Source organism: Sinohyriopsis cumingii, chromosome 15 (genome assembly GCF_028554795.1).
Source record: "Sinohyriopsis cumingii isolate HCF-2022 chromosome 15, ASM2855479v2, whole genome shotgun sequence".
NCBI lineage: Eukaryota > Metazoa > Mollusca > Bivalvia > Unionida > Unionidae > Sinohyriopsis > Sinohyriopsis cumingii.
The window spans coordinates 123,365,687-123,437,775 of NC_142975.1; the positions used below are offsets into that span (position 1 = coordinate 123,365,687).

At 35.6% G+C, this 72,089-nt stretch overlaps 2 protein-coding genes across 3 annotated transcripts; both read left to right on the plus strand.

Moving 5' to 3' along the window:
* Positions 1 to 24,970: 24,970 nt before the first annotated feature.
* On the plus strand, positions 24,971 to 33,227 carry LOC149782658 (uncharacterized). Of its 2 annotated transcripts, none has more exons than XM_089934152.1 (5): positions 24,971 to 25,409; positions 26,383 to 26,794; positions 27,425 to 27,537; positions 27,795 to 29,413; positions 31,694 to 33,227. In XM_089934152.1, exons 2-5 carry the CDS (start codon positions 26,384 to 26,386, stop codon positions 31,945 to 31,947), a joined length of 2,397 nt encoding a protein of 798 aa, XP_089790278.1. In that variant the 5' UTR covers positions 24,971 to 25,409; position 26,383; the 3' UTR covers positions 31,948 to 33,227. The 2 variants fall into 2 exon arrangements, with proteins under 2 accessions (XP_089790278.1, XP_089790277.1); XM_089934151.1 differs by having other exon boundaries at positions 24,972 to 25,437.
* Positions 33,228 to 42,505: 9,278 nt separating this feature from the next.
* Positions 42,506 to 50,797, plus strand: LOC149782659 (uncharacterized). The gene is made up of 5 exons (XM_089934153.1): positions 42,506 to 43,244; positions 44,578 to 44,989; positions 45,801 to 45,913; positions 46,235 to 47,808; positions 49,665 to 50,797. The coding sequence occupies exons 2-5, from the start codon at positions 44,579 to 44,581 to the stop codon at positions 49,916 to 49,918; spliced, it is 2,352 nt and encodes a 783-aa protein (XP_089790279.1). The 5' UTR covers positions 42,506 to 43,244; position 44,578; the 3' UTR covers positions 49,919 to 50,797.
* Positions 50,798 to 72,089: the final 21,292 nt, after the last annotated feature.

The window sequence follows — 72,089 nt, forward strand, 5'->3', positions numbered from 1 at the left end:
GAAGAACTAAACAAACAAAAATGATTTTACGAGATCTTCCAATTGATATAGCTGCGTTTCAACTTCCACCTGTTGGTGAAGAAATACTTGAAAGTATTGGAAAACTTCGTACTGAAGTCATCGGCGTAGAAAAAGAACTTACACCTAAACCCAAACCAGTAAAAGAACACGTAGAATTGATTGCAAAATTTAAGGAAGGGTTTGTCGAAGATATTAGAAATACTAAAAGAGAAAAATTACCTGAAAAAGTATTAATTAGTATATTTAATAAATCTGATATTTTAAAACCCCATCATGAAAAACTAAGTGATGATAATCTTATTAAATGGATATATCGTGTATATACAAACAAAAAACAAGCTAGAGATGATGATGTAGAATATAGAAATCTTGATGAAGAAGTAACAAAACTTTATGAAGAGCAAATAAAACAACTAAAACAAGAACAACTCTCCCAGTATGAACTTCCTCAACATTTGCAACAGATAGAACAACAACAATCTTCTTCACCGCAGAAAGAGATGATGTTGAAGCCATCAGAAAAAAGGAAGCAGATGGCAAAGGAAATGAAGAGAAAAATAGAAGAAGAATGGAAACAAAGAGAAGAAATATTCAGAGATATAGAAACTAAACAACGTGAGAAATTACGTTCACTGGGTAAAGAAAGAGATCCTGGTGATGGTCCTCCGAGCGCTGTAGGAAGTGGTTCTCTGGCTACAACGGGAGAAAATAATTTTGTTTGTCCCGATAATATCATTAATGATGTGTCACGGTTAGAAGTTCTCATGGGAGGAAAACGTGCCGGGAATAATTCACCAGAAATAATTAATGAAGCAGCTGAAATTTGCCGGCGATTATTTCAAGGTGGTATCATGGATATCGGTGTTTACCGAGAACTTATCGATGAACTTGCTGATGATTACAGTGACTAATTGTTAGATAAATAGCAAATAAAATAAGATGATCATACATAATAATCATCGTAAATCTGTACAGGTCAGAGCGGTAAACTCACGATTACCAATCTATGAAGCAATTTACGGAGATGGACTTGGTGATGTTGTACGGGGATTATTTACAAGGATGGCTCCAAAAGTAACACCCGTTGCGAAACAATTATCGATGAAAGCTATTGATATTGTTTGTGATAAAGCTCCTGGAGCAATTGTCAATGTTGCTGGTAAGGCGTTCTCGGCGATCAAAAATAGACTAGCACGATTAATGCGACGAAAACGACAACCATCAGTGAAACTGGCAAGTACTGAAGTGATGCTCGCAGACGTAAGTAAAATAATAAATCAGGCTGCAAATCAAAAACTAGCGGAATTATCTGAAGAAGCAGAAAGAAATATAACATCAAATTTAATAGCAGGAAGCGGTCTTCGTCGACGATGATTTGGATCACCATTTGGAAAAATAGTAATTATAATAAAATGTTTAAACGTATATCCGACTCAGCATTTGATATGGATGAACCGGTCATCAAAAATGAATCGGTACGTGATTATCAATTTTATTCCTATGACGCAAGACAACCAAATCAGCGCGGGAGAATCGAATTGCAGGTTCATGATACAAGTAGATATTTCTTGCCTGCTGAGGCGTTTATTGAAGTAGAAGGTAGACTTGTAACGAATGTTGTAGCTAATACGCCATATGGTGCCAATTTACGTGTTGGTTTTGTCAACAACGGGATTATGGCGTTGTTTGATAGCGCCACATACATGATTGATGGAAAAAATATTGAATCAATTCAGAAGGATGTTGATGTTGCTACAACAATAATTGGTCTAGCTAGATATTCTGATGATTACACAAGATCAGCCGGTCCAACAATGATGTTTGCTAAGGATATTACTGACAACGCTGATCATGTTCAGTATATTAAGTTACGGTCACCAGCAGCTATTTCATCTGATCCACAACCAGATGATTTTGAACATGAAGTTAGACCAGGTGCTGCTTTTGATATTATAAAAAGTGTTAATACGAGATACAACTTAGGATTTGCAACACGTCGAGCGGTGTTGTCAGGAGATAATATAAATTTCTCATGTGCAATTCCATTATCTCACATCTTTGGATTTTGCAGAAATGTTAGAAAGGTCATCTTTGGAGCTAAACACACAGTTGTGCTCGTAAGAAAAGGTGATGATAATGATGCAATCTGGCGAGTTAATGGTATTGCTGATGGTAAAGTAAATATATCAAAACTTTCATTGTGGATGCCAGTAATGATTCCATCTATTACTGAAGAAGAAAAATTACTCTCTTTTACGGATCAAGGCGGTAAATCATTGCTATCATGGTTAACAGTAACCACAGATGCTACTCAAAGTAATGTTTATGGTTTATTTACATGGAATATAGCATCACAGCAAGGTGTTTCTGCGCCGCGACATATTTTTATTGCGCTGCAAGATAATGCTCGGACGAATAATCAAGAACGTTCACATATGATATTTGGCAACCTTGGAGTTAATGAAGTTTCCTTGCGGATAAATGGACATCAAGAACCAGCTGAAGATATATTGTTAAATTTTGATCAAAATCACGTAGCACGTGCATATCATCGTTTAATGTCATTCATGGGACGTGATCAAAACGTGGATACTAGTTTGCAAATATCACAGTTAGATTTTACAAATCTATATCCGATTTATTATTTTTCACTGGAACATCTTGATTTGTCCAAACAATCTGTCGTTGATATACACTTTCGAGCTCGTGTTACTAACCCGCCAGGTGGTGGTGCCTTCTACAGAGCAATCGCGGTCAAACTCAGCGATAAAGCCATGTTTCTTGAAGGTGGTAGTGGTCGAATGAGAGTCGTTGATGCACCAGTGGAAAACCTTTAATCATGTTATTCAGAAAAATATATTTATATAAAAATGTCGTTTAGTCATGTTAATGTTACTCTGACTCCCGGTCAGGTCAAAAAGCTTCAATCAAAAACCGCCAACAAATACGGAACTAAAATATCACTAAAACGAGATCAGATTGGTGGTGGTCCAAACAAATTATCGTTGACAAATAATCAGATTAAACATTTCAATAAAGCCCTAGAATCAAAAACCGGAGTTCAATTCCATCTTTGTCTGAGCGCCATCAAGGACATGGTTAAAACAGGTGGTATATTTCCACTTCTCTCGGCTATTTCAGCGTTATTAGCTGCTGCTGCTCCAGCCGTAGCAAAAGCAGCCGCGTTAGGTGCTGTTGGAACAGCTGCTGGAATGGCTCTAAAGAAAGCAACTGGAAATGGATACAAAAAAGGGACGCGGCCTAAGATTACCGGGATCTCGTTGGGGAAGAGGTCTGACGCTTCCACGTTAGATGTTCCAGCATTACTTAATGCTGCTAAACGATTAAAAATAAAAGCAATTAGAGGTGTTTTTATGCGAGATCAATTACCGAAACAACCAAACAAGCTCGAAACAGGTATTATTAATCTTGACTCGAATTCAGGACCCAGTTCTGATTGGGTATCATACGCGGTTGATCCACGTAGAATAGTTTATTTTGATTCATATGGGTTAGCTCCACCTGTTGAATTTATCAAGCATGTTGCACCACTTCACGCGCAAGTTTGGTATTCAACGCTACCCACACAAACAATGACAGATCCGCCAATATGCGGCCATGAAGTAATTAATGTACTTAACGCTGTATCAAAATCATCCAAACCACCACATAAAGTCGTGCATAATTATACAAGCAATCGATTCGTTGCGCGTAAAGCGTTTTAAACAGATCTTGGATTATAATGGTTGATATTTACGGAAGAAGATCTTCTTCACGCGTTGAGAAAAAGTCCGGCGACGTTGATCTGTCAAAGTACGCGACTAAAGATGAACTTGCTGATATCATGAACCTGGCTGGAGTTGACCCACATGAGGTTGTTATTTTTCAAGTTCGATATAGTAAACTAAAAACGAGCAACATCAGATGGAATGATATAGTTCGACGAGTACTCGGTGCAGTTACGGATAATATCCCTGTGTTTACTGACAGCGGCAAAATCAGGGATTCAGGTATGTCACTTAAAACCATCAGAGATGAAATTGCAAAAAGTGTTGCTAATCGCGTGAAAAATACCGGTGACATAATGACAGGTGAACTCAGCATGAACGGGAATAAGATAGTAGTGTTAAGAGATCCAACATCCGACGAAGACGCAGCAACAAAAAAATATGTTAATGTCAACTACAACACCGTAGATGGTAAATTATCCACGTTGCGGGCCGAATATGATGTTCACGTGGGCGCTTTTGGAAAATTTCGAAGAAATTTTCAAAAAACCGATGAATCCATAGATAAATTCTTCGGCACTCCGCACTCCGTTGACATAAATCTTGTTTGATATCAAGATGAACATCGACACGATCAAACAAACACAGCAAAACATCGTAGCGGGGTTTCCTGAGATCGTTAATAAAACCAATTTGATTAAAATTCCATCCGGAATAACTCCCGGGCATATTACCAACATCGTATACACAGTATCATCGGGATTCGCAACATGGTCGCAGCAAAATAAAACTATCAAATATACCGCAACAGTCACTGGCGTGTACAGGTTGTCTGTGTTTATTGCTGCAAAATTTGAAATATTTACAACGTATCCATGGCGCCATTGAACTGATAAGTTTTCCGGGGTTGTATCTGTTATATTAAATAGCGGAACCGAAGAAATTTTTATTCTGGAAGCAGCTGATAAGAAATTAACCGCAACATCTTACTGGTGGTGTTTGGAATTTGTAGCTGAAACACCTCAATTGGTTACTGCATAAAAATATAATGAGTACCTCAATCAGCGATGCATCTCAATACAGGTACAATCAAGCGCGTGAATGGCAGGCAGCATTAAAAGATCGGGTCGAATAGTATACAGTAAAAGTAAAGAAATATCGACGACGATTAGTTATCGTTGATGTGATTGTTTATTCAGTATCCGCTGTTGTTGCTCGAACAGGTGTTATATTATCAGCTGTGACAATGATGGCACCAGTGGCCGTAACTATTTGTATTTCAGCTTCAACAACTATTGCAGGTGTACTCAATATCATTGCAAAAAAATATGTACCTGCACGAATGAAAAACTATCCGATTACATAATAAAATTACACACAACGACGGTAGCATACTCGAAATTGTCCTCGTTAATATCAGCAAGTCTCAGTGATGGAATTATATCTGATTTCGAGTTTTCAATGATGACTAAAATATATGACGAAGGTATCGGTATTAAAGATACAAGTACTAATAATGACAGAATTACTTCAGCAGATCGTGACTAATACAACTCCACCAAAGATAACGATGATCTCTGTAAGTTCAACTAATCCTGAATTTAGTATTAACTTTCCTACTGCAATTCCAGTAAAGGAAATAGCACTAGCTCAATTACGGGTATATTACAGCTGGCCAAATATCAGATCAAAATCATTTAATGGTACACCAGCAAATAATTCACTTGTATTTGCTAACAAGAACAAACCAGATGGTACTCCTGACTGGATAGATGTTGGAATACCCACTGGTAGTTATGAGATTGAACAAATTAATGAGGAATTTCAACGTAGAATAAAATCAATAACCGGAAAAGAAGCGAAAATATCAATTAACGTTCATGAACCGACGCTGTCCTTGACGATTGAGATACATTCTCCTGATTATGCCGTTGATATTTATCAGTCCACAATAAGATCCGTACTAGGTTGGCCTGAAATTCCTCCAGTGCATGAAGGACCACCAGAACCAAAAAAATCTGATTATGTCACAGACAGACAATCATATCATGAAATTAATCCATCATACAAAGATCATTTACTAGAAATAGCAAGCACAACATTAGGCAGTAGATTTACATTCAGTAATGCGGACAATATGCAGTGGGATTTTATTTATGAACAAAAAAAGACCGAGGAAGCACAGAATCTTATGCTATTCACCTGATTGAACTAAAAAAATATTTTGAGATCATTAATCAAGAGCATGGGATATATTTAGAAAAACTACAACAAGCTTTCCAGGAACATCTACTTAATCTGTCATAGGGAGATGAAACCCCCCATAACGAAATTATCAAACACCTAGAAATATTAAATCAGCTGGTATCCGATATGGAATATCTTTACCTGCGAGTAATTCAGGCAACAATTAATTATGTTGATGATAATATAAATCAACATAAACAAAAATTTTTGACCACATACAATATAAAACAAGCTGACCTAGTGAATTTTAAATTTCCTGGGTATAATGTGCTCCAGCTAAAAAAAATCCACCTATGATCTCATCGATAAATTTTTTCCTAAAATACTCGATGCGTGGAAAAAACTAGCACCACCTCCAACTGTTCTCAGATACAATAACGATCCACACGGCGGCGGCAGACACGTATCCCCGGGAATCGTTAATATAACCAGCACGATCGTGGTCAATGTGGTTTGTGACGTAATTGATGGTAGCTATCAAATAGATCTCGGGAGATCAAATCAGGCTCAGCAGGGATATATTTTATATACATTCACACCACAGGTATCCCCTGGAAATTTAATCGTGCAAGAACCAACTAATCCTGTGTATTTGCGTTGTCACAATAATGTGTTAACACGAATAAATTTTAAGCTCACAGACCACCTTAATCGCTTAATTGACCTACGTGGAGAAGAGCTTGTAATAAATCTGTATGTGAAATCTTAATTAATCAGGTAAATATTTTATAATGTACCAGCACGTGAGGGTTTTTATACATGACAAAGAAGTACTTGAAAACGCCATCAGAACAGCGTTTTCACAACCTCCAAACACAGAGCAATTTAACGTTAATTTGGTTATTGATGAATACGGAAACGAGGATTTCTTATTAACACAAGAACAGTTAGATGAACTCCGTCGAGAACAAATTATCGATATCATTTGTAACAGAGATCAGATTCTAAATTATGCACACTCCTGTATTAAACTCGATCAACTTAAAAAATAATATTTCAGAATAAATAAATAAATGTGAGGGTTAATTAATCACTGATGGGGTAAATTACACAAATTAATCAGTTTTGTATAATCTGAAACAATTTATTATTATTCTGAAATATTTTATTTTTATGAATCAATCTGATGGGGTGATTGGTACTTAAAATTATACAAATCAATCAGATTTGTAATTTTGATGGGGTGATTGGTACTCAAAATTATGCAAATCAATCAGATTTGTAATTTTGATGGGGTGATTGGTACTCAAAATTATGCAAATCAATCAGTTTTCCAAAAAATACTACAAAAATTTTTTTATTATTATTCTGAAATATTTTTATTATTTATGTAAAGCAATTAATTTATTAATTCTGATGGGCTGATTGCTACTCAAAAGTATACAAATCAATTAATTTATTAATTCTGATGGGGTTATTGGTACTTAAAATTATACAAATCAATTAATTTATTAATTCTGATGGGGTAATTGCTACTCAAAAGCATGCAAATCAATCAGTTTATTAATTCTGATGGGGTAATTTATGCTGAAAATTATACGAATCAATCAGTTTTCCTAAAAATACTACAAAAAAATATTTTATTATTATTCTGAAATATTTTATTATTATTCTGAAATTTTTTATTATTATTCTAAAATATTTTATTATTATTCTGAAATATTTTATTATTTATGCAAATCAATCAGATTTGTAATTCTGATGGGGTGGTTGGTACTGAAAATTATGCAAATCAATCAGATTTGTAATTCTGATGGGGTAATTGGTACTGAAAATTATACAAATCAATCAGTTTGCTAATTTTGATGGGGTGACTGGTACTTAAATTTGTATAAATCAATTAATTTATTAATTCTGATGGGGTGGTTGGTACTTAAAATTATGTAAATTAATCAGTTTTCCAAAAAATACTACAAAAACAATATTTTATTATTATTCTGAAATATCTTATTATTTGTATAAATCAATCAATTTATTAATTCTGATGTATATTAAATATAACACCCATGACAATGGATGATGGGTCAAGTATCATTTTCTTAATAATATTATACATTTATGATACTTCACCCATATGTGGTCGAAATTATGCCAATTAATCAGATTTTATATTTCAGAAATAAACTATTACTACTCAGGGTTGCTTTGGTAACTTGTAACTTCGTTACCTGCTGACATATTTTTTCTTAAGAATCTTATGCGGGTACTGATTGTTTTTTTCGTTTCGTACTCGTTGGATAATCCCGATCTGACCTTTTCTACTGCAACAGAAAGAGGAATAAATTCATTTACTTGATCATCGTTCACCATAGCTAGTGACTGAAACATAGCTGCCTGAATCCGCTTTGTGAACTTATACTGAGATGATAGAACATACTTATTTTCATTTTTAAGTTCTTCTAACGTTTCAAAATCAGATATTATTTTTCAGGATTTAGTTCATCAGATATATTAATTCCGTTTTCTTCTAATTTTTTAATAGCAGAAATAATGTCTTTGATATTTTCATGGTTCATTATATAATACATAAATCTCTAAAATAAAAAAAATATCCCTATAGAACCCCTATCGAGTGTTTAGCGAGTTCGGTGGGATGTTTCAAGGACGGCACAACATATATTATGAATGAGCCCCTAATCGAGTGTTCTAGCGAGCTCAGATTATGCATGTAATGAATGAATGACGAGCCCCTAATCGAGTGTTTTAGCGAGCTCAGGACGGTACAAACATATAACTTAATTAAGGACAGCACAAACAATATATATACAATGAATGAGTATATACAATGAATGAATATATACAATAAATGAGTATATACAATGAAATGAGTATATACAATGAATGAATATATACAATGATACAATGAATGAAGCACGGCACAAACATACAATAAAGGACAGTACAAGCATACAGTGAAGGACAGTACAAACATACAATGAATGAAGGACAGTACAAACATATACGCTCAGCAGAACACCCCTTCCCCAATAATCAGCCCGTGGGTGATACAAAACATGTATCAACCACCAGTTGATGTGTGGCTGGAGGCTTCTGCTGAGCGGGGGGTGGGTGGGTTGGCGGTGCCCCCCAATTATTATAAAAATCGCAATTATGCGTAACCACCGACAGTTGTCAGCCATGGGGATTCGATCCTGGACCGCAAGCGTCACAGTCCAATACGTTACCGATTGAGCTATCGAACTTTCTTACAAACATATGTTTCAGAAATTAATATATAGTTACGGTACATATATCTGCATTAAAACAACGGTTTCTGTATTAAAATAACGGTTTCTGTATTAAAACAACGGTTTCTGAATATATCTGTATTATAACAGCGGTTTCTGAATAAACTATAAATATATAAACAGGCTGGAAATACAAACTTGCGGATCAATAACAGCGGTTCCTAAGCGGATTGTAAATACAGCGTGTTCTGCCCAAACCTACAGATCGATTTGTGCTATAACAACGGTTTCTAAGCAGATTGTAAATGCAGCGTGTTCTGCCCAAACCTGCGGATCGATTTGTACTATAACAGCGGTTCCAAACAGATGGTAAATTACCTCAATTTCTCGTAACAGATCTAAAAATAACTTCCCCTATGTTGTGTGATGGGAAATACGTTTATATATTTAAAAACCATAAATATACTTCTACGAGTAATTAATTACGACGTAAATGGTTAAAACTGACTAATTACGACCATAAAAAATCAGAAATTTACGAATAAATATGCACATACAGAAGTAATCTCCCTTTCGCATGGGTCAAAAAATAAGTAATATATGGGGGAAATACTGTGACATAAATTAAAAAAATAGTTAATAAATTAATTCGAGGTAGTGATAATAGTTAACAATATTGGAAGGTGACTTTTTGTTTATATGTACTGGAAAAAGCAGATCTGGTTATATTTTCCGCGATAAATTGTACCAAACGCGGATTAGTATTAAAGTATTTCGCAGCCGCATTCATAGACTGAAATATAATTTCTTCACCGGTTTCTATCTTTGTAGACTTTACTACCCTCTTTCCGATTGTTTTACATCTTCCAGTATTACCACGTGTATTATTCTCACTTGGTGAGATAGCTTGTAAATTAGATAAGGAGTTGTTCTGAGGATTTCCGTCAGTATGATCGATCACAAGACCATCTTTGATCAATCCCTTGTGACTCTCGTATATGAAACGATGACAGAGATAACTTTTCTTCCCAGCATTAAATATTAGATAACCACGATTATTAACAGTACCAACCGGTCTTTTTAACCTACAGTGTCTAATAACACCAGTATGATTTGCCTCGTAGTTTGTTATGACAGGATGTGGAACAAATTTATTTTGCTCCATTATAATAGTATAATTTGTTTAAATCATTGTTTGTCTGAAATCTTGTTATATAATCCTCCACGGATTTTATGGCGTTTTCACTGTTATTTTTTTGTGTCATATTATCTCTTAAGTTCTCTGAACCGTTTTGCACCGCATTTGCACATAATTGTGTTTTTCCTCGCACTCCAATACCACATCGCAGACATGGTATTGGTCCTAGACTTCCTCGCCGTATACTTTGTAAGTACATCCAGCAAAATTCACCTCTGTAGGATTTGTTGCAGCTATTTACTGAGCCGATGATGAGCCAAGTACAATGATTCATCATGTATATATAATATTTTTATTTAAATACTTGTTTTAATTATATGAACGAGTTTAAAAGATTATCCCAAACTAGGCCTTCTAAATATAAATTTAATCTCGACAGTACGAGATTTGGTTGATCCGAAAAATAAAAGTTTGATCTTAAAAATTCATGACGCCAAGAAAGAATTTTACACAGATGGTGCATTTCATGTATGGTCAACGTTCAAGATTATTCGCAATGCTGTCGAGGACGCTACAATGAATGACAAACGAGCGGCAACTATCATTAACTATATCACTGAGTACGATGGCAATCAAAAATATTTCTTCAGAGTAAAATTTATTGTACTAACAGAAACAGGTAGTTGGATTATCCGTGATAAATATGATCCTGTCGTTGGTAATAATAAAACTGTCATATTAAGTAAAAATTCCAAACCGGGTCTGTTGGCTGGTATTGATAAACCGTATTATGAGCGAGCGTACCCTGTAATAGCAGTTATTTATGGAATCTATGAGATAAATAAAAAAAACCAGCGTTGATAAACTGGCGCCAATGAAATTTTCAAGGTTAAATTGTGTAGCCGAAAGAGTAATAGAACACTTTACAAACGCGATGCGTGGAAACGGATTAACTGATTTAAGACGTGAAAAAATAAATTCGTGGGCTGATTCAGTTAAGGATACCAGTACTACAATAAAAGATGTTGCTGAACTAGGAAAAATATTAAAATTTCCAATAAAAGTATCAACGATAACGGAAGAAATATTATACAAATCAAAATATAAATCGAAAGGAGCTACAATAAATATTATTGATCATAACGCGCATGCATGGACTAGCGCAGTAACACTATTTCCACGTGATCGAACTGTTAGATTTTACCCATCAGATAATTCTGGGGGAGGCATGTTTTATTTTATTAATGAAATAAGTAAAAACGATCCTGTATCGGTATGGTTATTTAAAAGTGATGAGGAAGGTGAATTTGATCAGTTTGTTAAACCGAACGGTGAAATATATCGAACAGAATCTCTCCACGACGAGATGAAAAATCTCGCGGAGACGTTTTTAGAGTGCAAGCACTCCACAGAAAATACTGACAAATTACTAGCTGATTGTTTTACCGTTCCATCTGTTGCGGCTCATTTTGCTACAGAAAAAAAATTATGGAAACCAACACGATTTGATTTACTCGAGGACGTACGCGCAAGTTGCGTCGAATACGGACACGGTGGATTATGGAAAAGCAAATATAATTACAATGATGTTATTTCAGTTGATATGGTTGCATGTTATCCGGGAAGTTTTCTAGGATACGGAGAGTGTTCTGTGTACTTTAAAAGATTTGGTCACCCTACAAACGAGATGACGCGAGTGGCAATTAATGGACCATTACCTGATTTTGATCTGACTGGATTCGCTTGTGTTGAATCATTCGAGTTTAACGAAAATCTCCACCAAATTTGTTATGTCTGGTTTGGTAGACATTTTTGTGAAAAACGTTGGGTGCCTATAGTTTTATTACGATATATGCTAGATTGTGCGGTACTGACATCGTTGGTTGTCAGTGAGGCAATTATATCATATCACGCGCAGACCGAAGTTTGGTTGCCCATGCCAGATTTTATCAGTCTCGATGAAGTCATTAAGGAATTTAAGGAAAAATGTCCTGATGTTTCCGAAGATGATATTATCAAAGAAGCTCCTAAAATTCTCTAGATAAACTTAAAAATAACGAAAAAACCGCAAAAGATCTCGGTAGAAGAATTATAGGTAAATTTACTCAGGGTGGTGCATATGATCATAAAAGACATCACGCACGATTAATTGTAGATGATGCCGAGTACGATCTTATAATTACTGATACAACAGCGAGAGATATATTTGTAAATCGAGAAAGTGTTTATTTATCCGACGAAACAAAATTGGGTACGATAGTTAGTTACATAAATGATGTCTCCCCACAGTATACTTCTCTAAGATCTTCTATGTTGGCTTATGTTTCTATAAATTTATTATCGATGATTAATATATTTTCTGAGACCGCAGTCAGAGTCGCAACAGATTCGTTTTATATTTCGAGTAAATATTTGGAGTCTGTTATGAAATTTACAAGTAATGATGAACGATGGAGTTCGTGGTGAATAAAAAAGGAAATATTACACAATTATACAGAATCAGCAGATGTTCCGATGAGAGATTTTTATCGTAAGTGTAATAAAATATCAGAAATGTCGAAAGCGCCGTCAGTGAGTGATCCAATAACTAGATATAAGACAGTATATCTCAATGGACCTGGTGGATGCGGCAAGACGACTCGAGCAATTAATGTTTTTAGAAATTCAGATATGATCGTGCTGACACCCACACATAGACTTGCACGAGAGATGAAACAGCGGCAAGTACAATCGTGCACGTATCATAGTTTCTTTCGGTGGCGCGGGGATACATGGACTTCTAAACGAATGGGAGAAAAATATATACCTAAAATAATTATTTGGGACGAGATATGTACGGTGTCATTGAATACATTAAAAACGTTTCTTGATTGATTGTTGACGAAAAATACCGCTATAATAATGTGTGGCGATCATGGTCAGCCGCCGCCTTTTGTTGGACCATCTCCACATGATTGGTTAAAAAATTTCGTTGATTATTACGAAGAAATAGATGATGATCATAGAGCTCTTGATGAAAATTTAAAAGAATTTAAAAAATTAATCAGATTACAATCAAACAAAATTCAGTGTGAAATAATACGCGGAGTGATCTCAGAGACCTCAATGAACGATTTTTTGAATTTATGGAGACCCAACGATTTAATAGTAGCAAGCAGAAAAATAATCAGAGACGCTTTACAACAGCAGTTATTTCAGCTGCATAAAGAAAAATACTCAGAATTGCCCGTACCGTTATGTTATAGACCATCAGATACACGAAACCAGAATATTAATGTTGATATTCCAGGACAGACTGAGAAACAAAATCTAGTATTAAATGATATTGTCGCTGTTGATATCAGTGTTGTTGAAGATGCATTACGCGCTGACAAATCTCCATGGGTGTTGGGATACGCTATGACGATCCACTCGTCTCAGGGATTAACTATTTCTGATACACGAGTTTGGATTGTAGACGATCGTATCGAGTGGTCAAATTTAATTTATTTAGCGGTATCAAGGGTTAGGAAAATATCTCAGTTACGGAGAATTATAATTCCTAAAATATTTAATAAAACCAGCATCATCATCGACGGTGATATAATAAGAAAAAAATTAATCGGATACAAGCAATCTGATAAAAAAAATAAACGCGACTTTGATCTTGATGTTGAATTTATTACTGAGTTAAAACAGCAGCAGAATAATAATTACGCAAGTTGCAATTGTATAATGCTGTGGAGGTACTCGAATAATGATTCAAGACAATTTACCGTAGACAGAAAAGATAGTACTCTCGGTCATACACGAGAAAATGTGATGTTGACCTGTCTCGAGTGTAATCGGCGTCGCGGCGCTAGTTAAGTGATCGCTGTGGTAGTTGTGTATCCTCGGGAATTACTTGTAATTGTTCACGTACAAATCCACGTTCAGGAGCAGCCGAATCTAATCTGTAGATTGCGGGTCTACCTGGGGATCTTGTCACGGTGGATATTTTGTGTGTGGTAACACTCCAAATAGGATCAGTCGCTCTCGCTTTACCACCTTTGAGTTCACAGGGCTCGTATAAATACCTGACAGTGATATTACCTAGCACTGGCTGTGTTAAATCACGTTGTTGTATTGGTATATTTGTTTTTGTAATTGCATTAATGGGTTTCATGTTGGTCGTTCGAGTGATCTCGTTATTTAACGCTGCTATCAAAGTTGGTAATCTTGCAACCGATTCACGAGATCTCGTATCCTGAATAAATTCCTTTGCGTATCGATATCCAAATAACCGCTCAGCGAGTATTCGATTAAATCGTTCAACAATTGCCTGATCACGATGAATTGCAGTATGTCCTCGTCGTATTTTGGTATTATGTTGTTTCATCAACGATGATACTGGACCAAGAAATTCCTTACCAGGATCAACCTGTAATAGATTTGGCCATCGTAATGGTCCTCATTGATAAATTCGTTCAAACGCATCAGCTACTTTAGATGATGTTTTCGTTGATAACGGTTCTGCCTCTTTATATCTACTTGCAACATCAACAACAGTTAACGTGTATTTGTATGTTTTTCTGCGTACAGTATCATGTGGTAAAAATAAAATATCTGCTTGATGAACTTCATTAGGAACATTAACATCGAAATACGTGTACTGAATTTTCTTAGGACGCGGTAGATAAATTTGCCATATTGCCTGTTTGGATAACCACGTTTTAGCAGTAGAATGTTTAACCGCTGCTGCATCAGCATGTTTACTAATTGCTGCTTTACCTTTCCAGTATCCTCTTGGACTATAATAAATTGATTCCATTATATATTACCAGACCCAAGCGCTAAGTTACCTTTCATCGCAGATCTTACTAACCAATTAGCTAATTTTTCTTTAATATTTTTATTTTTTTATAGAATCTAGCACGTGAATTAATTTCACATCTGCAATATTCCTATCTTGTAGATTTTTTACTCTTATACGCAACATCATGAGCGTGACAAGCTCGATCAGTAGTGTTTTTTGGTTCCTCACCTGGTTTTGGTTGATCCTGATTATCGAGTCTAATATCAAGTCTGGTACCAGGACCGCAATAATTATATCCTGGTAGATGTTTTTCTCCTGGGTATTTAGATCATGGAGCACCTGGAAACTTTGACATCAAATTAGCAATATCACCACCGCGCTTATTAGGTAAAAACGAAAATTTCTTTCTACCGCATACAGAACATTTTCCACCATACGCTATTTTTTTATTTTTTGTTGTAACCGTAGCTAAATCAGTAGTTGGAGTTTTAGATCTACAACGTAAACAATATAGATTCATGATATAAAATATATGGATATAATTGATTTCTCAGCAACTCGGCGACGAGAGCCAGTTAAACACCACCCTGCGTTACCCAATTCCATCAGAATGATTATCATAGGACCATCTGGATCGGGTAAGACGCAATTATTACTTAATTTGATAATGAGGTGGTTGAAATGGGAGAAATTATATTTGGTAGCACCTTCCGTTTGATGATCAGAGGTGTTATGAAGTATTAAAAGATTTTAACGAAAATGCAAGATTAATAAATGACGGTGAAAATATTATTATTTTTATAACAGATATCGAAGAAGCACCATCCGTAGATGATCTTGATGGGTTTATTAATAATTTAGTTGTGTATGATGATGTGATGCTAGACAAACAATCCAATCCAGCCAGAATATTTTCTCGTGGCAGACAAAAAATACAGATGTCATTTATGTTACCCAACGATACACACAAATTCCAAAAGTGATCAGGGATAATTGTAATATTTTAGTTGTGTTTAATGGTGTAGACACACATACGCTGCGAAATATTCATCAAACTTGGTGTGGTGGTGACATGGATTATAATAAATTTAGAAATTTCTTTTCACGAGCGCAAGCTACTCCGCATGGATTTATAACAATAAATTTGCACGATCCAAGAACAAGATATCGTGTAGGTCTTGATAAAATATTTGGATGAATAGCAGCAGAGAGGGCGTAAATTTAATTAAACAGATATCATTAATATCATGAATAATTGTACGTGGCTGCGTCAAGGAACCACTAACAAATGTGATAAAAGATGCCGTGGAGAATATTGTAAAAAGCACAACTATATTTTATCAAAAAATCCTCATGCTGGTCCACGAAGTTGTGTTGGTTGTAACAACGGCGTTAGAGGATTATATTAGATGTGCAAAAATGGCGGTGGAGATCGATACAGAAGTTTAATGATATATTATAAATACAGAAAGAACATAAATCCAAAAATAGAAAAACCACCATCAGAACTTGAATATTACTTGAAATTTAAAGATCCTGATAAAGATATTCAAGATTTCCAGGAAGATTCAGAATAATATAGCAGCAGAGAGGGTGTGGACCGCATCCCTTGTTTGTCTGGGTCAATCAATGACGCGGTATGGTAGTTACCTCTATGAAGGGTCACTATTTTTTTTGGTAAAAAAAAGGGTGACCATTCCCCACAGTGGTCTGTTCGCCCTCTCTGCTGCTCATCATATTAACAAAAAAAAATTATTAGTAGTAACTGTAAACACATACGTAAGGATCTATTTATAGATCCTACGCAATTTTACTCTGGTAATATCTTAAAATAGACTCTATGCAAACGTTCAACTAAATCAAACATTATATAATCACTACAATTTACAGTCACGAGCAAATTAAACATATAAATATATATAACAATCTGAACTGGAAATGATCATTCTTTATGTTAGAATTTTTATATTGGAGATTGGTATGTTTGTAACGTAAAGTATTGAAACCGTGATTTCCTTCTCGTCGAGACAATCTGATACACTTTTTGGACTGGAGATATCATGATTTGGAGGATTACGTACGATGTTTTTACACGAAAGTCTTGATATTGACCTGGCTAAAAGGATTCCTTTAAAGTAGCCGAATTTGACCACTTGACTCGAACAATAGATGATGGTGATTAATTTTACCTTTCTATTTTGTTTGAAGTTTTCCATTGTCGTGCTCTGTACTAATATTTGTAATTGTTCGGTCCATCATTGACCAAACGTACAATAATATCTTCGTGATCTTCGTTTGTCCAAGCTTCCCGTCTTTTTTATGAGGGGGGAGGGGCACTAGACTAATTTAGATCAAATTTGTTAGTTTAAAGCTCCATATTGATGGGGCATTTTTGGTTCCCTAGTGTGTTCGAACGGGTTGTTCATCCAATAAAGGAGTTTGATTCCCTCTATAAGAGTTCCTTCCCTTGTTTGTTTTTGGCGATCTTTGCCAGGGAACTCCTATATCCCATGTGTGCTATGTGTATCAGTGCTATATTGTATGTATGCTATATTGTCTGTGTGTAGGGACGGCAATCTTCATCAAATATATCCCAGTTGTCTTAACATAGATGTTTTAGACTTCATAAGTCTAAGATTATTGTTATAATTGGTTGAGTTTTTATTATCAATTTAGAATTTTGACGAGAGAACGATGTACTATGTCATTTAAATAAAAGAAAACCTAATGGTGTATGTGTATGCTCAAATATGTCGTTCCTCGTTAAACTAGTTCTAACATAATTGAGTCACGCTGTATCCGAGTAAAAGGTTCATATTTTCTTTATGTCTTTATTTTTCACCTTTCTCGGGTTAGGCCGTCTCTTTTTATTATTTATCTTAATCAGCTAATTAAGTTTCAAATGGGTTTAATTTTTGGTTTAATCCTTAAAAGTTAGAGTGATAAACCTTTAGTTAGTTCCCATTTTTGTGTTTGTTTGTCCGCGTGCTTCCTGTGGGGGTTTCCTGACACTCTTTCGCAAGCCTGTTCACTTCGCGTGGCGCCGCCCTCTCCTGCGACGTCTGTGCATCTTACTTCACCCACATGAAGATCCCCTGTATTCTCCCTAATTTAAGAAAAATACTGTATAAGTTGTCATATTAAATTGTTTATTATATTAGTATTCCTAATATTTTTGTATGTTAGTTAGAAGAAGAAAAAACCAAAAGAAAATTATTTACAAAAACCAGTATAGGTAATTGTGATTTTTTAATCTGAGTTCTTATAGTTACAAAACTCAACATTGCTTAAAATCGAAGCATCCATGTTCAGTCTAGTCAGTACTGAAAATCATTATGTCATTTATTAAAAGATTTATGAGATTTTTAGATCTAAAGTTTGAAAACAGCAAGGCCACAGAGAGAGAGAGAGAGAGAGAGAGAGAGAGAGTTTGTGACCTTTTTATATTTGAGAAATTAAAATTTTTATTTTAACCAAACCATGAGGAGAGAGATGAAACTGGGGCTCCACCCCGTGCTTGACGGAACGCACTCCTACGTGGGCAGTAAACCGAAGCCCCCTCCCCATCTCCCCCCACCCGTATAGTATGAGCCATTAAATTTAAATTTTAAAGGGAAATAAAAGATTTACAACACCCAGAAAGAGAAACTGCGACTTTTTATAGTTGGGAAATAAAACATTTTTTTACCATGTGGAAAGAGATGAAACTGGGGCTCCAACCGGTACTTGACGGAACGCGCTCCTACATGGGCGGTAAACCGAAGCCCCCTTCCCCCCACCCCCGGTATATTATGAACCATATAACTACTTCATTATTCTTTTTACCTGACCACAATATAGCATATTTTTAGTAATGTAATCTGTTCTTTTTAAAATTATCTTATTTTCATATTTTACATCTAAATATAAAATATTGTTTCTATGATCTTTGTATTATTTTGGCATATTTCCATAATTAGCATTAACCTATTATTTTTAGCTTTGTCACATTGGGTCATCGCATGTAGGTTGGTAATATTTGCTATTTTGCATAGCGGACATTTAGGTATTGTTGTAATCATGCGACGTCTAACGGCTTCTCCGTCTTTAATCCAGGCGTTGTGTAAGTATTTGAAAATATAACACTGTATTTTTAAAGACCGTATTTTTACGAAGTTTAGCCAATTTTGTGTCCAGTTTACCCCCCAGTTATCTTGTTCTACTCTACATTTTAATTTTTTAGTTATGTCTTCCCTTGTCCAGTCGTAAGTATTCTTTGTGTCCAATTGCCATAAATCTATTATATCCCTATACTTTAGTAAAATTTCCTTTATATATTTAAATCGTCTTGGAACTTCTAGGTTCTTTGTAATGTTCTTATTCCTATATATTTCCGGTCTGTTTCTCGTAGTAAATCCAAACCAGTAAATATATAATGCCTCCCAAGCTGTTTTGAGACTTTTAGTAGTAGAGGGCTGGGGATCCCCAGTCCCTCTCTACTATTTGCCATATATAATACTTCTTTGATAATGTAGTGCGTTTTATAATTCCATATATAATCTATTATGTCCCTATCAAGTTTATTCATATTTTTATTTTACATATCAATTGATTTAATAGTGTAATTTAAATTTGAGTATAGGTAAAATTTTGCCACTTGAGCACACTCCAGATATTTGCATTTTCTTTAATCTTTTTTATCAAGTGTTTATAGTTCTCTAATTCATTATTTCTGCCAAAAGAAAACTCCTAGAGCTTTAATTTTATCTGTCAGGAGGTATGGAGGTAAACCTGGGTGATTTCCGCGCCAGTTACCTATTTTTAATATTTCGGTTGTGTCATGATTTATTTTGGAACCAGATGCTTTACCGAAATTTAAAAATTCTCCCTGTAGATAAACATAAGATTTAGCGTCTGTTATGAAGTTGGTACAAATCATCAACATGTTGGAGCATTTTAAATTCTTCTTTGAGATTTGGAATTTGAATACCTTGTATTTGTGAGTTGTTTCGGATTTTGTGGCATAGAATTTCACTTGCTATCACATATAATAGCATCCTTGCCTTACTGATCTTTGGTATATCAAATTCTTTGGTGCATTTTCCATTTACATGTACAAATGAAGTTATTCCAGTTTAAAGGATTTCGGTCCACTTACGGAAAGTTGTTTCTAAATCAAATTGTTCAAGTACTTTCTGTATATAGTTATGTTCTAATCGGTCAAAAGCTTTTTCTTGATCGAAAAGTACCATGGCACCTTTCGATCCTGATTCGTTTATATAATCAATTTTTTTTAAATTTATTGTTAAAATGTTACTTTGTATATTCCTCCCTTTTCCCCCGCACGTTTTATTTACATTATTTATTTTTCCTAATCCTGCCCTTACTCTATTAGTAAAATTCTACTTAAAATGTTGTAGTCGGTGTTTAAAAACGAAAACGGTCTCCAATTTTTAATGTCTTCTCCATTACCTTTCCCCTTATGAATACTTGTTATGATTACCTCCCTCATTGATTTTGACACATGTTTCCTTTTGCTTAAAAGTATATTGTTGTACAAACCATTTAGGATCGGCGTTACCTCACCGTGACATTTATTTTATAGAATTCCGCGGTGAGTCCATCCTTCCCTGGAGATTTCTTCTTTGCAAGTGCAACACTATTCTTTGATATTTCTTTGTCGGAGATGACATCATCACACATGTTTTTGTGTTCTGTTGCTATCATCTCACACTCGACTTGATTTAGGTAGTTATCAATTGTGTCAGGATCAATATTTTATGTTGTACATAGATCCTTATAATATGAATAGATAATATTTGGGATATCGGATATGTTTTCCTTGTTCGTAACATTACCAACTCTAATTTTATATAAAATCCCACCACCACCACCACCACCACCACTTTCCTTAACTCTTCCCGTTTGTATAAACTTCGGGCTTTTTATATATTTCAGTAAATTTTCCTGCCCTGACTATTTTCCTTTTCAGATTCTTCTTCTTCGATTTCTTTTATTTGTTTGTAATCATTTTTCTATCTTCTTCATTTGTTGTTATACCTAGGGCTATTTTTAGTTGGTTCTTGTCTTTAATTTTCTACTCTTGTATTAGAAAACTGGATTGCTTTACTTTTTATTGTGTCTTGTCAAATATCCCATTCTTTTATAATGTCTACAGTTTCGTCGTTTCTAAAAGCTTTAATTATATTTTTATTATATTTACAAATTCTGCATCGTTCAAGCTTGTATTGTTTAATTTCCATTGTCCCGGACCCCATTCGTACCTATTTTTAATTTTTAATTCAATATAAACCATTTTGTTATCAGATAATTTAAAATCGGTTATTGTAACATTTTTTATATGAGTGTTATAAAATTAGTACCATTAAATCTATCTAACCTGCTTGCCTGTCTTTGTTTTCATATGTGTATTCTCGTCGGACTAAATTTAGTTTCCTTTATATATCATAAAGGTTGTAGCATATGTGCCTGGTACATAAGGTTCCTTACAATCCGTTAGCGCATGACCTGTTTTTTTTACACCTAGGGCATGCTCTTTCTAGTTCATATCTTCTGTACCAGGACTTCACTAGAAAACCTAGCACGTAGAAGAATGTGGGTATCTTCACCGAATCTTTTTTGGTTATTGTGAGTATTCTCACACCTGTTTTGACGGTTTGATAGCCCCAGTACAGTACCTTTTAGTCCTTTGACTTCTAGCACATCGAAACCTAACATGGGAGAGCCAGAGTCCTTTGGGTAAATCACAAACTTATTCTTCCCAACATTTTGTATCCTGGCATTACTGTCACAAAAACAGAATTATGGCATTATTGAACTCTTCGGGTGTCACACACACGCTAACGGCTTCGTAAATCACCAAGATCAAATCATCCCGTATGATTCATACTTGTTTAATGAGTTTGCCTTTGTCGTCAATGAATTTATAGTATAGACCTGGATATACAAAATGTTCGGTCTTTTAACACTCTGTATCCCCGATCGAGAGCATGAAACAACTTGACATTCTCGTACGTTCCTGCTAATTCTCATTCTCTAAAATCGTGGGATCAGATTGATTTGTTTTCTTCGCCGCCTTTTCTAAAATTTTGTATCCACTTGTCTTGAGTTTCATACAAGTAATGTATCCATCATAAATCTTATGATGATTATCGACAGCAAACAACTAAATGTAATTGAGATGTTAGGATGACCAGTGTGTTCTGTGGCAACCTCTTTCGGCAAACTAATCAACTCGGATTGACTATCGTATAATCGTTTCAAAAGAACAGAGAACTTCAGCTAGAAATAATTGTCAAATGTTTCGGCATAACGTCATAAATGTACACATCAGATTGACAATATTTCAACATTTCTTCTTGAACTTCAAAAAGGTTTAAAGAGCAAGCGTGGCACCAAACACATACAACCTATCACTGTTCGTTTCGCGTATCATCGGGGTCGTAACAGTGAACTTTGGGCAAATGCTAGATCATAGTGGGGGATCATTCAAGTCATATATTAAAGAATCATTCAAAGATACACTTCCAACAAGATTTCTGAATACTCAGGAAGAGATTATAGTAAAGATACTTCATATGTGTATCTGGGAAATTGATACTGAACTAAAAGATGTCAACAACGTCAAAAGAAAAGACACTTCGATAACAAAAGAAAACACAGTCAAAAAGAAAAGAAGAAAGATATATGTTATCAAAGTCAAGAAAAATAATAATTGGTCTTCAGAGCATCCGAAGGAAAACACAGTAAGTATGAGTGTTCAAAATCAGAAACAGAAAAATGATCCCATTCCAGTGAGGACATACAATTCCAGTATAACAATTCGGTAAAGAAAACAAGTCGTTTGTTGGAGAGTTGACCACTATTTAATGTTTCATTTCCCATTTTGACCCAATACATGATTCAACTTAGTGGAATGATTGTTTTGATATTAATCTTTCCTTTTAACCTGTATCTTTCATGGTCTTCAATTTCCGTTAGACACCATATGGTCGCATAATACTGAATTTCCATTAGACACCATATGGTCCCATAATGCTAAATATACATTAGACACCATATGGTCTCATAATACTGAATTCCCGTTAGGCACCATATGGTCCCATAATGCTAAATTCCCGTTAGACACCATATGGTCCCATAATACTGAATTTCCATTAGATACCATATGGTCCCGTAATGCTAAATTCCTGTTAGACACCGTAAGGTCCCATAATACTGAATTCCCGTTAGACACCGTATGGTCCCATAATGCTAAATTCATTTTAGACCCCACATAGTCCCATGATGCAAACTACGGTGTAGTTTTAACTCAAGCCGGACCACAAATTTTCCAAATTTACCTATATATTGAATATATCTCTGTTTTTTGTGGATATAAGGAAATATTTCACAATTTAAGTGGAATCATTCACGAGTGGCGACAATAGAAAACATTTCCATTTCACGAGTGTAAAGTTTCCGTATCTAGACAAAAATACAGATATTTTTATTATTTTTTTTTATTATTTAAAGGCATGTAGCTTCGATTAACTAAGATTTATTTGTCCGTTATGTGTCAATGCGATTAACGGTTGCGTTACCACATCGATGTAAACAAGTTCCGAAATTTGACAATAATTATAGGATAAGACGTTTTACAAATTTAAATTGTACCTATTATCCTTTTAATTATGCATTTTGTAAATTATAAATTTTTCAGACGAAAATGAAGAATTTGTATTTTCGTTAACACATATCTTGCGCTGTTTGAAAGAGTGACCATTGCTAGGGTGGTAGTACTGCTTAAGTACAACATAACGGTCCAACTGACTTCAGTCTAACAACATTAGACAACTGAAAAATGAATGAAAAATTGCTAAAGCTACGTTAAGAATATAAATCACACACATACACAAACATACACACATACACCAAATAACAGTTTTTCATACGCGTGGATTTAGTTATAAGAATTTTGGTTTCTAACTTTGTCTATTTCTGCATTCCGTTTTGAGGTTTTGCATGTTGTCAAGCGTGTAGCATGTTCCAGTAACACACACTGCACGTAAATTTCAGTTGTCACTCTATATCACTTTGCTTTCGACACTAATCAACCCCTGAGTTCTCCATAGTTGTCAGACATGTTTATGATTGGGACGACGTTATCCGTAACGTTAATCGTTACTAAAACAATTTCATTCCTGTATATAATCAAGAACGTTTTGTTTATAAATTGGTACAGTTTGTTGTGGAGTGTAGCAGGTATACGATCCTGTATAACAGCAGGTCAGGTAAATTCTGTCATTAAACATTTGCATGATTGATGTGAAAAACTAATTATAAGATAGTTTATACTATAAGCCTACACTTTTAGGCATTCTTGATGGCACATTGACAATGATTATATATATATATATATATATATATATATATATATATATATATATATATATATATATATATATATATTGAGTGTCATATCTGGCTTGATGGACTATAAGATCAACTCATCCAGATGGGGGGGGGGGAGGGAGAGAGAGAGAGAGGGAAGGAGGGAGGGTGGAAAGGAAAAGAAAACATGATACAGGCCTGAATACAGAAATACATGTCAGAATAACATATATAAGCGAAGATATATTTCCAAATATATATATATATATATATATATATATATATATATATATATATATATATATATATATATATATCGAAGGCATTTGCACAGTAATTCTTTCGTAAGTAAAACTCCTTTTATGATAAAGCTTCTATTTAAAAACGAACTTTTTACGACTCAAAACCACATTATGACGCTATTTCAGTCCAAACATCGTATTGTAATGCACTGTTACATCTTGGCGCATCGCTACGTGACACGTCACTGTCTTTTATCATGTAGGCGATAGGAAAAGACAACAAAAAGCATAGATGTGAAGGAAATCAGGATTGTGTCCTGTTATATTCTGCTATGATTGGTTAATGCTGATTACGTGATAGATTGATTGTTTGTAATCCATCTTGGCAGTAACCGCTTCAAGCGTCACAGCCCTGTTAACTTGTCGGAGCCTAACTGATCGACCGGGACACAAAAGAAATTTTCAGTTACGACATACCAACCTTCCCGCAGAGTTTTCATTGGTGGAGTCCAGGATTTCCAAATGTGTGATCAGTATAAATCATCCACGGACTTGTATTACACACATGCTGGGAGTAAATCAAAGTAGGACTAAACTTAAAAAATTTTGATAGTAATTTAGGTTTACAGTTTTGTCTGTATAAAGATTCTTTGCAACTTTAAAAGAAACCAAAACACTTTGAAACTGGACTAATTCAAGGTATATTTTATAGGAGTGAAATTTCAAGGTAAGTTCTGTTCCACAAAGCTAAAATCAGTTACATAATGTATCGCCATTCTACGACCATCGTTCATAGTTAGCATTAGATAGACTTGGTTGTTAAAATCATTGTTTTCAAGACACTGTTTTACAATTTGACTTCCGTAAACTTGACTGCTACACGTTCTTATTGTTCTGCAGTGTTGATGACCAACTGAATTGTCTTTTTTTCACTCAATAGAAAACAAGAAAAATATATTTTTCATTCGGATAAACTTGATCAACACAATTTTCGAGCAGTGGTCATTTTTTCTTAACATGAATATATCGTTGTTGTTGTTGTTGTTGTTGTAGGGTTTAACGCCATTTTCAGCACAATATATGCTATACATGATGGCCAGTACCAATGGCGGAGAAAGAACCCAGGAAAACCCTGGAAATAACCACGGACCCACGAGAAGACACTGACAAGCTTTCCCACATGAATATGTCAATTACGTGTTCATAGACTTTGGTTGATTCCAACCAGTCAAACATATGCAAGGTAAATGGACATACAAGGTCATTTATTCAAACTTGACCACAATCATGTTCGGTTTAATTTAATTTAAAATGAAACTTTTAAGCTACATCATTACAGAACTAACGTCACCAAATGCAGAAGTGGACATTATTTCCGTATTGTCGATAACATTTGCTTCCACTTCGAAATGATCTGTTAAACATGAAATAGAAAGGTCTGTGCATTTTGGAGGACTGCCTAAGGGATAATGTGATGTACAATGTACGCATATTTGATATGTAAATAAATACAAAACACTGACAAGCGAAAGGTGATGAAAATAGGTTACCAGACATCGTTCATGTATTGATGTGTTGGTAAATGCGAGTGAAAGTGTAGGAATATATATCGGAGGCTAGATAAAACTTAAGATATATTCGCTAGATTAATTCTTAACTTTCTCTATTTCAGAATGATTTGGTGTTTATCGCTCCCAGCGATCATGGTCAGCCTGTTGCCATATGCCGGAGCAATAGTTGAGCAAACAGACGTCCCCGATGAACTAACATGGAACTTTCACGTAGCTCAGAGGAAAACTTCCATGTCGAATACGCCTGCAAGTGCCATTCAGTCATGGTGTACAAACGTGTATAAATGGCAGTATGACAATATCGTTCATGGTGGTAGAAACGCTTCTACTGGGACAAGACAACTAGTAAATTATTTTTCTGATCAAGTACATCTCTCTGTCCGTCGTACTGGCCACGCCAAGCGCCAAGTCGCTCCCAGTGGACCAAAGAGAAGAAGAAAGGAGATTCGAATGTTGACTGAGAAAGAACTTGATCTTTACTTCCGTGCCGTTAGAGCAGCTAAAACGAACACGGTAAAATCAAGTACAACAATAACAATAATACTACCACTATTACCACTATTATTTCTATTGCTACTAATATAATTACAATAGCTGTGATTATGATTTAAGCTGACATTACACATATCGTTAATACACTACAATTTCTACAGCTAGTGCTATTAATTCTTCTACTATTCATATTACTTCGAGTACTATTGTTATTACTTTTAATGATGCTGTTACTGCGCAACTTCGAATGTAACATCTGTTTTAAAGTTATCATATCAATTATAGCAGGGGTCTCAAACTCAAACCACCCTGAGGGCCGCATGATGGCATTTTCGATGGTACAAGGGTAACAACACCTATGTTATCTCTCATGACACACTGTGACGCCAATCATTTTGTGGGGCTACTTGATACGGCTCAGCGGGCCACGTGTTAGAGACCCCTAAATGATAGAATTCACACGGTACCGAAGAATATAAAAGAAACGAATAGTTAAAATAGCGAAGAGAGGATAACTGTGCTTATGTTTCCAGAATCTTAGAGCCTGTACTTTTCAGACACCATTCTAAATGTATCTATAGCGCAGTTTCCTAAAAGGTTCAATGATACTAGATATAAGCCTTTACTGAATTCACATATTTTCTTTTCCAGACCACAGCACCAAACGTATACGAGGCACTAGCAGAATTTCACACCGGAATTACTTCCATCTCAGCTCACGGAGGATGCAACTTTTTCGGCTGGCACAGAGTTTTCCTTTTGATGTAATTATTTTAACTATTTAAATGTTAAATATTGGATACAAAATTTATTCAATTGTTTTGATTCAAGTTCATATTATTAAATAAGCAATTCCACTTGTTTTCTTCAAATTTTGTTTCCTGCTTTATTACCACGCCTACGTCAGCAAATAGGGTTCAGATCTAACACTGGTATATAATCTGATACACAATAATGTGTGTTTAGTTAGTTTTACCTGCATAAAATATCTGATTATTTATATATTTGTTTCATTCATTAGGTATGAAAATATGCTACGAGATCAGGGCCCTGAGTTCGCAGAAGTGACAATCCCTTATTGGGACTCACGTCTGGAGGCAAGGATGGATCAACCAACCAGTACCGTTTTATTTACTGACCGTTTCCTGGGAACAGGATCCGGAGAAGCGACCGGAGGTATTCTGGGAAGTGGGTGGACAACCTCTGCTGGTCCGCTCGTGAGAAATATTGGAACTGATGGTCCACCTATGACCGATGAAGCGATTGTGAACGTGACAAGGATGACCAGAATGAGAGAAATATGTGGGGCCGACTCAAGTATAGAGAGTGATTTAGAGTTTCATCACAATGGAATCCACAGATGGGTTGACGGTCAGATGGCCATGTTACAGACGTCTGCGTTAGACCCGGCTTTCTGGAGCCACCATACATTTATAGATTTTGTTTGGGAGGCATTCCGAATAAATTCTCAGAGAAATGGAGTGAATATTGAGACGGACTACCCAGCGAATCCAACCACTATGGGGGCTGCAGAACTGCACGCACCGGATGCGGCACTCGGTTTCGCTGAGATGACAGTGATAGACGGATTGAGTAATACATTCACATCGCAGATTTACGAGTATGATCCTCCACCGACCTGCACTGTACAGAACCCAGACTGTGGGTCTAAATATCTCAAATGCGTTGTTTTCAGAGATAATGCTCACTGCGTCTCCAGAACGCTGGCGGAAGTAATCCAGTGGGAAAATGACCAAACGCGGTTCACCACAGTTGCTCCTACGGCGCCCATTGTACCAACACCACCACCTTCTGGGTGTTCAAACCCATCTCCACCTCCAACTCACACCCAAGAAGACAAGCCTTATCAAAACCATTATTGTCTAAATGGAAAGAGTGACATTCGTCAGTGGGTTTATATTCCAGTGAAGATCATCTATCGAAGACCTCCGGAGTACAAAAGCTATGGTTCCTACCCTATCTACAACGGGAAATCGAGCAAAACAAACGATATTTATGCCCCAAGCGCCTACAGCCACGTATATCAGTACTTAAAGAGCGGAGAACCAGCTAAATATGAGAAATGTGTTGAGGGCGACAAAAGGATATCGTCCGTCTACATCAAATCTGTCGGTCTTAATTACGACGGAATATATAAGGAGTACGCCATAGTTGATCGTCGTATAGCTATTACAGTCTCAACCGCTTACATTGCAGTTAAGAATCCAGCTACGGAAAGCTCTTTGGCCCTACTTCAAGCTACCGACTCATGCGGCAGAGTGTGCAGACCTGTCTGTAAGGTACCAAATTCGAATATATACCGTCCCTGCACTGGAGCTGTCCGACTTACGTCTGCCTTCCCGAGACATTACGGTACAGACTTTGGAAATGCTGTAATGGACATCTGGGATTTTACAGCTGAGAAAAGCTGTCCTCAGTTCAACACCGAAAACATCTTCATTGCTTTCTACTGTGATTTCCAGACAGACTGGTTCTGGCCAACAAAAGAGCCACCCACGCAACAGCCTGTTCCACCAGGACATGTGATTCACAAACCCGGAAAAGCATATGGAACCGGAATGGGACAAAACCCTCAAGTTGGAGCGGCTCCAATCACAGACAATGCTGCTGCTGTACCAGGTAGGTAAATGCTTGAGCATGCGCATTTTGTACGCTTTAAAGGACCTCGTTGTTACAAAATGTTTGTTTATTTGTTGTAGCTTTATTGTATATAGCGCAAACTTTCGATGATCCAGAACTACTTTAGGCTCAGCATCATTACATTTCTAAGATACAAACTGTATGGGTATGTACCAAATGGATATATTATCCGAGGACAAATGTACCATACATATGAGAAAAGTGGATTGGTGTAGATCTCTCTTTATCGATATCTGAACATGGAAGAAATAAAGACACACACCCCCATCCCATTAATATTTATGCAATTTAATTAAAAGCAGCATGACTTGTGACTCAGGCTACCATTTACTGTTCTTGTTGTAAAACGTAGAAATACACGAGATCTCCTTCAAATAAATGCCTAAGAAACACAAATGAAATGCTGTACAAATTGAACCACTGTTTTAGATATCACCTAAACATTCTTTACTTAAGAAACGCAAGAATAAATCGCTTATTCTTAAGGCTATAATCTCAATACATATACTTAACACAGACTCAGTAAAATATTTTAACCTTTCCAGCGATACTGAAATCCATACGCTTATTAAATTCGGCTTGTTTTCGAGATATGCTGTTTGTTGCTAGGTTGTTTGTTGCTGTTTGTTGCTAGCAACAAAAGCTATATTGTTAATTTATAATCTATTTCTGTTGCAGTCTATTTTCTTTACCTCTGCAGTTTCATGTCTCCTATACATATTGTTGATTATTTTGCATGTATGGTGCTGTATATGTCGCTGTCATTGGCATTCAATTCAATCCTTTCTGACATATGTTGTGTTAACATTCATTTTTAAGCTTCCGAGTTTTTCTTGTGTTGACAAAATTTTTATAGTATCTTTTTTCTACCCGTGTTTACCCGAATCTATGTCTGTTTTAGTTTAGATCTACAGTGTATGTATTGTGAAACGTGGCTAACTTGTGCTTGCAGAAATTGTTTTATCTTAAACTTTATCAACATTTGCCGTCTTTACACATTAATCGACATATTGATTTTTACAAAACACTTTGTAAATTATGTCGCAAAAAGTTTTAAAATGTAACGAAGATTTGTATAAATGGTTGACCCTTTCTTTATGCTTAGACTCCTAATTTTATACTGCATCAAAATTCTAGCTGTATTAATTCCTAGACACAATATTATTTTTAGTCTGAAATTATATATTAGGATAGTCTATCATAACGTTTCCTGTTTGCTTGATGAATGATTGTCCACCTGAAATTTATTTCTTCAAATGTACCCTACAAGCAACACAAGTTTGAAAAAGCATGACATGTGATGGTCAGTAAAGTTTCCTATTGTTCGAGGTTTGATCCCTCCCTGCCATATTTGTCTTCCATGCCATAATTTCTTAATATCTGCAACAGTAAGCTGGGTTAGTGTGTACGTATACACAGGTCCATGCTTTTAACTCTTAAAAACATAACATGGGTTATTTTATTAACTGGTTTGTATATAATATGGGTTTTATTCTTCCCTTTATCGACCACTCCGGTTAGCCGAGTCATAACAAAGACGGATAAAAATTGTACTAACTGCTGCCTCGCTCAGCATTAAGACGTTAGTATTAGGACTGGTTGGCCTGGTGTCCGGATAATTTGACTGGGTGGGACATTATACGAGATATCTGCGGCATGATGTCCCAGTGCTAAACGACATTATAAAGCTGCCACAGTGCAGACATCGTAGCCATACGACTGAAAAATTGATAATGCTAAGTTAAAAATCCAAATCATTTACACATACACACACACCATATAATGTTGAGACATATCGTGTGTCCATAAAATCCGTACAATATGGATTCAATAAAGAATCTTCAGTAAATGTTAATAGACTGCGAAACAAAAAATTAAGTAAAATGAAAGTTCGACGGAAACATGATATTGTGTTTTTACGCCATTTTTCAGCACATAATTGTGTTCTACATACAGCATATTTTTGGTGGATGCAGAACCTGGAAAAACCCCAGGAAGAACCACCGACCCACTGGAAGCTACTATCAAGCTTTCTCACATACCCACGTTGGGTATGACCCAGATTCTAACCCACGTGGAGAAACATGAGATGTCAGTGATCTGTAAAGGCGAGCGCCTTAGACCACTCGGCCACCCTGGGTCCCCAAACAACATAAATAGAGAGGTAATTAGTTGTTCAGTGTTGCTTTATCGTGCTGTCGGTTCTTTGTTTTGCTTCTGTTCTTTCGTTTAAGATTTTACCGTTTGTTTATTCAACAGGGTGCGACCTTGGTTACGGTTGTATTGTTAGTAAACCATGTGCAGTTCTAAGCCAAGAAGGAAAAGACACCGGATTGTGTTCCACTCTACAGTACGAGTGCACGAATTCGTGCCATATGTATGCCAAGTGTTGGTACGGGAAATTGTACGTGCAACAATGTAATCGTGGCATGCGCTATGACCCATCGAGCCTGAAGTGCGTGCCAGGAGTGTGTGATTACAGTCATTCATCCATGGGATTACCGCGAGGATGAGGTTGGGCAAAGTGAAGCTGACGCCATACCTTCTATGGGCAAACTAGTGTTTTGAGTGGCAAATCTTCAGTTCAAATATAATATTTGTCTTTTAGCATTAGACTACAAATTGTGTCGTCGCACGTTAAAACATGGTTGCCGGGAAAATAATACCATCAATTAGAAACATGGTAGCCATTTTTTAAAATTCCATACCTTTTGCAGTCTCAGCAGGAAAGGACGTAACATGTCGCTGTTTACTTTCTGATATAAGATCTGGGTTTGGTGCAACATAGTTTTCATTCGATAATTATCTTATTTTGTATCTTGAACAGGACTAAAATACTATAATCTTGACGATTAGTTCGTTGGGTTAGATTTTCAAATGAATTTATGTTTGGCAGGACACTTGTATAGTAAGTCCTGGAGTTGCCAATATTTCTATCAAAACTCCATACTTGATATCTAGAAATGGGATCAACAAGTCTGAAGTTGTATACCAACCATTATATTCCGTCCTAATCCTGAAATTGTGCACGCACTAAATTTTTCCCTATACATTCCAGTCACTTTTATTTGTGTCATGGAACTATCTAACTTTGATTTAAATTTATTCAGTCATGTGACACACAGATAATGTCTACGTATGTTGAGTAGATATAAGGAAATATTTCACGAGTGAAGTAGAAACATTACATTGTCAAGAATGGCGAAGCCGAAAGTGACATTACATAATATGTTCACTTAACGAGTTAAATATTTCCCCATCTCTACAAAAATTTGATCTTCTTTTTATGTTTTTAAGGCAAACCCATTCAATTTCCATGGATTTCTTTTCCATTCTTTGTCAATGTGAATTATGGCTGCATTACTACATCGATCATAAAAGCACAGAGACATTTTGAAAATTTGAATTGTGCGTATAATGTTATAGTTTCTGTATTTTGTCCAACGAATGACGGCTATAATATGAAAATGAGATTATTATTTTCGCTAACACATTTCTTGCGCGGATTGAAGCAGTCAACATTGCTGGGGTTGAGGGCAGTTGTGAAAAGATGACAGAACGGTCCAACAGACATTAGAGTGTAACATCGTTACGCAACAGATTTAAAAGATTGCCAGCACACATTTAATGATTTTTTTTTGCGATTTTTCTTTATTTTTGCATTGAGAGGTGAATTTGTGTGTGTTGGCAAGCTTGCAGTTTATTTCGGTACCAGACCAGACCATGTAACTAGAATTTGATTGTTACTTAAATTCGGTGTGCCATTGACAGGAAATTAAATGCCTGCTTTCTCCATCGTTTTCAGACATGATTATGACTGTGACGGCATGTAAAATCGCCACTCACTTAAACAAATTTCTCTGCATATATGATTAAGACATTTTGACCAAAATGTGTACCGTTTGTGCCATTGGGTGTAGCAGAGATACTACAATTCTGTGCATTACGGCTGACACAGAATATTGAATGACAACAGGTCATGCGAGTTCATTCACTGCAAATTTACACTATTCAGGTGGAAAGCTAAATGCAAATAAGGACAATACTTTAAACCTGCATTTTATTGTTTGGAGTTCTTTTTTTAAAGAAATCTTGATGGCACTTTGATTATATGATTGTATACAATTTGATCACTAGTTTTCGGAGATTTTAAAATATAATCAGCAGAGAGAGAGAGAGAGAGGTGTTATCAAAACGTGTGACTTGCCCATTACTGTACAGTCCAGTTTGTAAACCATCGCGGTAGAAATTGTGAGATCCAAAACCCCAAACTTTAGAAACTGAATAAGATTTTCAGCATTTAGGACTGTTTTCATTAATTTAGTAGATTTTGATTAACAATCTCTATCCACCTTTTATATCATTTTCTTGTCTCACTGATATATTTGAATCGCAGCTGTATGAAGCGACATAAAGTTTTATATGTATGGAAACATACGAGTTTCAATAATCCATTCATATAACAACATTTCTCTGGATGGTCTTTATATCGTTACTGTAAATGTACACACACACTTACATGCACAATAATAATAATAATAATAATAATAATAATAATAATAATAATTCTTTATTTGTTTTGTAGTTAAGTGCAATAGAACATGACCCAGAGTGCAATACAAAAATAAGCTTCTTTTTTTATACATCTGCATTAGCCTAAGCTATCACGTTTAAAGTGTTTCTGATCAATATTTACCTGACAGTGATATATGGAATATCGCCTTGTATAACACATTAGCACACATCACACCAGGAGTGTATTAAGGGCGGGGGAGGGGAGTAGCGGGGGTAGAGGCACATATTTGTCGTGGATAAGAATGCGTGTGTTTAATTAAGTCTTACATTCATCTAAATTGTCTTACAATTATACACATGTAAACAGCACCGACCTTAGCAAACGCGGGTCCCTATTGGGATCATTTTGGCAGGGCCCACTTTATTTACACGCAACCACCCCCACCCCCCGTAAACTCAATATTTGGAAATAAACTTTTAAACAAGTTTTATTTTTAAAAGTTACTAACGCGAGGGGCCCCTGTGAGCACTGGACCTGATGGGGCCAAATCGGTCCGATTGGCCTAAGGTCGACCCTGCACGTGGATAATATTTGAAAGACTGCCTTCAAGGTGTATTTGTCGACCTATAAGGCATCCTCCTCATCTTTAAGAGTCCCGGGCCTCCAAAAATTCTTTATCCGGCGCTGCATCGTACAATGTGAATTTCACCTTTTATTAAAAACATACAACACACGTGTTGGAGAAATGACAAATTGCGCTCACGAGAGAATATATTTCAGGGAACACAATTTTCTTAACGAGATGAAACTGTTACTCATATGTATGCTGATCGTAACAAAAATACACACTGTAACAATAATATACGCAGTAACAATAATACACACTGTAACAATAATACACACCGTAACAATATTATACACTGTAACAATAATGCACACTAGCAATAATACACACTGTAACAATAATACACACATTAACAATAATACACACTATGACAATAACATACACTAACAATAATATACACTGTAACAATAATACACACCGTAACAATAATACACACTGTAACAATAAAACACACTGTAACAATGAAATACAAAGTAACAATGAGAGATACATATTTGTTCATCTTAAACGTTTACAAGACAGTTGTTTCTCCACATTTTTCTACTGCTAGTTTTATGTCAAACATATATCAACATCTACATTATCTCTTTTCAACACCAATTGATGGATGCCAATTAAGGATTAGATTTTGTTCTAGAAAAGCTGTTCTTATTTTCAAGGTCTACAATTATGTAGTGTCATTGTATATGAATGTTTTAAAGCTTGTAAGGATCAATGACACAAAGAATATCACACGGTTGAATGAAAACAATGAAATATTCATAACAAAGGATGGGACAAGAAAGTTTGAGAAATCGCTTGTTGACGTATTGTTATGGAACAGTGGCAATAATTACTCAGCGTTTAGGAATGTATACCGTACAAGCATTTCAATGATCAATCTTGAACACGTGACCTTATAACATTTCTGTTGTGGTGATATATATATATATATATATATATATATATATATATATATATATATATATATATATATATATCTGTGTGTGTGTGTGTGTGTTAACATTATGTTAGCCTTGCCAACTTTGTATCAATTTCCGTTCAGTCTGTATCTGTAAAGTCGATACTAATTAATGTAAATTTGTTTTAATTTACAGGGTAATGATGTAAACTAGTTGTTAACTAATTACGACAACCTGAATAAATTATGGATCTTTTTATTACTGTTATTAAATGAAGAATATGTGCAAAACTTGTATATAGTGCCAAACAAACTACGACAGTTTGTGGAAAAAGTGATACATATAAAGAATTAGTCATTGTAACGAAAGATCGAAGACAGACGCTGTATTAATAATTTTTCTTACAATATGTAAGATGTATTTGATGTCCAGTATATGTGGATTATCAAAGGAGCTAGGATTGCCACCCAACAGGTTTCTAGGTGAGACCAAATTAAATCAAAACTTTAATCATTTGTTGTTCCAGTTTGCCAGTGACACATATCAAGTCAAAACTGCAATACACAGTGTAAATATGGCCCCCAAGAGTTTCCAAAAGTAATGGGCGGTAACGTTAAAGCCATTAATAAAAGAAGCTCATAATTCCGAGCAGCAATTATACAGCGTTAAAAATGCATGTATAACTCTGTCAATCTTGATTCGTGTATACATTGAGAAAAACATCTGTTACGGCGATAATAAAAAACAAAATCTAAAAACTAAGAACCAGAAACAAATACAAACACAGCAAACAACATAAAACAAACAAGCAAATTTTAATTTTTGAATATATTCCCATCGTTTTAAGACCAGTACACAAGCATCAATGAAAGTGTCTTTGATTCAGTGTGCATCATGAACAATTTTAAGAACCCAAAATCATATTTGTTTCCTTTAACATGACACACTACAGTAGTTAACCTTGGCTGACCAGATGGCATGATTCTAACCACCACATTTCCGGTCACGAATTGAGCGCGCTAGCCACTAAGCAAATGCATGCCCTGCCTCTATTAGTCGCTTTTAACCACTCGCATTACGGGGGAGGGGGGTGGGTGGGCAGGATTGAAAAAAAATGTGTGACAAAAGCAACTGTTCTTTTCCAGAGCATTTATTATGTCTTTCTTCGTACATGTCAAAAGCACTTCGTGTGTCATCCTTTGTGTCCTCGCTGGCCAAGGTTCCGATAACCCTATATACACCTTGGCGGAACGAACAGCTATATTGGTGCTTTGTCCTAGCGACATCTACTGGATTTAATGCGTTGCCTCTTTTAGCATGTAATGCCAACTAACCAATAGCGTGGTGCATTGTAAATGGGCCGAAAACGCTTGTGGCAATTGACTTAAAAAGTATACTTCGTAAGTTTAACATCGAAAGAATGACTGGGTACAAGAGCGAATCCATCACAGGTGTATTTGAGAGAAAGGTATTTGTGTAAACACGGACCGGCACCGAAAAATTGCTTATTTATCAGTCCATTAAAGTTGTGTGCTCCTCTTGTCACGATCACGCATTATTTGTACTTTTCGACTAACTTTTGCAATGACAAGCCAGTGTTCGAAGTTATTCAAATATCAGTTGAAGTTATCAACTATGCAAAAAGAATGTGTGCGGACATTTATATTATAGAACGGAGAATCATGAAATGATTCTGATTTGCCACACATTGTGCGTAAAAACTGAAACACGGATTATCACAACTAAGCATTACTTTGAATAGCAGAAGATAGTTTCCGTTTTGAAAAAAGTCAATCTTTATAAAAACCGTTTTTTGACAAAGGATCTCAAATTAGCCACGGCGGGAATCGGAAAAATTTGTTGAGATATCTCCGTGTCAACGTTGTAGTTTCATTCAACGGTGCAAAACTGCGGTTTGCCAAGATGCGTTGCTCAGGCAGAATTGCGACCACTGCATTATGGAACAAGATGAAAGTTGCATTATTAAGATATACTGGCCTGCACGATAATGATGGCTGTCTTATCGCGTGAAACAAATGAATGTTTTCTTTTCTTCTAATTTGTGATGCAAAATTAGATAACGTAAAATGAAAACTTCCCGGATATTTCACGGTAAATTGTATGCGTCACAGAAATAACGTAATTCAATTAATTTCAACTTTAATGACGTTTCTTTTCCTTTTATGACTGTTTAAAAATGTAAGTAAATCATCTTGTGTTGGAACTGAAATAGTATTCTTTGGTTGGTTTTTTTGTTTAGGAATAGGTTACCAGACAAACAGTGTTTTAAATATGTACATACGAGAAGACATCACAGAGGGGATTCAGCCAATGATTTGTCACTTTAAATGTTTCCGTGTTACTTTGCATAGCCTCAGTATTAAAGGTGAATATCTAGTTATTTAGAGCATGCGCGATAACGCGTTTCGTGTTGGCCTATCGGTCTTGATCTGAATTATGATCCTGAGTCTTTATTCGCTGAACATCGTATGGAGCACACTATATTAGTAAACGAGCTCATTTCTTATAATAGTTTGGTCCGTGTCACCAATCATGCTATAAAGATGATAATTTGCACCCATTTGGAGCATTCTCGTCTAATAGTTTGATTCGGGATGTCAATTTTAGATTCGATTTTCATCAGAACAGAACAGAGGTATATCGATGTGCACTTTCGATGAATATAAATTTCCTTGATACTTTAGTCTGACCGACGCATTCCTTTCTTCATGAAAAAAGTCAAACGTCAGATACAAACGCAGACAACTTTAGACATCCGTGTTGATTGAGATTTCAACGCTTATGTCGTACTCAGCTGTCGAGTGTGTATCTTGATGGAAACTAGGGTCATGATGGTTCATCACAGTGCCTGATGTATCAACTTAAACTTCTTTATTTCTTCATAATAGTTCCCAACCCGTCAGAAGATCGACGATATAGATATTTCTACTTATAGATTCGAGAACGTTTAGAATAAATTAAGATCAGCTTATCAATTTCTCATTTTGTACAATTTCAGTGTCTAATATATTGCATTCAGCTGTCCATGACGAAAACTCAGTGAAGGATTTAACATAATTATATGAATATTTCAAGGGTGATAACTCAATATCCAACTCCAATGCATTCTATAAAACATGAATTCTAATATTTGAGAATCACCCTACTCTTAAACGTTTCTGAGTACTCTACCAGATTTTTTGTATTCTCGGAACTTGTTTGAATACTAACTATTGCCTGTATTCTCAGAAGTGTTTTAGCACTGAACCAGTCACCGTACTCTCTGAACACAAAATCCCAGCTCAAGCACAACAGGAGTTCATGAACGTCACTGTATATATTTTTCATTGCCACAGATACATCTCGTGCTAAGGGGTTGAGGACCATGAACTCACCTATTACATTTTATGCAAATGGTTAAATACACATATACAAACATACATATACGTATATACGTATATAAATACAAATATATACTTATATGCATATAAATTTAACAATTAATACAGTGAATCCTCTCTTGCCTATATATATATATATATATATATATATATATATATATATATATATATATATATATATATATATATATATTATAATATTACTAATAATGAGGACTTTGTATAGAGCCTAATCTTTAGAAGCTCAAAGCGCATTACAACATTATACAACACCTATAACATAAAAAAACAGATATAATGATATTATTACAAAAAAAAAAAACACTATGAAATTAGAAAACATAAAAATATGCTGAAAATATTTAAGGTAGGGAACATTATTAGGTATTTAAGTTTGTTCTTGCAGTCGATAATAAGTGGTTTTAAGAGCACTCTTGAATGGGATCACTGTGTCTTTGTGTCTAAGTTCAGTGTGGAATTCATTCCACGTTGCTGGGCCCTGGTATGTAATAGAACGTTGTCCATATGACTTCGGTTTCGTAGTGGGAATAATAAGTATACGATTGTCAGAAGAGAAGCGTAAATATTTTACTGGTGTGTTCACATGGGTGTGGTCGGATAGGTATGTTGTCATGGAGTCCGTCAGTGAAACGTAGCACAGAGAACAAAGTTTGTGTTTGATTCTGGATCGAATGGATAGCCAAGTGTAGGGTACAGAACAGCGGGGAGGTGTGCTCTTGTCCTGGTACTCTAAGTATGATCCGAGCAGCTGTGTGTTGAATCTTTTGAAGTTTCTGAAGTAGATATTGAGATGAACCAGACAAAATTGAGTTACAATAGTGCAGCCTTGAAAGTACTAATGAACACACAAGTGTTTTAGTGGCATCAACTGAAAGATATTTGCGAATAGAGCTCAGAATATGAAGCCTTGCATATGTTCATGCCATGTTGGTGCAACGTGAGAGTACTATCAAGACTGACACCTGGGTTGCGTACTATGTTTTATCATCATTCATCTGCAGCTTGTTACATGTCATCCATGATTTCACATCAGAAATGGACCTCTCTACATCTTGGATGGTAGCATCAACTTCAGTTGGGTAGCTAGATTTGTATATTTGGGTGTCGTCAGTGTACAAATTGTATAGAATGAAGAGAACACATCCAACAACATACCCCTGTGCGACACCACAACATAGGGCTGGAGTGGATTCCATTTTGCAGACATAATATATATGTATATATATATATATATATATATATATATATATATATATATATATATATATATACGCAGAGACAGAGAGACAGAGAGAGAGAGAATCATAAATGTTAGAACAACATCATAATTCCAAAAGACTGGGTAAATGGAGTATTGCATGAGTTTTTATTTCCTGCATACATTTTTCTCTGATACAGAGAGTGGTCCGCAACTGGAATCTTATTTTACTTTAATAACGTGTACGCGTTCTACAAAATAAAACTGTTTTAGGTACAACAAACACTTGAAGAAAATTGGTTATTGAAATCATGATATAAAATGTATAATCTGTAATCATTCATATATATATATATATATATATATATATATATATATATATATATATATATATATATATATATATATAGATATAATCTTTTCATTCGCAGTAAAAGGTTTAAATACGTGTATATCTATTTCATAAAATACGATATATTTTGACAAGTGGTACCTATTCTTGTCGTACAGTTTCCTGATAAATGTTTGCGTTAATTGTGGGAGTTCGTACGTATGACAAACGATAAACTTTTTTTGACCTCAGACTTGCTTGTCATTAATTAAAGGTAGCTTTAGTCACTAGCGTTAATTCACAAGGTATTAGTCACAAGGAGTGACATGTCCGCGATGAACAGAGTATATTTATAATTAGAGGACGAGGTAGAAAGCATCATTATTTTGCATACATATATATAAAAGAGAGAGAGAGAGAGAGAGAGAGAGAGAGAGAGAGAGAGGAAAAAAGAGAATCATAAATATACTCCAGACAGAAGGGAAAGTGCTATCCCTTGATTCCTATACAATAATGCTTGATAATTTTAGGCAGAATTAATATTTTAATATAAATAATACTATCATACAGGTTAGATAATTTTTAATTAAAACTTCTCTAACCTGCATGATATTATTATTTGTATCAATGTATATATATATAAAAGTAATACAGAATAATATTGCATGAACACCTACTCATATACACATCAACACATACAATACTTTAAATGGTAAGATAATAATAATAATAATAATAATAATAATATTGGATTTCGCAGAGGTGGCTATCTCAGAAGTAATAAAACTAAGGTCATACAGATGTAAAAATTGAATCATATTATAAGTATTTAGGTTGCATATTTAATGTGGATATTTTCTTTAAAAATAAATTTAAAAAATCGTGGTATCTGTGCCAAAACCTCTGTTCTTGCAGGGCTGTGCATATATTGAAGCAAAGTCTTTCAAAATTTGGCAGATTATCCGTAACTTGATTGTTTTGTCTGTTTGATTATGGGGCTGAGGTTTGGGGTTTTTACGATGCCAATGATATTGAAAAAGGTGATTTGTCATTTTCTAAATATATCCTTGGTACATCTAAGTCTACTCCAAAAGCATTCGCTTATAAAAAATTTGGAAAAATTAGTACACAGTGAATAAGATATAAACGTATTTTAAAATATTGGCTAAGACTTCTAAATATAGCGGAAAATATATCTCAAATAATGCTACGATTTATATTTTAAATGGGGGGAACATTATAATTGCTAGGCTAACAATGTTGAAAGCTTCTATTTTACACTTGGATTTGGCAATGTTTGGTGTATTCATGGCGTTAATAATGAAAATACATTTCTAAGTACATTTCTAAGATTCTTCAACCAGAGATGTAAAGATATATTTTGGCACAACCTGGAGAATATGATTAAGACGATGGAAAGACTGCGTTTCGATAGGTCAGTGGGAGTAGAATTTACTTGTCAGAGATAGCTAGAATATATATATATATATATATATATATATATATATATATATATATATATATATATATATATATATATATATATATGCGAAAAAATAATTTGGTTTTCTGGTCAATTGGATTCCTGTTACAAACATATGTTAATCTGACAGAAAGACTAAATGAAGGTACTAAATGTAGTTAACTCATTTGAAGACCGCTTTGAAATTATTTCATTTAGCGTTTGTTTTGTGCATAAAAGGTGCCTGTCCCCTGAAGACAATCTTTATTAGTTTGAAACGCTTAGATGCTGTCTCGAAATTCGTCGTTTTCTCTTCCTCCCTTTCTCCCCTCTCTCCCTCTGTCTCTCTGTCTCTACACACACACACACACACACACACACACACACATATATATATATATATATATATATATATATATATATATATATATATATATATATATATATATATACAGATAGATAACAGCACAAGTACGATACAGAGCGGAAAGTGCTATCCCTGGGTCACACAGAAAAATGATGAATAAAATGAAGCACATTTTTAATTGTGAAGAAATAATAGTATCCTTCAGATTAGAGAATTGTTAAATCGTTCTCTCTGGAGATTCTGTCCAGGGTCGGCTGATTGAGACTCTGATAAAAAATACAGTTTAGCTGTGCACTTAAATCCGAATTCTGACGTCATCTTAGTTCAGACATATTATTGTCATGAGCTATTAAATCTTTGAACAAGGTTAACCACATATATCATTGTCATGTACTGTTGAATATTTGAATAAGGTTAAGCACGTGTATGTTTCTGATTAGGTAAATAATGGGGAAAAACAAGAAACACCTCTCCCCTCCAAAAAAGAACAGGTGAACGTGCTCGTGACAACGAAGCAGATTAGACTTGTGTCTTGCTTACGTCCCGTTATGACTGGTCGGTGCTTGTTTCATTCACAGTCGATTGTTTGCAATCCATCATGACAGCGACGTTTAAAACGTCACGGGCCGGCTAACTTGTCATTGCTGAACTGATTGACTAGGATACAAAACAAATTGTCAGACCTGATATACCAACCTTCCCACAGATATTTTTATTGGCCGAGTCAAGGATTTCCCTCTGCATGCCGGCAATAATATATGCTCTCTGAAATCTGTGATCAGAACAAATTTGCCAGGTCTTGTAACACGCGCGCACACACACACACCCACGTTGTGTGTAAAGTTTATCGGATTAAACAGATGTGAAAGTCTTCTAACTTTCAATTTTTGATGAATAAAAGATTCCTTGTAATCTTAAAGGAAACCAAAACGGTTTGAAACGGGATTAAAACAAGGTATATTTATAGGAGTGAACTTTCATAGTAAGGTAAGTGTCATCCAAGTGATCTAACTAAATTCACTCGAATGAGTTATTTCAATGCTACGTTCACCGCTGCTGTTATTTATCCATATTTATCATTTAATAAAAATAAAATGGGTTCTAAAATGGTCGTCTACAAGATATTGTTTTGCAATATAAGTTCCGCAAAAGTGACTGCTAACCAAAGATATATATATATATATATATATATATATATATATATATATATATATATATATATATATATATATATATATATATATATATATATATATATATATATATATATATATATATATATATACAAATCATTTGGCGAATAACAATTCTTTCAAGTGTACTGGATCCAGCAAAGGGTCACGTGTGTCAGGGATTGATTAAGATAAATGCAATAAACTGACAACGAACAGTGCGAAACTAGTATCTAGCTAGCCTAAGCGCTTTCGACTCTTTATTGAGTCTTTTTCAATGGCAAATACAAAACATAGATGAGACAAACAAATAATTAAAAAAACGGTTATGTTTGCATAAATTTACATGGCTGTTTCTACAGGAATTCAACCTTTTAAAGACACGAAAGCGCTCAGGCTAGCTAGATATTAATTTAACGTTACCCAATAAATAGTATAGTAGGCAGATACTGATATTTACTTTTCAACGTGATCTGTGTCAACAGTGATCTGCTTCAACAGTGATCTATTTCTGATCTGTTTAAACAGTGATATGTTTGAGCGTGATCTGATTCAACAGCGACCTGATTGAACGGGATCTGTTTGAACAGTGGTCTTATTTTGTAATATAAATCTGCGGAAAAGAAACTTTGGCATTAGGACTTGATGCTCATGGATAGTTAATTTGCAGACGCTAGCTGCTTGCAACCGGTCAACCTTATGTAAGGTCAGTGGTTAATAGTCATTTATTTAGACTTGACCCCGCCCACACCTCAATTTACTTGAATTTAAAAACGAAACTCTCAAGCTCCATTTTTGATATATCTAAAGGCATTAAGTATAGAAGTACATATATATTACATATTGTTAGTAACGTTCGAGTTGACCATAAAATGAATTGTTATACGCGACATAGAAGATCTGTCGAAGTGATGTGATTGATATAAATAGTATGCATATTTGAAGTGTATAATAATAATAATAATAATAACAATAATAATAATAATAATAATAATAAATGTATCAGCTGCAGCTGAAGAGAAAGGCTGCCATGTATCTTTCACGATTTGTTTGCGGGTAAATGAGAGTAAAGGGTTGGAGCTAAGTATTTAGGTTTGACAAATACCAGATATATTCGTTAGTTTCATTTTTAACTTTCTTCATTTCAGAATGATCTGGGTTTTTTCACTCACAGTGATCATGATCGGCCTGTCGTCATATGTTCAAGCAACAGTGGATCAAACAGACATCCCTGAAGAGCTAACATGGAACTTTTACGTAGCACATAAAAAGACTTCCATGTCGAGCACCCCGGCAAATGCCATTCAGTCATGGTGTACAAACGTGTATAAATGGCAGCATGACAATATCGTACATGGTGGTAGAAACGCTTCTACTGGGACAAGACAACTAGTACATCATCTTTCTGATCAGGTGTTTCAGTCTGTCCATCATACAGGCCATGTGAAGCGCCAAGTCGCTCCTAGTGGACCAAAGAGAAAAAGAAAGGAGATCCGTATGTTGACTGAAAGAGAACTTGACCTCTACTTCAAGGCTGTCAGAGCAGCTAAAACGAATACGGTACTACTACACCTACTACTATTGCTACTAATACTACTATTACTATTGCTACTACTACTAAACTTGCTACTATTGCTGCTACTACTACTACACCTACTACTATTGCTACTACTACTACTAATACACCTACTACTATTGCTACTACTACTATTACTATTACTACTACTACATCTACTACTATTGCTACTACTACTACTACTATTACTATTACTAACTACTACTACTAATACTACTACTATTACACCTACTACTAATGCTACTACTACTACTACTACTACATCTACTAATATTATTACTGCTACTACTATTACTACTACTACTAAATCTACTACTATTGCTGCTACTACTACTACTACTACTATTACTATTACTAGCTACTACTACTAGTACACTTACTACTACTACTATTACTAGTACTACTACTATTACTATTACTAACACTACTACTACTACTACTACCACTATTACTACTACTTCTACTACTACTACGACTAGTACTGCTGCTACTACTACTACTACTAATAATAATAATAATAATGACGCTTGTGATAACGATGATTGCGATAATGATTTTAAATTATAATGATACTATCAAAAATTATTGTACAAATAGAACAACGATGGCGAAAAAGAAGAAAAAGAAGAAAACAAAATAGTAAATAGAGAAGATTTAAATCGCTGTTGATATTTTCGAGCGATATTAAAGGAATACGTTTCAGGACTATTTTTAATTTTAAAAACAAAAGTTATCGAAAATCTAAAGCCATATTGCATCTAAGCGTTTATTTAATGTTTACATCCTTCATTCCAGACCACAACACCAAACGTGTACGAGGCACTGGCAGAATTTCATACCGGAATTACATCCATCTCAGCTCACGGAGGATGCAACTTTTTCGGCTGGCACAGAGTATATCTATTGATGTAATTATTTTCAATATTTGATTCCAGTGTTTTATATTTAATTTGACTTTCATTTATTTTCCATATCAAAATGTATTCAGTTAGTTTGTTTACCGCTATTTCTATGTTAACCTCTTTTAAATATAACATGCAGGTAATTGGACATTTTTTTATATATTTAGTTTTATCTTTTATGGCAGCAACCCCCCCCCCCCATAATCACAAGCAACTCACAAAAAACTTAGATTTCAAATTCGTACCTTAGTCTAAAATTTCATGAACGATAAATGTTTATTTGAATTATTTTTATGCGAATAATTTATTTATTTATTTATTTACCAGGTATGAAAATATGCTGAGGGACCAGGGCCCCGAGTTTTCAGAAGTGACAGTCCCTTATTGGGACTCACGTCTGGAGGCGAGAATGGATCAACCAACCAGTACCGTTTTATTCACTGACCGTCTCCTGGGCACGGGATCAGGTGAAGTGTCGGGTGGAATTCTGGGAAGTGGATGGTCAACCTCCGCTGGTCCGCTCATAAGGAATATTGGGACTGATGGACCACCAATGACCGATGAAGCGATTGTGAACGTGACAAGGATGACCAGAATGAGAGAAATATGTGGGGCCGACTCAGCTATCGAGACTGATTTGGAGTTTCATCATAATGGAATCCATAGATGGATTGACGGTCAGATGGCCATGTTACAGACGTCTGCATTTGACCCCGCTTTCTGGAGCCACCATACGTTTATAGACTTTGTCTGGGAGGCATTTCGATTAAATTCCCAGAGAAATGGAGTGAATATTGAGACTGACTACCCCGAGAACCCCACCACCATGGGAGCTGCAGAACTGCACGCACCTGATGCGGCACTCGGATTCGCTGAGATGACAGTGATAGACGGATTGAGTAACACATTCACATCGCAGATTTACGAGTATGAACCCCCACCAACCTGCACTGTACAGAACCCAGACTGTGGGTCTAAATATCTCAAATGCGTTGTTTTCAGAAATAATGCTCACTGCGTCTCCAGAACGCTGGCGGAAGTAATCCAGTGGGAGAATGACCAAACGTTGCGCACCACAGTAGCTCCCCCTATAATACCGCCTACTGGGTGTCCATACCCACCTACACATGATCATCATAACGAACACGACAAACCTTATCAAAACCACTACTGTCTGAATGGAAAGAGTGACATCCGTCAGTGGGTCTACGTTCCAGTGAAGGTCATCTATCGAAGACCTCCGGAGTACAAAAGCTATGGTTCCTACCCCATCTATAACGGCAGAACCAGCAAGACAAACGATATTTATGCCCCAAGCGCCTATAGCCATGTGAATCAATACTTTAAAAGCGGAAAACCTGCCAAATATGAGAAATGTGTAGAAGGAGACAAGAGGATCTCGTCCGTCTACATCAAATCTGTTGGACTAAATTACGACGGAATATATAAAGAGTACGCCATCGTTGATCGTCGTGTAGCCATTACCGTATCCACCGCTTATATTGCAGTGAAGAATCCGGCAACGGAAAGCTCGTTGGCCTTACTCCAAGCTACCGACTCTTGCGGAAGAGTGTGCAGACCTGTGTGTAAAGTACCAAATTCGAATATCTACCGTCCCTGCACTGGAGCTGTCCGGCTTACTTCTGCCTTCCCGAGACATTACGGTACTGACTTCGGAAATGCGGTAATGGACATCTGGGATTTTAAGTCCGATACCACCTGCCCCCAATTCAGCAATGAAAATATCTTAATCGCCTTTTATTGCGATTTCCAGACAGACTGGTTCTGGCCTAGTAAACAGCCACCTGTGAAACAGGCCGTTCCGGCTGGCCATGTAATTCGTAAACCTGACAAGGGACAAAGACCCAATAAAGGACCGAATAAGGGCACTGATAAACCCGGTAGGTAGATGCTTCGGCTTCTTTGTTGCTTGATATCTTTATGTTGCATTGTTTGCATGCTTTAATTATCGTATATATTTCACTTATTAAACCGCGTATAATTGACGTTCTACTAGAAAAGATCATGCTATAGTTAAGGGAATAACACGCATTAGAAAGAAAATATCACAATACGCAAATCCAAAAGTTGTCTTGATTCAGTGATATCTGTTTCTTCAAATAAATGTTGCTATTTCGTAGTTATTTCGGTAAGAATGGAAATAAAGAAACTTTTTCAGCATAAACGTGTCTCATGCCCATGGGAAGAACTAAACATATTTTGTAACCTCCTGGTATATAGCAGCTTTTATAAAAAAAAAACCAAAAAAAAAAAAGGTCGATTATCAGGAATAATCTGGGATCTGCACCATAACATTTCATAGTTATAAACTCTGCTGTTTTGTATCAACTATTACCTGATGACAAAGTTGCCACTGTGGAGAAGATTTTTTCGATTTCTGAACACGGACCTTACGAAGCAGAAAAAGAAAAACTGCCAAGTAATAATGTTAGAATTCAGTTAAAAGAAGAAGGAATTGTGACTAACAATGCTGCTTACTATTGCTCTAATACGATTCTATTATAAAGTAAACTCCTTACAAGCACTAACCTATTTCAGATAAATGCCTTAAGAAACACAAAGGCAAATGCTGACCAAATTCAACCATTGCTTCAGATATACATTTAACTTTCACTTTTTAGGGTTGTGAAGTCTATAAAATACTTATCATTTACTTAGATATTTTATTTCCTTCTTTAACTGAACATGGTAACACTGAAATCCATGTGAGTTTTAAATTTGTTTTTTTCCCCCGGATATATTACATTTTGCATTTTGATTCGGCAAAGTTATATTTTTAGAATATCATTTATTAATGTTGTGACCTATTTCTTTTATCTATGCGTTTTCTTTCCATATATTCTGTATTCTACCGGTCATTCTTAATTTCATTTCCTTCAATGCATCTGTTTCGTGAAAATTTATTTTTAAACTGTATAATTGTCCTTGTGCTTACCTGTATTATACAGCATCTGTTTTTGCTTACCTGTATCATACAGCACCTGTTTTTTGCTTACCTGTATTATACAGCACATGTTTTTGCTTACCTGTATTATACAGCACCTGTTTTTGCTACTTATACACACTTTCTGTTTGACATATACTGAATTGTACTTATAAACATTTGTTATCTTGTGCTTGAAAAAAGACTTGTGTTATCTCCTTCATCATCATCACTTATATTATAATATCAATCAGCATATCCATTTTCACAGACAACTAGAATATCGTCGGCAAATATTTAGAGAAGGAATAAAGATTTAGATGAATGTTTGCCCCTTATTTTTTACATTATCCTGCAAAGTGTATATTGCATCTAATTTTGATCTCTTTTATTTTTCTTGAAACATAATATACGTTTTTTTTTGTCTGAAATCATCTATTAAACTTGATAGGTTACATGATAATGTCTTTCATTTTGCACATTCTTGAAACAGGTGAATTATCCGTATGCAATTTAATAAATAAAAAAGACACATTACCAGGTGATGATTCTTTCTCAATGTAGCAGATAGTCGGTTGTATATAAAAGCCATTTCTTCCGTTTCGGACAAAATATCTTATTTGAAAGAAAGGATTGATTTCATCAATAGGGCAAAGAGACAAACAATAAACATATTAGACATGCAAACACAAGGATAGGCAAATAGGTATGAAGTTTTTGAAGTTGTTTTCATCTGCGCTGTGATTTTTTTTTTTTTTTTTTGCTTTGCTTCAGTCCCTTCCAATAATTACTTATCTGTTGTTTATTAACCAGGCTGTGACCTAGGGTACGGATGCGTTGTGAACAAACCGTGTGCAGTTCTCAGCGAAGAAGGAAAAGACACAGGACTGTGCTCCACTCTGCAGTATCAATGTACGAATTCTTGCCATTTGTATGCAAAATGTTGGTACGGTAAATTATACGTGCAACACTGTCGTCGTGGCACGCGCTATGACCCGTCGCTCCTGAAGTGCGTGCCAGGCCTGTGTGATTACAGTCAATCATCCAGGGGGTTGCCACATGCGTGATGTGGATGTAAGTGAAATGACGTTAAACCTTCTTGGAGCATGAAAAATTGAGCCTCACGGCAAATGAGTTTTAGAGTGCTACATTTTCAGTTCAGATCGAGTATTACTGTGTTAGTAATAGGCTAACATACTTTCGTGACAAGTTCTATCATGGATACCCATAAAATAATTTACCTCAAATATAAATATTTATCTGATAGACTTCTCAGTATGAACAGGGATTTACATACTATCCAGTTGTTTTCTAATTGTTATAAGTTATGGAATGTGTACAATACTGTTTCCATACGATAATGTTCTTATTTTATATCGATGGGTGAATTAAAATAGTACAATTTTAGCATTGAATAGTCGGATTAGCCCATGAAACGAATTGAGCTTTGACGAGAAACTTGTATAATAAATCCTGGAGCTACCAACATTTCTTTAAAAGCTCCATGTTTCATGTCAAGCAATCTGAGGTTGGGTTTTTTCCGCGGACGTTTCAAATACATCACCCTAATATTAGAATTCTTAATCAAAATTGCCCCAATCACCAAAATAATCTAAAATGAAACACATTTTCATACATTTACGCATGAACACACACTTTACGTACATCCAATATAATTATTACTGCGCCTGAAGTTAAAAATATTTTAGCAGTAATTTTCCCATGATGCATTGCTTTTACCTATTATTTTACTTCTTCAGTCCTTCTGGAATAGCGTGGACGAAATATCGTACAGGGCATGCTGTTAAAGATGTTGTATGAAAAGGTCAAATACAACATTATGCCATTTTCTTGAATTGAAAACATATTTTAATGACACTTATTTGTATGATGCGCCACATTATTAAAATAATGTACGTATGCAAATATATTTATTTTAAAACATCCATCAGTATTCAGTGTAACAAAATTCGTATGAATGGACTTTATCATTATCATTTTATTGCACTTGTACTGCATATATATATATATATATATATATATATATATATATATATATATATATATATATATATATATATATATATATATATATTATTTGTAGGTATTAATTGATGGCTTAGTGTGCAATACAAAATAAATCTTTTTTTCTAGATACATCTTCATTAGTCTAAATTAATAAGTTTCATCGGTGTCTCGTCATTTCCTGTCTTTAACCAGTGATATATGAAAAATCGCATTGTATCAAACATAGTCTTCAGACAGGGGCGTGACATGTAAGTGGGGTGTTGATCTTAACTGAACCTGTGTCTGTTTGGAGCTCAATACATATTCAACAGAAAGTCAGTTTCCTCTTCTAAACAAACAAAAACGCTTGTAGGACAAAGGAATATTTACTCTCTAAGGATAATTATTTCTGGAGAAACAATTTCCACGACAAGATGAATTGTTGTTATTCAGTCTCGATTACGACGTAAACAATACTGTATAATCACACTAACGAGACAAAACTTAAGAGTCTGCTGTATCCTGAAGAATGGTCTCTCTCTCTCTCTCTCTTTGTTAAACAAATTCTGAAATCTCCTTTTCTCTCATTGCTAAATCTTAGTATATTGTTTGTTGTTGTTGTTGTCGTGGGGTTTAACGCCATTTTTCAGCACACGATAGCTTATACATGACGGCCAGTATTAATGGTGGAGGAAGAACCCGGGAAAATCCCAGGAAGAACCACCGACCCACGAGAAGCTACTGGCAAGCTTTCTCACATACCCACATTAGCCGAATCCTAGACTTGAACCCACGCAGACAGAGGTGAGATGGCAGTGATCCGTAACGGAGAGCGCTTTAGACCACTCGGCCACTCGGGGCCCCCATATTGTTTGTGATACTTACTATACTGAAAAAGCTTACGTCCTTAACAATCAACTGTGAGATATTACAATATGGCCTAAAACATAGTATGATTGTTATATGTAATAAGTTTAAGATTCTTGATCTCGAATAAAACATAAACAATCAGGAAACCTTTTTTCATCGTGACAATCGAAAATCGGCATACCGAGACAAAAAGCATTCTCAGAATGGTTTGTTTTTAAACTGAAATTTAATGCTAGGATTGTCACCGAGTCCAATGTGATATATAATAATAATAATAATAATAATAATAATAATAATAATAATGAGGACTTTGTATGGCGCATAATCTTTAGAAGATCTAAGCGCTTTACAACATTAGACAACACCTATAAAATAAATAAAAAAACATATAATGATATGATTACAAAAACAAACACCATGAAATTAGAAAACATTAAAAAACATGCTGAGAATATTTAAGGTAGGAAACATTATTAGATCTTTAAGTTTGTTCTTGCAGTCGAAATAAGTGAGTTTTGAGGGCACACTTGAATGGGATCACTGTGTCTTTGTGTCTAAGTTCAGTGGGCAATTCATTCCACGTTGCTTTGCAGATGGTATGCAAAAGAACGCTTTCCATATGACTTTGTTTTCATAGTGGGAATAATGAGTATACGATTGTCAGAAGAGGAGCTTAAGTATCTTGCTGGTGTGTACACATGGATGAGGTCGGATAGGTATGTTGGACTAGAGTCCGACTGTGAAACGTAGCACAGAGAACAAATTTTGTGTTTGATTCTGGATCGAATGGGTAGCCAGTGTAAGGTACAGAACAGCGGGGAGGTTTGCTGTGATCGTGGTACTCTAAGTATGATCCGAGCAGCTGTGTTTTGAACTTTTTGAAGTTTCTGGAGCAGATATTGAGATGAACCAGACATAATTGAGTTACAATAGTCCAGTCTTTAAAGTCCTAATGAACTAATGAAGTGTTTTAGTGGCATCAGCTGAAAGATATTTGCGAATTGAGCTGATGCGTCTCATGTTCATGACATGTTGGTACAATGTGAGAGTACTGTCCAGAATAACACCTAGGTTTCGTACTGACTGTGTGAATTTAATGTTGGTGTTGCTGATATTTATTGTTTGAGGTAAAGGATGTGAATGAGAAAGTCTTTGTGTTTTGATCAGAATGGCCTCAGTTTTATCATCATTCATCTGCAGCTTGTTACATGTCATCCATGATTTCACATCAGAAATGCACCTCTCTACACCTTGGACGGTAGCATCAACTTCAGTTGGTTGGCTAGATTTGTATATTTGGGTGTCATCAGCGTACAATTGGTTATACACTGGATGATGATCTATGACACTTGAGAGCGAATGTGTGTATAGAAGGAAGAGAACAGGTCCAAGAACAGACCCATGTGGAACACCACAACAAAGATCAACTGGGCTGGAGTGTATTCCATTTGCAGATACAATTATTGTCCTGTTGACCAAGTAGGACTTGAACCACAGTAAGGCTGTATCATGAATTTGGCATTCATACTGGAGACGGTGAAGTAATATATCATGGTCTATTGTGTCAAATGCTGCATACAAATCAATGAGGGTGAGGACTGTAATCTTTCCGCTATCCAACGCAGAGAGAATATCATTAATTACTTTTAGAAGAGTAGTTTCAGTACTGTGGCAAGGGCGATATGCAGATTGTACATTGCTAAAAAGACTGTTTGAATTTAGATGAGATACAAGTTGGGATAGAACAACCTTTTCTAAGATTTTTATATGAATGTGAGATTATAAACTGGGCGGTAGTTCTTTAAATCGTTATGGTTTCTTCAGCAGAGGCTTTACAATGGCAGTTTTGAAAAATAATGGGAATTCCACGGATGAGAGAGAGGTATTAAAAACATCAGTTAGTGAAGGCAATACTGGATCTAAGCACTCAAACAGCAGTGATGTTGGAATTGGATCAAGTTCACATGACTTTGGTGCACTCTTCATCACGACTGTACATACGAAATCCATAGAGACAGGTTCAAATGCTGCTAATGGTGTCCCAACTGTATGGTGACGACGAGTCAATTGAAATTGTGGTGTCAAGCTTATCTCTAATAGTTTGTATTTTGTCACGGAAGAAATTTGCGAACATGTCCGGAAGGTCTACTGGAAAGAAGGTAGTTGGAAGTGGTGTAGATTTGTTCCTTGATATTAGCTTGTTAGTAATCTCGAAGAGCTCTTTGCAGCTGAAACTTTCCATGATCTTAGTAGTGTAGTGGGCTGATTTCGCTGCATGGACTGTATTTGTGACATTCTTCTTAGCGGCTTCATATATTTGCTTATGAATAGTGAGTCTGGTGGAAAGTCAAAGCCTCTCAGCTTTACGGCGGTCTCTTTTAGCAGTGCGACACTGGTCCCTAACACTGCTGTACCACGGAGAACACTTTTGAATTGATAATCTGCACTTGGTAGCTGGGGCATGTTTGTCGAGCAATGAACGCAGGCAGTTATCGAGTTGTTCTGCTGTAGGAGGTAAGCAAGTTGTTAGGTTTGCTTGTATGTCGTGCATTAGTTTGGTTCTATTTATCACACGGAGGTTTCCCTTAGTAGCAGATAAAGGTGGAGGGTTAGGGACTGATACGTCAAGATGACATATATGGCAGAGGTGATCTGATGCAAAGTCATGTGATACCAGGTAGGACCGTAGAATGTTATCATCAGGTCTATGAAGAATCTAGTCTAAAATGTAAAATATATCGTGGCAATGACGCGGTATCGCCGTCGATACAACAAATTACACACACAATGTCCTTGTTTATCCTTTTGAAACAAAAACAACGTGATAACTGTGAGACAAAACTTGCGAAAATAACAGTGACATGAATTAAAATTAAAATCCACATTCTTCAACGAATGAAAAATTAAAAATATACGGATATCATTCTCTCAGTGAGAATCCCACTAATTTACTCAGTCATCAGTAATGAATATACATTCTCAGACATCACGCATGCAGAACAATAACGGAACGAAAAGAAATTTTCATCTGGACTTTAGCTGCATAAGAATGATAGATAAATAGACACACATATGTACGTACATACGTATACATACACACACGCACATACACAAACATACATACATAGATACATACATACATACATACATACATACATACATACATACATGCGTACATACATGGATTGTTGGATGGATAAATTGTGTAAGCTTAGATAGGGATATCAACAGATTTTGTTATCTTTACGGCAAATATAACACGTTATTTGACAGAACTCGCTTTTTGCATTAATTACATCGTACATAGGGAGTTTTTTTATTTAGTTTAGAGAGAGAGAGAGAGAGAGAGAGAGAGAGAGAGAGAGATTACGGGCTGTGTAAATATTTAGGTGCAATTCTATTTTAGTTATCAATAAAAGAATTTAAAGGTATTACCTGACCACCTGACACTGAAAACACTTCCGCACACAAAAGAAAGGTCGCTTCGTCTGTAACAATCCTTTTATCACTCTTGAGTCTCGAAAGTCTGATTTGGCCGTAATTGTTATTGGAAGAATTCGTTCGCTGTAAGTCTTTTGGAGGAACCACAACTATGTTTTCAAAATCCATAATTTTGCACGGACTTGTGGAAGACGATGGGGGCAGTTAGAATTAGAATATGTATAGAATCGCAAAACAAAGCCATGGGGCCTGTCAATTTCAATGGTTTCGAAACTCGTTACTCCGCTTATTTAATGTTCAAGTACTTACTTGACAAATCAGAAAACAAGTAAATCATTATATGTGGAAATTTCCCTTACTTAAAATGTCTGACGTTGCAAATTTCTTCTTGAAATAAAATCTACACGTTATGATTACCAGAAACATAATAGCCAATATATTTGTATTGACTTGAACACAACAGATCATCCATACAAAATGAAATGAAAACATGTGGGGTATTTGGGTAAATAAATACAGTCTTCTAGACTATAGGAGTACAATATAGGGCCAACTGGCGGCATGCTGTCTGGGCTGGTGTCCTTACTTTTCTCGTGTGTGTTCATGCTTAGTGTCAGACAAGGTGGAGTCTGACTTATGTAAATTTGTGAGATGTGCAACCGTGTCCTTTAGGGTGGATGTGCGATGTTAAACGCACTTATAATTTAGATACACAGCTGATGACAGAAACACGTTTCAGAACTTGAAAAAATAAATGTAAAATTTCACGATCTGTGTGCATATTTAGAGTATGATTTAAAACTTCGAATATTCCTTGGAAATTCGGATTCTAGTTTTATAAGCATCGCTATGATGTTACCTTTAGATATTGGTAAATATTTTTCAAATAGACGGGAGGGTGGAGGTCTGGTCACCATACAAGGTGTGACGATTGTAATGGTTGGGGTGGGGTGCTCCCAATATTTTATTTAAACTACTATAAAGGTCCCACCTAGGTCTATTTTGTTTGATAGTTACATTTAGTGAAAGATAGATGTAAAGCTCCGAGCTCCCAGTCAGCAATGCAGACGGTTAGATGGTGGAATATACAGAAAGGTTGAAATTCAATGAATAACAATTTAATAACAATTCAATAAATTGCACTTCTGTCCACTTCGAATGTTTCGGCTAGTCTCACGTCCGTCTCCAACTCTTGAAGACTCTGGATTCAATGGAGTAGGAAGTTCTGTGCCCCCTAAAAAGCTTCATGTGAAAACACAAGGAGTGTCCATTCTTTTTCCTTAGCTCTCTCGTCTCACACTACACACAGCCTATCATCATATAACGGCTATTCAATTTCGTCAGTCACGCATTCATTCACATCGAGATACTCATAAGTTTATGAATAGTAAAACAAACGTGATAATTCAGCACGATATCAATTACTTCTTTTACGCACATCAATACATTGCATCACATCAGTACATATTCCTAATCCCGTTATACTAAACAAAATCACAATAATTAGACGCATTTCATTACCTTACAACTCATACAAAGTATGCAAATATTTAAATATCCATGCTCTGATATATGCATACGTCCATTGTAACTAATCAAACATACTTCAACCATTTTCCAAATTCACAATTCAAGAAAGTGTAAATTCTAATAGAACACATTATTAAATGCTCTGGTTTATTACGACGTAAGCTAATAGCGAATTACAAAATTAATTCTGAGTACAAGCTAACAATCTACATAATTCCGCCTCGCATCTAATAATTATCTACGTAAGTCACAAAGCTTTTTATCCAATACGCATGTAAATGAAATAGTACAAGGTAACTCTACATACTAAACGACCCTAGAAATGTTAACCATATATATACTACAGATAATAACAATTATGATGCCGTAAGATTCTGCAAATTCGAGCAAATAACTTACTGACCTTTTTCGAAGCTTTGTCTTTCCTTAGAATCTGCCTCTAAGTTTTGCAGCCAAATTACGAGTGGCTTCTTCTCGGAGTAAAACCCTATTGATCTGCAGTCCTTTTAAGCGAATACTAAATTTTCTCTTACAAGTTGGAAGGTATCATTTGGGTCTGAATTGTAATCACGCCATATATCTCAATTTTTGAATGGATATCGCTATGGACCGATCCAATCACTTAACAATATTTCTCTTGCTGTCTATCAACGTGGGGACAGATAAGAAGAAGCATCGGTCACCTCGTGGACTTTCCTTTGATCCTTGAGCAAAATTTTAACATATATGCATAATAACAGCAAGTCTGTGTTAAGTGATGCGATCGGTCGCCTATCCAACTCAGGTTTCCGGTCTCTGGCTAGTCATGTCAACCTTGTGTAAGAGTTCAACACTAACCCCGTGGAAATCTTTACAGATCAAATACACTGACGCGGTAATATTTCCAAGACAGGTAGATTATAATTTACACATGACTTTATAAATGGGGCTTAGCAAACGTGCCACAAGGCTCGTATTGGCTTTTGGCAATTGAAAGACAACATTTTCCAGGGCATGGGTGAAGGGGGGGGGGAATGATTTGGCCGGGTGGTGGATGTCTCCATCAAAAAAGTCTGTCTAACCCCACCCTCTTGCTGCTTCACTCAAATTCTGATTTTGTTTTAATAAACAATAGGAACGTTGGAGTGATGAAAGTATTCAAGGAATGCAACAGGAACAATAATGCAGCTTTTCCAAACCAATTAATGCATTATGTGTCATTCCGCTCAATTAATAGTTGTTATATATATATATATATATATATATATATATATATATATATATATATATATATATATATATATATATATATATATATATATATATATATATATATATATATAAAGAGAGAGAGAGAGAGAGAGAGAGAGAGAGAGCATGGCGGGGTTTGTGTAGTCCGGACTCCTCCCCAGGCTAAGAAAAAACAAAACAACGTTAGGTCTTTTGTCACTAAAAGTTTGACCATCGCCTTATTCTTGCACACTTTTATTTGGTATTATGCCCATTTCCAAAAAACAGAAACAGACATTGCCTAGGTGCCCCTCCCTTTCTAGGAAAGTCGGGGCCCTTTTGAAATGTTGGAAACAAAATCCAATACTTGACCTGATCCGGCTCCACAGAGAGAGAGAGAGAGAGAATCCCAGTCGAGCTCAACCAAATAATTATAAATTGTTAAACTACGTTAAAAATCCAACACACTCACTCACACACACACAAACAAACACACACACTTTCAAAGACTTATAAAAACGGCATGAGCAGCTGCCATGTTTGGCGTTCAACAATAAGAGGTTAGTGTTTGGACTGGTCTGCCTACTGCCAGGATAATGTGACTGGGTGGGACATCGTCCAAATTACACACACGTACGTACACCCCCACCCCATCCACCACACACACACACACAGAGACACACACACCTCCGCTGATAATTTTGTCGTCAGCCCAAAATTAAACTATGAGAAAAAAAACCATGGTATAAATTTTGCCAAACAGGTCACAAGTTATGATTTCGGCGGTAAGTTTCGAGTACGAAGGTGACATTAATGATCAGTATTCTCTTTCCTAAAATGCTGGAGAGGCCCTGAAAATGTCTGTGTTTCGAAGTTTGTGCTGATAAAACTAATACACAGAGATATCATGTCTTCACCCCGAACTCATAAAAGCTTCTATACACCCATTCTGACTGAAACCCTACGACTCTTTCAATCACCTTACCTCTTGACGCAATTCGTCTAACAAATACGAATATTTCTTTGACAAACGTGATGAAATTCTTCACTCTTGATCGACATAATAGGCTCTGATATACTTAGAGTGATATGAATGAATTCACGAAATGTCCATTTTCGATAGTCATATTTGCGGAGAGTATATTTAAATATTTAATTAAGTATTATTCCATTATTCTTATGTACTAGTGAAGTGGTTGTTAAGTCCTTCATGAAACTATCAATATTATTGGGGAAAATTACGTTCCCTTGCATTACATAAAGGCTGCATACAAAGCGAAACCAAAGGGACGTGTGTGTGTGTGTGTGTGTGTGTGTGTATTTTGGAATTTTAATGTAGCTTTAACCATGTTTCAGTCGTATCGCTACGATGTCTACAGCGAGACAGTTTATTGTATGTCTAATACTGGGGTATCATGCCGTTGACATGTGGCACCATGTTCTACCAGTACCATTATCCTGACACCAGCCCAACCAATCCTTGCACTAACCTCTTAATGCTGAGCGCCTAGCCAGCCAGCTGATAGTACCATTTTTAAAAGTCTTTATTATGACTTGGCAGGGGTTCGAACCTGCGACCTCCCGCATCCGAGGAGGACACTCTAATCACTAGGTCACCGGAGCGGTCAATAAAGGGAGGAATAAAACCCATATTTATATAAGAACCAGTTAATACAGTAACCCATGGTATTTTTTCAAGAGTTAAATAAGGCCGCTCCGGTGGCTTAGCAGTTAGAGCGTCAGCCTCGGATGCGGGAGGTGGCGGGTTCGAACCCCGGCCGAGTTATACCAAAGACTTATAAAATGGTACTATCAGCTGCCTCGCTTGGCGTTCATTATTAAGGGGTTAGTGTTAAGACTGGTCGGCCTGGTGTCAGGATAATGTGACTGGGCGGGACATCGTGCTACATGTCGGCGGCAAGATGACTCATTGCTACCCATCACTATAAACTGCTACACTTCAGATATCGTAGCGATATGACTGAGAAATTGTTAAAGATATGTATCACACACACACACAAACACACACACAAGAGTTAAATACATTAACCTGTGTATACATGCACACTATAACCCAGATTAATATTGAGGATATTAAGTAAGAAGGAAGACAATCATTGCAAAAACAGTCGAAGAGTAATTTTTAAAGCTAATCTGCATCATGAACTGCATTCACTATGATGGTCGATAGGTTGATATACTTGTAAATATACGTATAACTGATAACTTATAAAGTAATTCCATCAAACTTATTTACATAACGCATTGTACCTCTTTCAAAACACTGAATGATAATACTCTTCGACAACTATGTGTGTGTGTTTCAATGTGTGTATGATTTGAATTTTTAACGTAGTTTTAATAATTTTTTAGTCATATCGCTACGATGCCGGCAGTGTGGCAGTTTTTAGTGATGTCTAACACCAGGGCATCATATCGCAGACATGTGGCATCATGTCCCACCCAGCCTGACACAAGGCCGACCAATCCTAACACTAACCTCTTAATGCTGAGCTCCAGCTGTTAGTACCATTTTAAAAAGTCTTCGGTATGACTCAGCCGGTAATCGAACTTGCGACCTCCCGCATCCGAGGCTGACTCTCTAACTGATAAGCCATCGGAGCGGTCTTATTAAACTCTTGAAAAAATACCATGGGTTACTGTATTAACTAGTTCTTATATGTGTTAGGCACATCATATAAATAACACCATGTAGATGTCATGTGTGTCAAGGCTATAAATCTATCTCTAATTGCACTGATTGATATTATTATGTGGCTTCTAATTTTATAAGTCTTTGGTCCGAACACGCGACCTCCCGAATCTGAGGCGTACGCTCTAACCACTAGGCCACCGGAGAGGTCCCTTCGACAATTATTCGACAATTATTCACGATATTTTTCAGATTTAAATATTGTATTAAACAGTTTGACAAATCTATGAACAATCACTCTTCATGACAATCACTTTTCATGACAATCACTTTGCATGAAACTTCAAAATATTCATAATCATGTTTACGGCATCACTACAAATGTCTGGATCCAACGCTTTGAAAGCATGTGTAGCTTTGTTTACGTCATCACTAGTACTTTCTGGATCCAGCGCTTTGAAAACACGCATAGCCTTATTGACGTCACAACTAGTAATGTCTGGATCCAGTACATTGAAAGCATGTATAGCTTTTTTGATGTCATCACTAGGAATCTCTGGATCCAGCGCTTTGAAAGCATGCATAGCGTTGTTACGTCACAACTCAAAATGTCTGGATCCAGCGCTTTGAAAACATGCATAGGTTTGTTTTCGTCATCACAAGTAATGTCTGGATCCAGCGCATTGAAGACATGAATATTTTTGATTACATCATCACAAGTAATGTCTGGATCCAGCGCGTTGAAAGTATGCATGGCTTTGTTGGCGTCACCCAAAGTAATTTCGTGATCCACCGCTTTGAAAAGAACATTACTATTATCATGGCAACTTTGTCAGCACTTTCTGTGAGTTTACATCCATAGACAAGCATGCTTTACTTACTAAATGCTTACGATATTCATATAAGGGTACTATATAATGTGTGGCATAGTTGAAAATCAAGAAAGAAATAATTTCCAAACATCTTTAAGATTTAACCCTCTCAAGTCCTCCAAACAATTTATCTTCTCCACTATAATGAAGCATTCTATTAGTTTCATATATCCTTTATTATGGCGTGTTTTTTGGAATCAAAATATTTGTTCTAGAATCACTTTTATCAGAATCGAAACGGAATCGGATATTTACTAATCATTTTTCTTTTCTGTAAAATTTGTTATCAAGCCACATAAGTTGTTTTCGTAAATCACTATGTTACATATTTATATATTTTGTTAGTTGACGCAGTTACAAGAATATCTAGTTCTCTACTTGACCTCTGGTCACAATTAGCATTTTCTTAAAAAAACTATAACCTAATGGAAAATAACCTTCTATAATGATACTGATGTTTACAAGATACAAACCAGAACCTGGACTATAAAATATTTACTTAAGAAATTCCAAAACCTAGACCTAGACTCAAACAGACATACTGATTTTAATCCCATACACATAGAGAATAATTTAGCTATGTATTAGTTGTTTACACAGAATAACATACAATAGTCAATTCGGGTCAAACATAAATGAATTCAGTTTCGGAGAAGGTCAAGTCTAACATACAAGGTTACATTACAATAGCATTTAATGAAATAAAACAAAAAATTAAAATAAAACTTACTCACAAACAATGTAAATAAATATACATAACACAACCCAAGACATATATGCTTCTTTGTCAGTACAGCAAAGTGCTGACTATGATCTGGTTAAATAATGTATCTCAAAAGGGTTATGAGTTAGTCCCCGAGGCTTTTGAAAAACAATTCAGGAACTATAAAAAAGAAATTGGAGGAACTCATGTCAAATTTGCAAGAGAAAAAGAGCAGTTATTTGATAAGTAGTGCTTAGTCAACAAAGTTGATCAAGATTACGAAAATCTCAGACAAATCATATTAATTGAAGAGTTCAAGAATGATTTGCAGACTTATCTTAATGAGCATAAGGATCGAAACTTTAGAAAATGTTGCTCGTACTGCTGACGAGTATTCCTTTGCTCATAGTTTCATTTGTCAGTAAGCCTTCCACTCTGCATTCGTTTGGTGAAAACATATTGCAGCCTAATACGAGCCTTTCCAAATCTCAGTGTGGAACAACTTTTATAAATCAAGTTTCTGACAAGATTGATCAGAAGTCCTTATCTCTTCCTACATGTACCGATTGCAAGAAGAAAGAACACGTTATTTCTGATTGCTACAAATTGATAATTAAGCATCGGATGCAAGACGAACCTATTCAAAATGCTCTTTTTCTAAGAGGTTACGGTCACAGTCATGTATTGAAAGAAATATATTTGTTGGGTCAAATAAACCACAGTATGAATTTATTATGGATAATCATACACCATTCATGTCGAAAGGTTCTATACCACTCGTGGGTGACTCGGCAGACCCTATCCCTCTAAAACTTTAAGGGACACATGAACTTCTCAGAGTCTTTTATTAACAGGTACCTTGTCTTTTCCTGAGAAGTCTTCTTCTAATGAGAGTGTTGTTATTCAGGGAGTAGAGTGAGGATTTGTTAATGTTCCTCTCCATTGTGTAAAGTTGTCATCAGGCTTAGTCTCAGGACCCGTGACAGTCGGAACAGTGTAGTCTGAAGGCAATTATTTATTACTAACAATTAATCCACTTGTGACTGACAAGCCTTGTTTGAATCAGAAAGTTGATCTTAAAATAAATCACTGATTTATACCCAGCTTGTGAAATTACTATAGTTACAACAGAGAAAGCTCTTGAGAATGATGTTGATAAGGAAGGTATTCATTTAGCTGCCACATGTATTGATCAGGTTTTTGATTAGGTCATTTTTACTCCTTGTTTTTATCAATCTGAAGGTGTTGATCACAGTGATCCTCTTTTAACTACTCGTTCTCGTTCTTCAAATAAGGGTGACAAACGATAATATATTGTCGTCGAACAGGAAAACATCCTGAGATCTCCTGTCTGATTTTTGTTCAAAAGGCCATCAGTGAAACATAAGGCACATAAGTTTGTTTGTTATTTTGTTAAAAATGGGGTTATTATGAGAAAATAGAGACCACCTAAGGTACCAGTTACTGACTAGTGGTCGGCGAACTATCAAACTGTGGTTCCAAAATTGTACAGAAGAAACATTTTGGTCTGGCCAATGAAACTCCTTTGGCTGGTCATTTCGGGATCAGTAAGACATATCACAAGAACTTGAATCATCTTTACTGGCCAAATATTAAAAGTGATGTTTGTAAATACTGCAGATCTTGTCACATTTAACAAATGGTAGGAAAACCCAGTCAGAAGATACATAAGACTCATCTGCACCCTTATCCTGCATTTGTCGAGCCATGTAATAGAATAATGGAAGATTGTGTCAGTCCCTTATCTATGACCATGTCAGGTAATCAACATTTGTTGACCATACTGTGTGCACATACAAGATTCCCAGAGGCAATTCCTTTGAGGAATATTTAAGCTAAAACAATTGTAAAAGCTTTGCTAACTTTATTTTTAACTCAATTTGGCCTTCCAAAATTTGTCTGATCAAGGATCAAATTTTATGTGTGGAAATTGGCCGCAAGTTACGTACGAATTAGGCATCCATTAATTCAAGTCAAAAGTGAGATTAAGGTATTCAATGAACTAATATGGAGAGAGTTTTGTCTCTCTTGCTCATTCTTCAAAATGTTCTTCACAGTAGGTATTATGGCCAATACAAAGTTAAGAATAAAATGAAGTAGTTAAATTACAATAATAGTACTCCTGGGATGTAAAAATATTAAAGGAGTACCAGTATGCTGATAGAGATAGCCAGGTTAATCATGCAATTAATTTAGTTGTTCCTGTTCCGCACTGACTGGATGTAAACGATGGGATGGAATAGGACTGTATCGACTTTAGAGTAACAAATCTTTTAAATTTAGAAATTATGAATAATCTGGACCATAAACTTTCATATTTTCAGCAACAAGAAAAGAATGAACTAAAACAGGTATTACTTCAATATGAACACTTATTTCCAGATGTTCCGACAAAAATAAATACAATTTATCATGACGTTGAAATCGTAAATTCCACACCTGTGAACAACACCCATACTGGATGAACCCTCTCAAAGACAAATGTTTGAAAAAAGAAATTCAGTTTTACAGGATAATTATTTCGTAGAGCCGAGTAAAAGTGACTGGAGTTCACTATGTATACTTGTTCTTAAACCAGATAATACTTTCTGCATGTGCACTGACTATAGAAAGGTGAACCGTGTGACTAAAACAGATTTATTTCCATTACCAAGAGTCGGTCACTACATGGATACAATTGGAAATGCAGAGTATGTCACCAAATTTGACCTGCTGAGATGATTTTTGAAAATTGCACTGACGGAAAGGGCTAAATTATTGTATGCATTCGTGAATGGATGGACTTTATCAATCTAAAGTAATGTCGTTTGGGATGAAAGGTTCGCCTAGTACTTTTCAATGTAATGAACATGATTATATGTGGTCTAGATAATTTCGCATCTACAACAACACTTGAAAAGATCATTTAGTGACAATTCGTAAATTCTTAGACAGATTCACCGATGCAAATTTGACAGTTTTTCTAAAAGTGAGTTTTGCCGTGCTTGTGTAACATTTCTAGGACATTTCTAGGACACATCGTGGGACATGGACAGTTAAATCTCTAGATGCTAAGGTCAAAACTATCTATGAATTTCCTGTGCCTATCAGCAAAAAGCAACTGATGCGATCGATTTTTGAGTATGGCTGTATACTACCGGAAATTTTGTTTCAATTTTTCCATAATTGCTGAACCAATGACAAATTTAGTCAGCAAGAAAACCAAGTTTTACTGGTTCGGAAAATGTCAGGAGGCTTTTGATAAATTAAAGACCATACTTAAGAGTGCGCCAGTTCTTACAGCTCAAATTTCAGCCAATTATTCAAATTGTCTATTGATGCAAGTGATGATGGGGCTGGAGCAGTTTTGATTCAAGGTTACAAAAATGGTGCAAATCATCCAGCGTTGTTTTTCTAAGAAATTAAATAAGCACCAGAGAAATTATTCCACACTCGAGAAGGAATGTTTAGCTTTGAAATTGGCATTAAAAACTTGAAGTCACATTAGTTCAGGTCCTTCTCCGATTATTGGGTTTATTGATCGCAACCCACTTACTTTCATCGGCAAGATGAAAAAACAAAAATCAGAGATTGCAGGAATAAATATTAACATCAGGCACGTCAAGGGAAAATATAATTTAATAACAAATACACTTTCACGTGTACATAAAGATATTGTTTCATGCACATTTTGTGTCATTAATAAGGTTTCATTTTATGTAATTTTCTTACCACGTGTATGTTTGATTAATATTAAAAAGAAATCTCTATTGCGTACATTTGTTTTTCTTTATGAGGGTAAGTGTTATGTATATTTAATTTACATTGTTTGTTAATTAGTTTTATTTGACATTTTTTATTTCATCACATGCTATTGTAATGTAACATTGTATGTTGACCTTGACCTTGTCCAAAACTAAATTCATTTATGTTTGACCCGAATTAACTTTTTATTTTATTCTGCGTAAGCAGATAATACATAGTTAAACCATTCTCTATGTGCATGAGATTAAAATCAGCATTTATAATAGAAGTAAATATGTTTATTTGGGTCTAGGTCTAGGTTTTGGAATTTTCTAAATGAGTTTTACATAGCCCAGGATCTGGTTTTATTTTGTAAACACCAGGATCATTCTAGAAGGTTAATTTCCATTGGGACACACAACACTAGCTGTCCCGGAATATTCCATTTATGTACACTACATTTAACTGTGTAGGCCGAAAGCTGAAAGTAGGGTGACATTTACCCCCCTCCCTCCCACACCTAAGTGGTCCAGAAAATGTGTTACAATCAATAGTTCAAGCAGGACAATTGTCTTTGGTTTCTTGGTCCTCTCATTTTGTGCCCAGCATACTATATCAGTTTTAATTTCATCCAAATATTCCTCCCCGAAATATTGCAATTTATCCTCAAAATAAGTGTCCTGTAGTCCCACGAAGAGCTGTTTCAGCTCTAATTCCCCTTAGTGAGTGCAGTGGCATTTTTCAATTCCAGACTATGTTGTACATTTGGTCGCATCGACGCGATCTTCCAAAGTCTACTGTTCTTTTCTCTATGTCATGGCAGACAATGCACATGAATTCCAATTTCAATTCAAGACAATTTCATCTTGTTTTCAAAGTTTGATAACGCTTACCAAAGACAACGAACCTATACAGCATACAATTTTATTTCTTGCAATATTTTATCAATGTTGACAAAGTTGCCGGAAATGTCAGTTTGACCAATGCCACTGACACTTTAAGGTGGCATCACGTGCAATACACGAGATTCAGGAGCATTCGGCCATATATATGTAAGATGTAAAACAGGGTAAGAAAGGTAAGCATCCTTACCTTTAGTCCTCATCGCATGCTTGGTGTAGTTAAGGCTCTGAACTATGGTCTCATTTGTAAATATCTCATGATATCTGGTTGATTTCGAGCTGTTATGTGCTAGCTGCATTTTGTTAACGGACTTGCTCAGTTCATTAGTTGTAACTCTCATGAGCACGTGCAATTTATGGTGATTTGTATTACTTTATGAATTTTATTGGTTGGTATTACTGAATCGATGAATTTTATTGGTTGGTATTACTGAATCAGTGAATTTAATTGGCTGGTATTAACGACAGGGTGAATTTAACTGGCTGGTATTAATGAATCGGTGAATTTAGGTGTTAGGGATGAATGATATTTCAATATTAATCAGACTTTATTCAGTTTATTGAAGCGCTAATAGAATTGCCCTCCACGTTAGATTTTGTCAGTCCTGACAAGTGATTAAGAATGTACACTAGTCCATCCAAGTGATTACAACGTAAACCAGTCCATCCAAGTGCTTAAAATGCACACCAGTCCATCCAAGTGATAATAATGTACACCAGTTCATCCAACTGATACCGTGTACACCAGTCCATCCCATTGATTACAATGTAAACATATTGGGACAGCCTTGAACCTCAATACAGTCGTTAGAACACTTTTGCTCTTTGAAATTGTCTTTATCAGATTGTATGATTAGGCATATATTTATTTATGATAAAGTTCCACCATGGACCCTCTACGCTGCAATCAATATCCTAAACATTTTGACAAACCTGCTGCTCTGAAGAAAAAAACAATATCTACATTTAACCATCCTATAAATTATTCGTCCACTTATTAACAACAGTGACGAAACAGCTTCATGATATGGAAACAATCGTTCATGTTGTCAGTGCAGTACTATATTTTGTTATTTGTGTATAGTCATGAAGTTCAAGTCTATTTAAAGAAGAAGCCTTCTCGGTACTACACTATGTACATGTAGTAATGATGACAGTGTACATCAGAAAAACAACCAAACGATATAAAACACTAAACCCATTGTCTGACGTATGTACATTAACGAGACCCATCAATCAACCTTACCTTACATCAAAGGTTTGATCTGTCCTTAATCGACAATACGCCAAACAAATTGATCTATAATTCACTTATATACCTTTATGGGCGGTGGTACATGAAACATTACTGGGGGGTTATTAGTAATTTATGAAATAAGTAAACATGACGAAAATATGCAAATATATAAAATTCCATAAGACAATACAGAATGTGCATACATATTTATTTATTTTCTAAAATAGTACATAAAACTAAATATGGATAACTTGGTCCAGTGACTGAATAGAATTCCGTAACAGACTAAAGCTATAGGACATACTGATTCCAACAGACATGTTAGGGAATCGTACCTGTATGCAATATATATACATGCATGTACGTCTCTCTCTCTCTCTCTCTCTCTCTCTCTCTCTATATATATATATATATATATATGTGTGTGTGTGTGTGTGTGTGTGTGTGTGTGTGAGTGTGGTTCGTTATCCGTCTGGCTTTCGATTTCTCTTATATTTTTGCAGTTTGTACGTACCTAACACATGCCGCTGTTCAACCGTATCCTTATTTTGATTCATAGTTTTATCATGGTCACATTTAAAGTCTGGCGACAGTTGTCGCCCATTGTTAAATCTTCATCTTTTAGGAGCTTGAACCTCTATTTTTTTTAAAAACTTATTCATTCCTGTTCAAGATTAATTTTCTACTAAGGTGAAATAATATATGGTGTTCTAAAGATCTTTCTGTATACAGTAATGTTCTTGCCTTCTGGAGATTTTCTTCGAACTTACCTAAAAACTCAAGAAACACCTAACAACTCAAAAAACAGAACATATTTAATGCGAACAGTTCATATTAAATTATAGAGATCCAAACGGAGGACTTATTTATTGGTGTAAATCTTGCTGAAAACATCCAAAAGAGTAAGAATTTTTGTTGCTGTTATAAAGTGCCCCCCCCCCCCCAAAATGGTTTGCTTACTGTTTTTCCATGTGTTATCACCCCACCCGCGTCTAGTTTTTCTGTGCTGATTTTATCCCACCAAATACGAAAAATAATTTGGCGTAATTATGTCAAAGCATTTAAATTACTAAATATAAATATTTTATGAGATACAAAATAGATTTACACGTGTTCAGACATTTGAATGCGAAACATTTTTGTAACAGCTGAAACTAATTTACTACATATTTAATGTATTTTTCACTTGACCATTCATAGTCCAGAGCCTGCATTGAAGTAAATAAAATACTGGTTTATTATCTTCAAACGTCATACTTCACTTCACTTTTCCTTTACGAAACTGATTTCCCTAATCAAGCAAACCAGTAGCATAGCAACGGCCCAAGCAACTCCCGCAACTGGTGGGGTATGGTTAGGGGCAAATTGTCATCAAACAACTGAACGTTTTGCACTGGCGGTATGAAAATTTCTTACTATGCCGTTGAACAAACACCTATTATATTGAAGGTGATGGTTTGAGAATCGGGCTCAGTCAAATCTTCACACTCAATACAAACAAAACAAACAAAGAAACTTTCAAACATACGTATCCTTACAGATGTTGAGAAATTAGGGGTCTGAAAACGTTGCCACCTGTAAGATCCAAAACTCAAATACGGCTTACCAGCTGTTGGAATTCCTGATGATATTTGAGATACGAAACTTGGTAAAGTTCAATAAATCGATATAGACTATAGTTCAGAACATTAAGAGTAGTTGCTCTTGCTTTAAAATCGGTTCACTAGGACCTGTTACACAAAGTCTTAAAGGGAAGAAGTCGTTCAGAAGGTATGTCTAGGTTACAGTACTTTTCTCAGACTGCTTCTCGTAATCTCTCATGTGTGGAATATCAATAAATGGTGAAAAATGTAAGGAATGATAGGTGTTAAAGAAATGTACCGATAGCTGCGATGATGACGACGACAATGAAGACGACGATGGTGATGAAAGTTCAAGAAGGCGATGGAGATGTTAATGATTATCAAATTATGATGTATCAGTGGTATTTCATATATCAAATTTGCTTTGCAATTTGCCATATTTTATGGATTTACATTTGTCATATTCGGAAATTAATAACTACAAAGGTTAATAAATTCCACAATTTACTCATTAGAGTTCTTACTGTTTGCAGATCGTTCCTTTGCATGATTTGCTACGTCATGGTGAATAAAATTCGTCGATGGTGTTTAAGTCTTCATTGTAATTGCTTTGAAAGGCAGGGAACTTCAACAGTTTTTCCTTTTGCAATATCGCAGCTATCGGTACATTTCTTTCTCATATTGATATGCTACACACACACACACACACACACACACACACACACACACACATGTCCAAAAACTACTAAATTTAAAAACAAAATAAAATAAATTATTACACATTCATGATGATCATAGGTTGACATTTGCTAGATTTGTTAGATGTATATAAATGTCTATAATTTTTTAAATAATATTTTTGTACCTTTCTCATATTGATATGCTACACACACACACACACACACACACACACACACACACACACACACACCCAACCACACACGTATATGGGAATTTAACATGGGTGGGCTGTCCAGGGTCAATGGGAATTTAACACAGCGACAATTGATTGGGTCTGTCTAGAGTCTATAGGAATTGAACAGGGGTGACGTCACGGTACTAGACATTGGGGAAACAATGTTGAAAGCGAATGACCTCAATCGTGCGGAATAATGTGGCAAACGGTTGACCTAGATACGCGTTACTTTAGGGACAAATAGGGACGTAGACATATTACACAAACATAGATTTATGAACATAAATCTATCACACAAAGAAATTGACTAAACAAATTGTAGGCAAATGAATTATTCTTTTCGAGGAGTGGCCCTGAAAAAGGCCTTTGGGTTTCTTATTCTTTTTTTAATGTCTGTCCTGTCTTTTTCTTTTCCACCAACATCTTAATTTATCTACTATATTCTTGTTCTTCTTCTTTTTTCTCTCTCCTTCTCCTCCGCCTTTTCCTTTTCCTTGTCTTGTTTCCTCTTCTCGTTTTCTTCTTCTTTTTCAATAATTTGTTTCCATTGTGTCATTTGCTCTTTTTTTTTCTTTGTTCTCCTTCTCCTCGTTTTCCTGTTTTATCAGCTCCCTAAGTCTTTCCTTGGCCTTTTTAAAATTATGTATCTCCATTTTCAACATATGTGGGCTATAGGCACCATCTTACATTCTCACTATCATCTCCTCCCCCATTCCCAGGTCATCCACTACCAATTGCAATGTCATAATTTTGTTAATTTTGTTAGAAGCCATTTTTTAAATTATTATTCAGTGTTGAATGGCGCGAACGACGAACGCTGCACACTATACGTCTCAAACACAGACATGAGGGAAAACATAACGTCTTACCAACTACCCATATCACCTACCAAACAATCCACAATGATATGAGTGCTAACCTAAAGAACGTGTTATACAAAACAACACACTAATACCAGACATTTTGTGTTTAGAGATAAGTGTTTTTGTGAAGGAAAAAACAAACACACATAATCACACAAACGTAAGCACACACACACACACACACACACACACACACAAGAAACCCCACTATAATTTCGTGTAGGGATAAGGTTTTTTGTGAAGGAAAAGACAAACACATATATACACAAACACACATACACACACAAGCACTATTCTTTAGCGTAGGGAAGTGATTTTGAAGAAAAGAAGACACATACATACCTTTTACAGCAATGTTGACACTGTCGAAATACGACTTACTGACAGACAAATAGTGAGGATGTACACATTCGTGGTGAATGTGATATGTGTTTCCACCTTCCTCGTTATTCTGTGGTAGAATCCACTTTGAAAGGAATGACTCTCAATAACGGTGCGTATGTGTGTACCACCACGTTGTACTCCATTACATCGGAGTACACAAAGATCAAATTCAGTCTTTCGTTCAGTTCTACAGGGGATCTAAAATGCTTGCAAAATTCCATATTGCTGTTGATGCTAGGGCTGACACCTAATGTCATATGTATTTCAAACAATTCTATACAAAATTTAATGCCCAACATTTGGATATCCTTAAATTTAATCAGT

Bases quoted from the DNA above. Each gene is read 5' to 3' on its own strand.
- LOC149782658 (XM_089934152.1), top strand. From the start codon at position 26,384: ATGATTTGGTGTTTATCGCTCCCAGCGATCATGGTCAGCCTGTTGCCA. The intron at 27,538-27,794 runs GTAATTATTTTA...TTCATTCATTAG, and splicing joins CACAGAGTTTTCCTTTTGAT to GTATGAAAATATGCTACGAG. The intron at 29,414-31,693 runs GTAGGTAAATGC...TTTATTCAACAG, and splicing joins CAATGCTGCTGCTGTACCAG to GGTGCGACCTTGGTTACGGT.
- LOC149782659 (XM_089934153.1), top strand. From the start codon at position 44,579: ATGATCTGGGTTTTTTCACTCACAGTGATCATGATCGGCCTGTCGTCA. The intron at 45,914-46,234 runs GTAATTATTTTC...TTTATTTACCAG, and splicing joins CACAGAGTATATCTATTGAT to GTATGAAAATATGCTGAGGG. The intron at 47,809-49,664 runs GTAGGTAGATGC...TTTATTAACCAG, and splicing joins TAAGGGCACTGATAAACCCG to GCTGTGACCTAGGGTACGGA.